This window comes from Quercus suber, unplaced genomic scaffold, assembly GCF_002906115.3.
Source record: "Quercus suber isolate HL8 unplaced genomic scaffold, Cork oak 2.0 scaffold_865, whole genome shotgun sequence".
Lineage (NCBI taxonomy): Eukaryota > Viridiplantae > Streptophyta > Magnoliopsida > Fagales > Fagaceae > Quercus > Quercus suber.
The window spans coordinates 119,159-188,892 of NW_027070295.1; the positions used below are offsets into that span (position 1 = coordinate 119,159).

The 69,734-nt window shown below is 35.3% G+C and overlaps 6 protein-coding genes and 2 non-coding genes across 8 annotated transcripts; 7 read left to right on the plus strand and 1 right to left on the minus strand.

Moving 5' to 3' along the window:
* Positions 1–10,807: 10,807 nt before the first annotated feature.
* On the minus strand, positions 10,808–11,697 carry LOC112016615 (late embryogenesis abundant protein At1g64065). Its single transcript, XM_024049148.2, has one exon. It carries the CDS (start codon positions 11,620–11,622, stop codon positions 10,972–10,974), a length of 651 nt encoding a protein of 216 aa, XP_023904916.1. The 5' UTR covers positions 11,623–11,697; the 3' UTR covers positions 10,808–10,971.
* Positions 11,698–13,512: 1,815 nt separating this feature from the next.
* LOC112016616 (U1 spliceosomal RNA) lies at positions 13,513–13,675 on the plus strand. The gene has a single exon (XR_002883349.1). It is a non-coding gene; the product is annotated as a U1 spliceosomal RNA (small nuclear RNA).
* Positions 13,676–22,487: 8,812 nt separating this feature from the next.
* Positions 22,488–23,757, plus strand: LOC112033394 (late embryogenesis abundant protein At1g64065). Its single transcript, XM_024066163.2, has one exon. It carries the CDS (start codon positions 22,917–22,919, stop codon positions 23,562–23,564), a length of 648 nt encoding a protein of 215 aa, XP_023921931.1. The 5' UTR covers positions 22,488–22,916; the 3' UTR covers positions 23,565–23,757.
* Positions 23,758–34,519: 10,762 nt separating this feature from the next.
* LOC112033395 (small nucleolar RNA snoR20a) lies at positions 34,520–34,611 on the plus strand. Its single transcript, XR_002885220.1, has one exon. It is a non-coding gene; the product is annotated as a small nucleolar RNA snoR20a (small nucleolar RNA).
* A 197-nt stretch (positions 34,612–34,808) lies between these two features.
* LOC112035338 (late embryogenesis abundant protein At1g64065) lies at positions 34,809–35,896 on the plus strand. Its single transcript, XM_024068167.2, is given in 2 exon segments — positions 34,809–35,263; positions 35,265–35,896. Coding segments are annotated over 2 exon segments (585 nt in total). The 5' UTR covers positions 34,809–35,159; the 3' UTR covers positions 35,746–35,896.
* A 9,999-nt stretch (positions 35,897–45,895) lies between these two features.
* Positions 45,896–46,800, plus strand: LOC112016880 (late embryogenesis abundant protein At1g64065). The gene has a single exon (XM_024049341.2). The coding sequence runs from the start codon at positions 46,001–46,003 to the stop codon at positions 46,643–46,645; it is 645 nt and encodes a 214-aa protein (XP_023905109.1). The 5' UTR covers positions 45,896–46,000; the 3' UTR covers positions 46,646–46,800.
* Positions 46,801–60,227: 13,427 nt separating this feature from the next.
* On the plus strand, positions 60,228–60,794 carry LOC112022739 (uncharacterized). The gene has a single exon (XM_024055365.2). It carries the CDS (start codon positions 60,228–60,230, stop codon positions 60,792–60,794), a length of 567 nt encoding a protein of 188 aa, XP_023911133.1.
* Positions 60,795–65,320: 4,526 nt separating this feature from the next.
* LOC112022763 (late embryogenesis abundant protein At1g64065) lies at positions 65,321–66,423 on the plus strand. Its single transcript, XM_024055392.2, has one exon. It carries the CDS (start codon positions 65,453–65,455, stop codon positions 66,107–66,109), a length of 657 nt encoding a protein of 218 aa, XP_023911160.1. The 5' UTR covers positions 65,321–65,452; the 3' UTR covers positions 66,110–66,423.
* Positions 66,424–69,734: the final 3,311 nt, after the last annotated feature.

A 69,734-nucleotide genomic window follows, 5' to 3' on the forward strand; every position in this document is an offset into this window, starting at 1 on the left:
AAAAGGGGGGGGGGGGGGGGAATCAACAATTCATTGAAAAAAAAAAAAAAAACCTATTATCTAAAAAGGAAAACGAGAGAATCAACTCGCTGTTCAATATAAAAATTGCTTTAACTTTTAAAATATTCAGAATTGATAGTTGCTTCTTTCTCACTTTCCACCTTTTACATTCAAGTCCTTTTTTTTTTTTTAATTAATTTTTTAAAATTTTAATTTTATCAGTGGTTCTTTTTTTCTTGTTGAGGTTTTGTTCGTAATTAGTGCCATAACACTCTACGAACTGTGAAACTTTCCTCAACCATTGAGTGAAAGCCTGGACCACATATGCCCTGTACTCAAGTCCCGGCGCCACTATAGTTTTTATTGAAGAAGTCACACGGTCAAATCTGGTATACGTAGCAACCTAATTAATCGTACGGCAATGGAAGACTTTCAATTATTCCGTCTCACAAAATTTTTTTGAGGACCGTATACATGCATTTTAGTAATAATTTAGTATTTTTATATGATTAAAATTTTGATTATTTATGTATTTATTTTAATCTTTTCGTTGTAATATTTCATTATTTTCTAACTATTTTGGAATAATTACTCTTTTTTTATACTAAACCCCCTAAATCATAAGAATGCATATTTTACCTCCTTAAGCTATACCCTCTTTTATATTTACGTTCATAAACAATACCTCCCCATTATACTTAATTACCCTCTTAAATTATGAGAATACATACTAACTTTTCTAAACAATTATTTATGGAATTGGTGAAAAATGCTGGTAATAGTTTAGGGAGCTAAGTGAAGAAAGTTTCTGTCCCCTCGACACCTGTCTCGATACCTTGTGGATCGATCGAGAAATCGTCTGTCTCCTCGATACCTTCTCGACACCTGTGCGATCGATTGAGCATCTCGTATCTGAAATTGGTATTACATATCGATACCTCTCGATACCTCCATTTGTCGACTGCCAAATTCTCAATAGCTTTCTCGATAGCTTCCTCGATACCTCTCGACACCTCAGCTGTCGAGAATTACTGAGGTGCCTATATATTGACCTGTCGCGATTTTCTCTCATTTCTCACTCGATCTCTCCGTGACTTTTCATCTCCTTTTCACACTCTTCTCACTCAAAGCTTCAAAGCTTTATCATTTTCGATCTTCCCTTGCATTCCATCACCTGGTATGTTCTTTCTCCCTTCCTTTTTCATGCATTGCATGTTTTAAAACCTAGGTTTTGGTTTTTTTGAAATTTTTGGGGTTTTTCAAAATTGATGAGTGTTTCTTGAAATTTTGGGTTGGGTTTTCACTTAAATGCTTTTTAAATGTCATACATTGCATTTCATGTGCATTATAATGATATTTATATGCATTTAGATGTGTGCTATATGCTGTGTGCTGATAGGATTGGATTGGGCTGAGCCCATGATGCAATTTTTGTTTTGCATGTCACATGCTCATGCATTCTCATGCATACGTATTTGTTGTTCAATATATTTGTCATATTTGAACTGTTTTGGGAACTTTTCTGAGTGTTTTCCTTTCTCTCCCTCTCATTCTTTTACGTTAGTAGTGTCTATGTCACCCAAACGTAAATCCACTCCTACTCGGAACCCTCTACGTTCTGGAGCTTCTACTTCTTCTGATTCTGCTCCCCTTAACCTTCGGTTCCGTGATGGAGATGCCCATAAGGCATTTTCGGAGAACTTTTCTAGACGAGGTGTTCATTCAGAATGCCAAGTCATTCTGGCGGACTTCGCCGATACTGACCTTCCCTCTGTCATTCACTGTAGGGGATGGGGGTCACTGTGTGACATCCTGGTCACTTGCCCTCTCGTGCTGATACAGGAGTTCTACTCCAACATGCACGGGATAGATCGTTCAGTACCTCTCTTTTTCACTCGCGTTCGAGGTACGCGCATCCTTGTCACACCGCAGCTAGTTGTGGATGTGCTTAAGGTTCTTAGGATAGAGTTTCCTGACTATCCTTCTTGTGAGCGTCTGAGGACTGTGTCCAAAGATGAGCTCATCTCTGCCTTTTGTCAGCGCCCTGTTGATTGGGGTGAGCATCAGTTCACATCATGTAGGTCTTTTGCTAAAGGTCCTAGATTTATCAACATGGTGATGACTTTTGTTCTCCATCCTCTTTCTCACTATAACTCTATCATAGAGCCTCGTGCTCGATTTTTGCTATCACTTCTAGAGCATCTTACCATAGACTTTCCTTCTCACTTCATCCTGTCTATCATAGATGTTTATCTTGATTCAGCGTCCCATGATAAGGTCATCTTTCCTTCCGCTATCACGAGGATCCTACGCCATTTTTCCATTCCCTTTCCTGTATCCGACCACTTCACACACATATCTGCTATAGATGCCGCTACCGTAAAACGTAGTGAGGCGCAGTTCAGGTCGAGACAGCCGGATGCCACTCCTCTCTCCTGTTCGGCTCCATCCAGATCAGTTCCATCTACATCTGCTCATTTTTCCTCTTCGAGCGATGTATCTCTAGGAGATATTATGGCGTAGCTGCAGCGCATGGAAACTCGCCTTGATACACTCTCTACTGAGTTGTATCAGGTGAATGTTCGTGTTGGTCGTATTGTACGACGGCAGGCGACCATGGGTGGATTTGCTCCAGAGGCTACTCCTTCACCACCTACTCCAACAGCTTCAGATTCTGAGGATGATGATGATGATGATGATGGGGATACTAGCTCTGCCGATGAGATGTCTACATGACACTCTACCCTTTGTCACTCGTGACAAAAAGGGAGAGTAGTTTTGGGGTTATGAGAGTAGTCATCTTAAGGGGAGAGTTAGTATAGGACATTTTTGATAGGGGGAGTGTTGACTTTTCTGAGGGATGTAGTGAGGCTTTATATGTATCTTTTCTTTTCTTACCTTTTAGATACATTGATCATGTATATGAGGTCCTTTGACCATTTTACATACATTGTACTTATTTTCTATATATGTGGATGTATGTTTCTTTCACCTCTCTCTTCATGTGTTGTTTCTTTTCTATCTTTATACACATGTTCTTTATACTTGTATACAATCTATTTATTTCTGTTTCACACAAGATGCCTTGATGAGTTTTGTTTAAAGTGTTTCAGAAATACAGGTTGTCAAAGTCTACTTGCCATAAACTCTCTTCTTGCAAAGATTTTCAAGAGTTTGTGTTAGGATAGATTTTATTGTATTCAAACAAGTGAATATGAGTTGAGTGATTTATGACTTCTCTCATATGCTCATTTGTTTGTTGTGGTTTTGTCACGGATTGCCAAAATGGGAGATTGTTAGGACATATATGTTATTTATGTAAATTGGCTAATTCTTCGACAAAACGCACTCTACTTGTAATTGGGTAGTTCTAGGTGTTTTTAATACTTCAAGAAACAAGGTTTCAAGGTCAAGTGTTGAAGTCATCAAGTCTGTCCAAGAAAAAGCAAGCTGAAGTGCAAAGTTTTTAATGTTCGACACCTTCTCGATAGCTACCTCGACACTTGCTATCTGTCGAGATTTAAAATTTAAAATTTCCAATATGATTTTCTTGGGATCCGTGAATATGATTTTGGGCCTTCTTTTCTTCTAATCCTAAACATATAAAAGGATTGTTTTAAGAGCCGTCAAGTGTGACACAAGTTGCAATGTCATTGAGCAATCTCTGTTCAAGCAAATTGTGATCAAAAGACGAAGTTCTTGACCTAGTTCATCTTCCTTCAAGAAGTTGCTGTGTATTTGCACCGTAGAGTTTTGTAACCAAGCATCTTCCTGCTATTCATCATAAAGGATGAACTGAAGAACTTTGCAGCCAACCTTTCTTCCTTAGTTGGTGTTCTGAAGTCGCGTACTGGGATCCGCGCATTGGTTAGTCATGTACTTGGGAGCCGTGCATCAAAGGTGGGAATTGTCGCTACAAATCAAGTCCAATTGGGTATTGGGGTAAGGGTTCAACTGTAGGTTGGTAAGGTACTTGGGATTTCTTTACTTGTAACCGCTTGATTTGATAATAGTGGAGTTTCGGGAGTGGTGACCTGAAAATCACCCGGTGGGGTTTTTGCCGCGAGGTTTTTCCCTATTCGTAAACAAATCACCGTGTTATTTAATTTCCGCTGCATATTTAGTTTTTGGTGATTTGTTTGTGCTTCCTCGTAATTGCATGATTAATTGATTTATTAATAACTTGGCTAATTAATTAATTAGAGTTAATCACAAGGGGTCATTCAGATTATGGCCTATCACATACTACGTATCTAAATGGATAAAAAATAATATTTTTCTTGCTCACCTCATCAATACTATACTAGAGGGGAATAAGAATTACTTATTTTAGTCTCAAGCTCTGCATAGTTTTCTTAAAGGTTGTATGCTCTGGCAATATTGTACTGGTGTAATCACTATTCTTGTCAAGGGGGCAAGTGAAGAAGATGCTGCCTTCCTCAATCGCATGATTGAATGGTATAGTCACAACCACATGATCCTCACATGGATTCGGAACACTTCCTTTCCCTCCATCTCCAATTTGTTGGACAGCTTTGATGATGCAAAATCAGCATGGGATATGTTGGCTAAAAGGTACTCCACTACTCATGGATCCATGAAATATCAATTAGCGGTTGAATTGCATCAACTCAGGCAAGAACCAGGGCAATCCATCAATGACTATTATGATCAGCTTTGCTTCATTTGGAACCAAATTGACCTTTTGGATCCAACTTGGGCATGCCCAAAGGATGCTCAGCAATATGCTACTATTAGAGACGAATTTCGTTTCTATAAATTCCTAATGTCACTTCATAAGGACTTTGAGGCCATCCGAGGTCAACTTCTTAATTGCAGTCCTCCTCGTTCTCTTGATACTGCTGTAAATGAGTTGGTTAAAGAAGAGACTCATCTTGCAACCCTTCAAGCCCAGAATAAGCTCAATGTTTTGGCTATTACTCCTTTTGCTCCACCCATAGAGCAACCTCAGCAATCAGGTGATTCCTCTGGCTCTAGCAATCGTCGCAAGCAGACCAATAAAAAGTTCTACAACTATTGTAAGCGTCCTGGCCACACCATTGAGACATGTTACCGTCACAACAAATCTATTGCTGCTGTTGCTAATACTGAGCCTACTCCGCCGATGCCTTTCATTTCAGTTGAGTCCCGGTCTTCTGGATCCACTATCAACCTCTCCCCCACTGAATTATAGGATATCATTGCTCAGGCTGTTCTTATGGCTGGTAATGCATATCTTTCCATTGCTTTCTTAGTTCTACCCAGTAAGTTTTAAACTTGGCTTTTTGATTCTATTTGTTGCAATCACATGACACCTCACTTGTCCTTATTCTCCAAGCTTGACCCTGCACCACATCCTCTTAATATTCATATAGCTGATGGTTCCACCATGCATGGGAATAGTCTAGGTTTTGTTTCTACCTTTAACCTCTCTGTTCCTGGGGTCTTCTATGTACCCAACCTATCCTATAATTTGTGCTCTGTGGGACAATTAGCTGAACTAGGATATTGCCTTATTTTTTACTATTTTGGGTGTATTGTGCAGGATCCAAGGACGGGGCAAGAGCATGGGACCAATCCTAAAGTTGGGCGTATGTTTCCCATGGACAATCTTTATCTTCCACCTGTTGCTCCTGTTTTTGTTGCTGCTGCAATTGCTGCGGTTTCTTCCTTACCTTCTCTCGCACTTTGGCATTCACATCTTGGTCATGCACCATCTTCTCGTGTGCAACAGTTAGCTTCTAAGGGTCTGTTGGGTTCTGTGTTCAAAGACAATTTTGATTGTATTTCATGCCAGTTAGGAAAATAGCCAGCTTTGACTTTCAATAACAGTGAATCTATCTCTAATAGTATTTTTGAGTTAATTTATTCTAATGTTTGGGGACCTTCTCCTGTTGCTAGTATTGGTGGATCTCGATATTTTGTTGTTTTTATTGATGATTATTTTCATTATAGTTGGATCTTTCTTATGAAATCCCTTTCTAAAATCTTACTAATATACAATAACTTTGCAAAAATGGTTGAAACACAATTCTCCAAATGTATCAAAACTTTTCGATTTGATAATGTTGTTAAATATACTCAATATGATTTTCAAGCTCTGTTACATTCCTATGGCACTGTACATCATTTAACTTGTCCAGGTACTTCTCAGCAAAATGGTCAAGTTGAAAGAAAACTTCGTCATATTCTTAACACTTTTTGTGTTAAAAAAATAGTGTAAGGGTGAACACCCACACAACTTGTTCTCTGCTAGTCACGGACTTGGCCCCTCGCCTGATGCAGTGACTATTGAGTAGATTGATGCGTTTTTTTTTTTTTTTTTTTTTTGGGTGGTAAAATACGGGAATAATTATATTAATCATAAGCGGTTGGAGCCGAATAATATGGGTATAAGGTACAGCATTACAGTCAAAAGCAAGTGCCTCCATAACAACAAAAGGAGGCGTTACATAGGAAATAAAGGATTCAGATTGGCAGAGGCCAAGCTTAGCAAGCAAGTCAGCAGCTTTGTTAGTTTTAGCGCATTTTCATTCACTTATTTGTTAAATTATTTATTTATTAAAACTGGATAATATACAATTGAAAATTAAAAAAAAAATTTAAGTCATGTGCACGGCCATAAAAAAAAAAAAAAAAAAAAAAAAAAAAAAAAAAAAAAAAAACTCAATTGAACTCGAGATACTCAAGTACCGAGCACTTACACCTTCACCACCAATAGTTAATAATCTTAGCTCATAAAAGACACGATTCAGCTAAATCCAGCATCTATACAACTTGATCTGCAAAAGGAAAACGAGATGCAATTAAGGATTAGAGTAAAATATTACAACTATCAAACCAAAATGACAAAGATTTCAACTTCTTAGCAACTAAATAGAAGGCTTTCATGAAGAAAACTGAGATGCGTTTAAAACAAATCACATATGCACTTTATATAAATCTCAGCAACAAACTAGTCATACACATTCAACTGTGAACCAAGCATCTATATATTACCAAATAGAGAACATAGACTTGACCTCACAATCATTTGTACATAAACAAAAACAAGAGTTTTGAATCTCAAATTCTGAGCAAATTTTGCGTCTTTTATTATCAAATTTGCAAAGAGAGATTTTTCAAAATATTGGGAGGATTCTCCACCTTTGTTTGCCTTGTCAAGTGTCACCATCACTATTATAGTTGCAGTCACCAGCACCATAATAGTTTGTGTCATCATTGTATGTGGTGTAACTTATATTAATATTACATCACTCAATAATTTTCTATTGTTAGATTATGTTGCATTTTTTCACTTTCTATGATTGCTAGATATCAAGATGATTATAGATCAATAATTATTTTATATATAAAAATGTTTAAATTTTAAATTTATATTCTATTAAAAAGTTATTTAAGTGACGTAATGTTAATAAAATATATATATATTGTTAACTAATATGCTCTTCAACGAAGAAATTAGCTTCAAACTTTGTCCGCTTTCCCGCAATATATATCGGCGGTTCATAAAAATAAATAAATAAGTCTCCTGGCAGCCCATGTGTTAACAGAAGCTAAATGCGTGAAACCTAAATTCAGCAGGCTTCATTATGAAGTATGAACTGGTTCCGATTTTGTCAACAAAAATTGCTTTCAAGCATACCATTGCGTTGTCTCTCTCTCTCTCTCTCTCAAAAAAGAAAAAAAAGAAAAAAAAGAAAAAGAAAAAAAAAGGCATACCATTGCGTATCATGTAATGCAAGAATCACTTTGGACAATTGCAATAAATTGTTTGACCACTTAATTTGCGCACTAACTTTTCTGCAACCTTTCCAATCAATTGGGTCGAAATCCAACAACTAGCTAGTGCCATCATTGGTTCCTCAAAAAAAAGAAAAGAAAAAAGAGCTAGTGCCATCATTCTTTCAAGCTGTTTCTACTATTTACTCTGCTTAGTTGCCTGTAGTAGTAGAGATGAATTGATCAATGATGGTGCCCATAGTCGGTTAGTATGACATTTGACGAAAATGTTTCTTCCCTTAATATATATATATATAAAATTTTAAATATAATTCTTTCTTATCAATAAAGTGATGTTAAAGATATTATATAGTATTTTACTATGTAGACTTCATAAACTAGTGTGTCAAATTTTAAATATAAAGGCAAAAATATAATTAAAATTTTAATTTTTTTATTATATTACTAATTTGATACCAATTAGTGTTTCTGTCAGTTTCAATTTATAAGTTTTGAGAGATGTTAAAGATATTAAATTTAGTCCTAAAAATTATGCAAACTATGTATCATTGATGGTGTGCATGGGAGATTTCATCTCTAAGCTTTTAGGACAAAAATGTTGACAAGGGATTTTATAGTTAGAACACTTCATGCAATGTCCATATACTAAATATTCTCTGCATTTTAAGTAGGGGTGTCAAATGGATGGCTTTTGGTGAGTTTGGGGTGGACATAATTAGGTTGGGTTATATAAAACTCATTTACTCATTAAAACCCATTTAACTAATTATTTCTAACCCAAATCCAACCTAACTTAATTATTATAGATAAATCCCAACTTACCAAATTATCAAAATTACCAAAATGCCATTAAAGTGAAAACCTCAACATTTTCTTGAATTCCCCTTTCCACTCTCTCTAATCTCCATTCTTGGAATTAAAAAATTCCACACAAGCACATCTACATCAGCAATTATATTAAAAATTCAAATAAAAAAATATTATCTTTTCTTTTTTTATTTTCTCTCACTTTCTTGCCAACCAAACAGTGCAACAAATACAAAGAAATATCATTTCAAGCTCAAAATTTTCCAGGAAAAAAGAAAAAACAAAGAAAAAACTTTTCTTTACAATGGCCTCAGTTGGATACGAAGAAGAGAGGAGGAGATTGTGGAATGAGGCTTGGGATGAGAGAAGCTTAAGAAGCTTGGCATTAGCAAGGTAGAGCTCAGCATTCTCGTGGCGAAGATACTCGGCCTCAGAGAGAAGAACGATGTGGTGAGCTCGACAGAGATCATAGTGGTCGTTGAGTTCTTGGTACTGGAGGATCAATCGAGCTTGGTTGAGGTGGTTCTGAGTGGACGAAACGGCGTCGTCGATAGAGGAGGAACACGAGAGAAGAACGATGTGGCGAGCTCGACAGAGATTGTAGTGGTCGTTGAGTTCTTGGTACTGGAGGATCAATGGAGCTTGGTTGAGGTGGTTTTGAGTGGACGAAACGGCGTCGTCGATGGAGGAGGAACACGTGGAAGGGTTGCTCATGAGGGAGATCGAGGTGGTGGTGGTGGTCGATAACGGTGATTTTGACAGTTTCTTCACGCGGTGGAGTTGATGTCGCGGTGGTCGTGTTGGTGGTTGATGGAGGAGACACGTCGTTCTCCATGTGTCTGAAATTTTCTTGAGAAACAAACAGGGAAAAGAAAGTGAAGACTTTTTCTTTTTCTTTTTTTCGGGGTCTCTTTTTTCTTTTTCCTTTTTTCTGGGTCTTTTATTTATTTATTTATTTATTTTTATTTTTATGGGAAGGACATGGTTGAATTTGGATAAATTTTTTTTGGGTTAAATGGGACTCATTGGATTTTTAGTTAAAACCCAATAATTATTGGGTCTAATTAGGTTGATACCCATTTAATCCAACTAATAATTGGGTGGGTTTGAGTTCAATTAGAGTGGGTGGGTTCAATTAGAGTGGGTTTGGGTTTGAGCTTATTTTGCCACCCCTAATTTTAAGGACTTTCTTCTCTCAAAAGATAAAACTTCCGGTTGCTTTTATTTTTTTCCAACACTCACCAAACACAAAAAAGTAATGTAGCGGTTTATTCAATATGTTGTTCAAACAACACCAATCATAATCATTTTTATGCTAATTTGCAATTTTTTATTTAGTTGATAACAATTTTAATATTATACACACACACACACACACACACATATATATATATATTAAGTGGATTCAGAAAGTTTGTTATGATTTTTAAAAATGTAAAAAATTCTCCAATCTAATTTGATTTTTTTTTTATTTTTTTATTTTTATCCTAGATAGAAATTCTACTATAACTTAATTTAAGTGTATATGTGTGTGAAGCTACATCGTAGAGACTTGAATCCTGACCCTTACCCCCTCACACCCCACATCCCACAAGTACTTATAATTAGATAACCTTTATTCCTTAAAAAAAAAAAGGGTTAAAATTGTAATTCAACAAAATTCAAAAACAAAAAATTATTAAAGAAATTGTTTCCCTCAAAATTAGCACACACTAAACCAAGTAGTTTATTCATTTTTTAAATCTTAAATTTTAGCTTCTTAAAAATCTATTTCCGTATAACCTCACTAACAATAGATAAATTTAAACTGAAAAATTAAGGCATCAAACTAAAAAAAAAGAAAAAAAAAGAGCTTCATCGCACGTGCAGAACGCGTGTGATAAGGCTAGTGTATATATATGGGTAAAATATTCCGATCAAATAATCTAGGACTTATTTTTGAAATACAAATTCTTTGTGCCACTTTTTTTGTACCATCCTGTGGGTAAGAGTGGTATACAAAAAGTGGTACAAAGGATTTGTATTCTATATTTGTAATTTTTTTTTTTTTTTAAGATTGTCTTCTTATAAGACAACTACATTTGTCAAGAGGTTGTAATATTTGTAGATAACCATTTTGTAAGTAAGAACACATATTGTTCTTAGCATTTCATTCTTTCTTTTAGTCTGTTAGGTGGAGGGCGGGTGGGGGGAGTGCACTAGTGAGGTAAATTGAGTTCTAACAAATTTATTGCTAAAAAATATAATATGAACAACCACACACAAAAAAAAAAAAAAAAAAAAAAAAAAAAAAAAAAAAAAAAAAAAAAAAAAAAAAAAAAAAAAAAAAAAAAAAAAAAAAAAAAAAAAAAAAAAAAGGAAAAATCCAGCTACAATGAATCTGAAAAACAAAAAAAATAAGGAAGATAAACAGCTTTATGGTCACTCGCAAATCATAGAGTGGATCTCCTTTGATGATAAATTGACAGTCATGGTACAGTTCATTTCGACAGACTTCTTCTTCTTCATTATAAACATCAATTCCACTTTCCCACTAAGCTTGGCATGGCTGTTTAGCATCAACAACCCTCTTTCTAAGTCACCTGCAAGATTGGCAGAACTTGGCAAGTCCTTTGAATGCACATTTAGTGTGACACCAACTTTTTTGGTCGAACGCAGCCCAGCGTTACCCTTAGGAATAGTGACTTGCCCCACAGTCACACCGTTGTACATGAATGTGGCAATGGTGCTATCATATTTATAAGGACCAAAGTTTGCATTCTTAACCCTCAATTGGGTTGTGAAGTTTATATCAAAGGAAGGTGATGTTGAGTTACCAGTGGTCACGTTGTGGAATGTAACATCATTGCCCAACCTGACTTTTGGAGTCTTAACACGCATTACAATGAGTGCAAAAACCAAGATGACTATGGTTTGAAACACAGCAAAAACAGCAATATATAAGGCCAATTTGATCCTTTTCTTTCGCTTGAGCTCCTCAGCAGATGTTTTAGAGCCAGACTCTTCATCACTTCTAGGCTCCTTACTTTCTGGTCCCAAAGGGTACACTTGTTGGTTTGTATTCTGTGCCATTTTCTAATTCTCTTGGAAACAGTGAATTATCAAGAGTGTTTTTCTGTCTCTTTGTGTTATAGTTCCCTTTTGTGACAGGAATTTAAAATGAAAAGGAGTTGCTTTTTTTGTGTGGAAATTTTAGGGACACATGCTGCTATATATATGTTTGGACAAAGTATGTGATGGAGTGAATTATGGGTTGAGTGCAAATTAAGGTTACTTAACAAGGTATATTTTTCTTTCAGTCATAGAACGCGTGTTGGTTGTTATATTTGACTTCTAGATGGTCGCAAGTAAGAATCTACTTATGGAAAATTTGAAAGATGACATGATTCTATTCTTTTTGCTAAAAGAGGTGTCGTTCCGCTTCTAACGCTAGAAATATTCATATTTGAAATTTGCTATTTGCCATATAAATTTTCCCACACCATTTACCCATAGCCTTACATATCCCATTATCCTTAAAAAAGAGTTTAAAAAAGGCTCCAAGTTGGGTTGGGTCAACCCGTGTTTACTCCAAGTTAAAAATCTAATTTGTCAGGTATAATGAAATGTTTGACAAGTCTTAGAGCTCATTACATAGTTATTCATATTTGAAATTTTCTATATAAATTTCCCCCCACCCATTACCCATAGCCCTTCATATGTTATCCACAAATATTTTGCTGATCTTAAGCTTTTCTAATGTCCAACCAGAGACCTATATAGTGAGTTTTGAACTCTCTGTAGGCGTATGACATAACTGCTACCTCACTTATTTCTATCCTTTTTTTTTTTTGAGAGGTTTTTTCTATTATTTCTATCCTTTTGACTTTAAATTGTTTGTGGCTTTCAATGTGTTGTTCACTGATGAAGCATAATTGAGATTATATAACCAAAAGTTGCATCCTAGACCCCAAATCCTGTTTCACCGCAAAATCTAATATGAGACTATAGGATTGAAAAAGAAGTTCTATAAACTCACACAGCTTAAAATGAATCCATATATACCAAGAAATGGCTACAAGATGTTGCTATTTTTGTCCTTTCCCCCCACCTTCTCATTTTCATTTATGGTTTGAACTATGGGTTCTCTCAACTTCAATTCTTATGTAATTTTCAATATATATATATATATATATATTTATATATAGGACAAAACTTAAGTGCAGTATCTTAGGTTCATTCCTTAAATTTAAGTCATGTGCATAGTCAAATTTGTGCCATGTGTTTTATTTAAGCTTTTTTTAATTTTTATGCCAAGTAAATTAATTTCATGTAGAAAACGAAGAATCCAATATAAATATACTATAAAAAATCTAATCGTATATATGACCCTCTATATAAAATTAGAAGAAAAAAGAGTTTGAATTTATAAATCATTTATGTAATACTATAAATATGTATGGTCTGTTCTAACTAGGTAGAAACATATAGATTATATATAATATGTGTATGTTAACTGTGATTATTTTTAATTGCACAACATCATGAGTTATATAAAAGAAATGCCTTTTGTGCCTGCAAATTAAAATTCTGAGTATGAGTGTATGACTATTGTCTCTTCCTTTATTCTGGTGACCTTATCAGTGACAGTTATCACAAGTTCACAACTTATAAAACTGTGTTTTAAATGAAAGACCTATGTTTTGGTTGGCTTAAACTTCAAGTTCGTCCTTAACTACATTCGAGTAATTAATTTCCTAGAGCCTTGGAGGACCCTTTAAGAAATGCTATGTTATATAGTGTACTTACTCAGCCAGCATCATATTCTATAAAATACTATCTTAGTTTCTAAATCATTACTATATTGTGCGTCCTTGGGGTTTGTTATCTTTGAGAATCGTTATTTAAGTACCCCATCGATTGGAAACAAGAGAGGAGAGCCCAACGCATTGTATAAAGCAGGCGCAAGGGACGCGGAGTAACATACATACCTGGACGGGGTCAATGGGTGATCAAAAGGGCTCATGGCCTAGGTTGGTGACCTCCACTGCACTTAAAGGAGGGGTGCCCGCCTAAGGTCTTCCCAAGCGGAAGATCCTACGTCATTATTTGTTGCACTGGGGGCCTGCGTTCGCGCGGTCCCTGCCTAATTTTATGCAAAAATTGGATCTTGAGTTATAATTTGCATTATTCAGGTGGTGTATGGTTTAAAGAGTTTTGAGTTATATAAAATAGTTTAGATAACTTAAAAAAAAAAATTGGGGGACCAACTCAAAGAAGGTTGTTTGGTTTAGATTTTGAGTTGAGTTTTCATAATTCAAAACTCAAAAAAATTGAGTTAGAGTTATGAGAATTGAAAATAGATTTTAGGAGTTTTCGGGTTCGTTTGGTATATGTGTTTAAAAATTAAAAATTGTTGTTTAAAAATATTTGTGTAAATATGTGTGGGTAAAAAGTGCGTTGAAATGCGTGAAATGTTGTTTAAAAACTGAAAATGGTTGTTTGAAAACACAAACCAAATACTCCCTTCAAATTTTGAAAACTGAGATATCAGGTATTTTTTTTTTTTGATGATTATGGGACTCACTTATGTGCTTAAACATCTTTTTCTTCTTCACTTTTTCTCTCCACTGATATTTCTTCTCTCCCTTTTCTTTCTTTCTTTTCTTCTTCAAGCTGGGTTTTTTTTTTCTTTTTTTTTTCACGGCTATGTTCTTTCATCTTCCTCTCTTCTTTCTTTTTTCTTTTCTATCTTTCTTCATCACTTTGGTTTCTTTTCTCAGCTTCTTATTCTTCTTTATTCTTTCTTTTTCTTCACGTGATGATGGCAGAGATGGTAGAGGGCTTCGATTTCAGTTGTGATTTGCATTTTAATCAGGTTAAGGTATACTTTTTGGGCTTGGAGTTGTGGATTTTGTGAGGTAATTTTTCTGGTGTTTCTTTTTCTTTTTCTTTTCATTATATATATGTAAAAGAATTTGTTGTGATGTTAAAGGTGTTGGTGGATCTGCTATGGTGGATGGGTTTGATTTTTGGTGATTTGTATTGTGGTGGATGCAATGGCGGTGGGTTGGATAGTTGAGAATTGCAATTGGTGGGTTTGTGGGTTGTTGGAGGTGGTGAGGTCGAAAATGGGAGGAGAAAGGTTTCAATGTTTCAAGCTTCGTGAAAGAGGAGAGGAAAAAAAAAATGAAAAAGATGGAGGAGAGAGACATGTTACCGTTCTGATCTGCACAATACATGGGCTCCACCACTTTGTCAAAATTTTGAGTTAAACTCACCCAGATTTGAAACCAAACAAAAATAAGATAGAGTTAAGGAAAAAGTAGAGATATAGATATGAGATATGAAAACTGAGTTTGAGTGATGAGAAATGGGATTTGAGGATTGAGTTTTGAGTTAGGAGTAAACCAAACAGGCTCTCAGTATCTGACGAATGGATAATTTAGACAATGGTGCTATAGCTTTTCTAAAATTGCTATTTATATAATTTTTCAAAAATTGATCACACTACACTTGTTGCTTGTATCCCCGGTATATTTGTCCGTGTAAGGTTGAATTTAATCAACCATTTAATTGGTTTTATTCCGTGACCAATTTGCTTGTAATTTAGCACTTAAAAACCCTGTATTTAGGTGAAAAAATTGTAAGGGTAGTGTGTGAGAAGATGTGAAGAAAAGTTCAAGAGTGTGCAAGAAAAACAGAGTCTCGCGACTAGGACTCGCGGGTGGTTCGCGACTGGCAAGCCGCGAAAGGCAGGCACGTGAGAGGCACACTGGGAAGCTGAAGGGTCGCACCAGCTGTCACGCTACAGGACAAAAGTTCCAGGCTGGCCAGGCCGTTACGTCGCGACTGGAACTCGCGACTTGGACAAGCCGCGAGGTCAAGCCGCAAGTTATCCTTGTTTGGCAAAAACTGACGTTTTGCATTCCCTTCTCACCCTACTATATATACACCCTTATACCCTCTAAATTGAGAGAGCTTCCAGAGAGAATTTTGTGAGAGAAAACCCTAGAGAAATACAAGATTAATTCATCCCCAATCTTCATCTAAAGAGACTCTACAAATTTCTCTACTCTCTTTCTCTCCATTGTCATACCCTTGAGAGGTCATTTACCAAACCCTTGTCTCACCACACCCACGTCTGTGAGAAGGTCCATTTGGTGCTTTGGGAAGCAGTTTGGAAAGGAATCAATATACATTGGTTGATGCTATGGTCAAGTAGCGAAATCCGGGAAGCTAAAGAAGAAATAGGTTCGGCGTAATCTCGTTGGAGCAAGAAGCTTGGAGGGCTTAGGTACTTGGGTAGATTAGGCTTGGAGGGTCTGCTGCTGTTCATGTATCTCAACTACATTCTTTAGTGGATTATTTGACCGCTTGGAGGGCGGCGGAGAGGTTTTACGCCGAGGACTTCGGTTTCCTCTTCGATAACACATCGTGTGTTGTCCGTGTGTTTGCATCTCTCTTTCCTTTATCTTTACCTTATATTTACTGATGTGGATGTGTTTATATTTGGTTTAGATTGTTTTATCAATTCTGTTATAAGCTTGTTATCATATTCCCCACATTGACTGTTTCATATATAGCTTGAATTGGTATTTTGTTTCTGGGGGTCTAAACGTTCAAGGGTGTTTCATACCCGTATTGAACTTTCAATTCGTGTGTGAGCTTCCTAGCATTTGTAGTAGTCAAGTAAGGGAAATGAAATTAGTGTTTCAAATTTTAATTTTATGGAAGGACCAGAATTGTGCTTATCCCATTATCCCAAATTTACCCTTGTCAACTAATACATGTAATAATGTAAAGGATCCAAAAGGATTGGAATTGTGCTTATCCCATTATCCCAAATTTACCCTTGTCAACTAATACATGTAATAATGTAAAGGATCCAAAAGGACTGGAATTGTGCTTATCCCATTATCCCAAATTCTAAGTGTGTGCTCGTGCGAGCTAAGTTTGGCCTTGAACCAATGTTAGCTCGTGCGAGGAGCACACACTTAGAATAACAGAGCTAGAACTTAGCTTTACCATGAGGATGGTCAACTTAAATGTGAGAGTAATAAGCATGCTTCCTAAAATCTTGTCATTAGAACCGTTACCCTATAATTATCATGAAACTTCAATTAGTGTGCAAAACACTAATGAATGTTTAGACCCCAAATTTAACAATACCAACATAAGCTTATATTCAAACAATATATGTGCGGAAAATGAAATATAAGCAATACCAAATTTGGCAAACTACTTTAACACATAATTAATCACAAACACAGTAGCAATTAATGGTTAAAGAGTAAGGAAAGAGAGATACAAACACAGGGATAACATCGGTACGTGTTATTGAAGAGGAAACCGAAGAGCTTGGCAAAAAAGCTCTCCGCCATCCTCCAAGCGGTAAAATGATCCACTAGAGTCGAAAATGTGTGAAACACAAGAGCTCGTTTAGACCCCCAATTAAAAATTATGGCTAGATTGCTTTTACTCTAATTTATCTAAGTGCACAACAAGAGTAAATGAAGCACAATAAACCGAAAACTACTCTAGTGCATAACTATGAACAACAAACAATAAAAGTAAAGTACAAGAGTAAGGGAAGAGAGAATACAAACACAAGATAACATGTCGATATGCTATAGAAGAGGAAACCGAAGTACTCGGTAAAAAACCTCTCCGTCGCCTTCCAAGTAGTAAATCGCTCTACTAGACAATTAGTTGGGATATACGAATAGCAAGAGACCCTTCAAATCTAATCTACTCAATGTACCTAAGCTCTCTAAGCTCTTACTCCAACAGGGCCTTTTGGAACTTTGTCTTGTCTAGCTTTCCAGATCCTGCAATACACCCGATTGCATCCGCCAAGCCTCACCGACTTCTTTTGGCAAATCCTCATAACTTCCTAAGCTCTAAAACACTCTCTATACTCTGAAAAGGTATGAGTTGTGTTTGGTTACAAATATCCTCTCAAGGTATGATAATGAGAGAGTGAAGGAGAAGATGTTACAATGATTTCTCATTAAGGATGGGTAGTTTTCTTTCTAAAGATGGGTGTGTGTGTTGTAGAAAACCTATTTAGGAGTTTTCTCTCTGAATGGCCTCCTTTTCATTTGTGGGTAATGAATGTATATATAGTATGGGTGAAGGGTAAGAAAGTCATACTTAAAAAACCTCCAGGCAGAGAGTTTCGCAGGAAGGCCTTACTCACGAAATACTCGCTAAATTGACAGCCTGGCACGACTCTTTAGCTTCCAGTCATGTGCTTCTTACATGCCCTTTTTGTGGGAACCCTTTTCGCAAACTTCTCACGAGCTAGTCACGAAATGCGCTGATCTTCATTTAAGTTTGAGTTTTCACCAACTTAATACTAAACCCAATACAATAAAATCTCACAAAATACAAGGAACAAAATTAAAGTAATTACAACATCTTTTGTCATGGAATAAAGCCAACATAAAATATAGTTGTAATTCATAACTTTACAAATAGTAAAAGACTCTCAAAGCCTAATTTAGCCAATGCACCTAAGCCCTCCAAACTTCTTGCTCCAACAAGGTTTAGCCTAACCGTGTATTCTCTAGCTTTCCGGATTCCGCAATAAGCTTCATATTACATCCACTATCCTTGGCATCTTCCAATGCTTCACAAAACTTCAAAAACACTCTCAACACTCTAAATGAGTGTGAGTTGTGTTTGGGTACAAATATCCTTTTAAAGTGTATATTAATGGGAGAGGGAAGGAGAGGAGACTACAAAGATTTCTCTCTAGGAATGAGTAGCTCTCTCTAATAGGGTGTGTGTGCTGTAGAAACCTCTCTTAGGGTTTTTCTTTCAATAAGCTCCTAACCATTTCTGTTGGTAATGAGGATATATATAGTATGAGTGATGAGGGAACATGAAAAGTCACATTTTTGCTAAACAGGGCATTCTGGTGACTCACTCTCATGACTGGAATGAGTCGCGAGTTTAACTATTAGGCCAGACTGTACTTTTTGTCCTATAGTGCTCCAGCTGTCATGACCTTTCAACTTCTGGCATGTGCTTCTCATGTGACTTTTAGCTGTCTTGATCACACCGCTTAATACTAAACCTAATACAAATAAATCCTACAAAAATATAAGAAAATAAATTTATGCAATTACAACACTTTTTGTCATGGAATAAGCCAATACAAATGTTATGAGAAAAATCATAACTTAACATATCATAAGGGAAAATCGAAGTAAACCCACCTATGGTTTGACATGAAATCACTTTGCCTACTTGTGGTTTGAAAAGTGTCACTTTATCCACTTAAGATAAGTTCTGTTTGTCTCCAGTTACTCATTTCTATTAAAAATAGGGATAAATTTGTATTTTTCTACCTTTTTATGTATCTCTCATCCCAAAACATAAAAAACTAAAAAAATCAAGAGAAAAGAAGATCGAAAAGCTAGGTTTTGTAAAAATTGAAAACATTCAACCAAAACAATCATCCAACTAAAATTAAGAACATTCAACCAATCTTAATAACTCCATTTTCTTCTCATCGTTAGCACAATAAAGATAGTCCAATGAAAGGATATTTCTTTGCTTTGTGTGTGAAAATGCAAGAAACAAGATGAGATCTCTTTCATTAATGGCTTGTTTGGAAGTTTAGAGGGAGGAGAGTAGAGGGGAGTAGAGGAGAGGAGAGTAGTGGGGAGGAGAGTAGAGGGGAATGATTCTCCTCCACCTTATTTGGATGTTTTTAAAATTAGTAAGGGGGAAGGGAGTAATTAACCCTTTCCCTTGTTTGGATGTTTTAAAAATTAGGATGGAGAGAAGAGGAAATGATTAAAATAGACAAATTTACCCCTATTTGAAAATAGACTTGCAACATTGGTCTATGATTAATTTAGAAATGATAAATTAGGGAATTTACTTGGACAATAATTTATCTACTCTACTCTCCCTCCAAATCTTTCCAATTTGGGAGAATTAAAAATGAGGGTTTAGAGGGAGTTGAAACCCCTTGAAACCCCCTCAAACCCCTCCCCCTCATTCCTTAAAATACTTTTAAACAATGTAATTGGATTACTCTTCCTTCTTCTACTCTACTCCCCCCCTCCTTTTTTAAACATCCAAACAGGCCATAAAAGAAAAGGAGAGGGTAAGTGCTGATTGGGAGCGACTGTTAGAAGCCCAAAACTACGCCAAACTCAGTTTCTTTATTAACAATGTCTGAACACCTCTGCAATGCCATTATCTATTTTGATTCTAGCAAAGATTATGAGTACTTGTCACGTTGTTAATTTCTGTGGCTGCTTTACAATAGTGAAATTTGGAAAGCAATTCTTCAAACCATATAGAAAATTTCGCGTTAATGGAACTAATGGGAATGCTGTTACAGGGAAGTCTGATTTTAAGGATAATACGTTGTACAATTGCCTTTCCTTCTTTATATCTTTTAACTACAGTTTTTTCACGCACCAAGGACAACTGTGTCTGAAATTGAAAACCTGCACATTGTTCGGTTGATTCGCTCCTAGAACCATGTTTGGCCCGACTCTTCGTCCCTTCATGAAAAGTTCAAAAAAAATAATTATTCATGCATGTCCCATACTTTATCAAAGTTTAGATCAAATCCACAAAACCCAAACTTTCTCAAGAAAGGTCAATACTCAGTATTTTTAATTTTTACAAGAACAATATTATGTTTGTTCTTAAATTTTATAATACCTAACTTTTAAATCTTTTTTTTTTTTTCTTTTGATGGTTTTAGTTTTTTATGTTTTGAGAGGAGAGAGTTATAAAAGGATAGCAAATATACAAATTTACCTCTATTTTTAACAGTAGTGAGTAGCGGGAGACTTACGGAACTTATCTTAAATGGGTAAAGTGACACTTTTCAAATCACATGTAGATTTATTGTAATTTCTTTTTATCATAACGATAAAATTCAGTATAACAATCCCTCATAATGGAAAAATTATATAATACTCCGAAAGTTTAGTAATATTATATTCCCTCTACTCATTTGAATGGTGAGTTTCAACATGTAAAACAGGTGTGTTTGTAAAAAGCTAGAATAACTCTTTAGTCATGATTTTAGTAAAAAATACAAGTGTGTATAAGAGTTATTTCCCTTACTCAAATAGTTAAGTACACTTCTGCTTCAAATTCAGGAATAGTTACAAGTTGTTTTTGAAAAATAATAACTATATTATTATGAAATGTGTGTATGCTGCCGCTAGCTCACATTCCGAAAGTACAGTAATATTATATTCCCTCCACTAATATTACTTCCATTCATTTGAATGGTGAGTTTCAACATGTAATTAAAACATATGCGTGTTTGTAAAAAGCTAGAATAACTCTTTAGTCATGATTTTAGTAAAAAATACAAGTGTGTATTAGAGTTATTTTCCTTACTCAGATAGTTAAGTACACTTCTGCTTCAAATTCAGGAATAGTTACAGGTTATTTTCAAAAAATAATAACTATATTATTATGAAATGTGTGAATGCTGCCGCTAGCTCACATGAATGAAAGCATACGACCGCTCTATGAGATATCCCTTGCTGTAAAAACTGCAATTGTGACAAGAACGAAGGTAAAACTAGCACAATTCTCAACCAATACTAGTGGGTTGATCAATTCCTTCCGGAATGGAGCATCTAATAGACTAGTTAAGAAGTTAGACACCTTATTTACGGTGGTAATCTCAAAAATCACCAGTTCTGCCTTGGATCACACTATTAGATTGATAAGCATCAGTTATAAGCCCGAGCATATATATGAATAAATTTACGAATGATAAGAAAATAGAAAAGAAAAAATGTCCAAAACGTGGGATCCTCAGCAACTGGGGTCGCTAAATCGCTAAACTTCAATGGTGTTGTATAATCATACAAATGGTTAATGCATAATAACGTTGTACACAATGGCGAAACCAGAAATATTTTTAGGGGTGCCAAACTAATTATAATAAAACTCTCCATTCTAACCCTTAACTATGTAAAGTTGTACCCTACATTCTTTCATAGTTCCAAATCATTAATAATTAATTTTGAATTATTTTTTTTAACAATCTTTTATGGTACTAAAATTTTCTCATAATCTATTATTAATACTTTGAAAACATAAATATTACTAAAATTTTTAATCTAAATATATATCCTTTAATTTGATTTTAAAGAGTTTAGCGTATGGTCTCAATATCTTTACGGTAAACTATTGTGAAATATAACTAAAGATTTTCTACCACTAAAACATTGGCCAAAGCTTGATGAAGTAGTTAACAATAAGTGACGTAACGTCACTTCCACACGAACTAACTATATTTTCTCTAGAACGTAGCCACAATCGATAAACTTAGAGTTGTAATAAAAATTATGATACAAAAATTGTCTAAGACTTATAATATTATATAAATAAAATAGAATAACTTAATATAAAATAAAATAAAATAATTTACTAGTGCAAGCAAGCCGCAAACAATCAGATGCTTTTAATCAAAGAAAAGAAAATGTTGGAAACCACTAGAGTGTAAAAGTAAAACATATAACACAAACACATAGAAGAGATACCAAAGGAGCCCAGTGGAGGCTAGATTTGCGTCCTCATTTGCAGATTTCCAGGTATTAACTGGAGTTCATCGGACGGCAAGGACCAGCGGCAGAATTGAGCTAGCGACAAGAGGCGGCGGTGTAAGGTTTTTTTTCTTCTAGTAAACAGAAGCTATGAGAGGTATATAAGGATTTTCTTGTGTATTTGGATTTTGGAGGAATGTTGATTTACATTGAACAGAGTCCTAATTTTGAAGGGTCAAATGCATTTTTTTTGTGGAAAATTTTGAAAATTTTTTTTGAGTGTTTAATTTCTAAACCAGTTTTAAAAGTTGAATTTTAGGAATAATAATCTACTATTTATTTCCTAAAAAATCTCAGGGGACAGGAAGTCAGTTTTTTTGTAAAATTTTGGATTATTTATCATTTTTTTGCCACTGTTAATGGAAATTTTCAAAAAATAGGAGCGGCCATGACTTCCCTAGCTCCACCCCTCGTTGTACACCAAAAATCCCATTAGAGATCTCAAAGTCTACGAATACCTCTAGAATCATAACAAGTATTTGCTTTCAATACAAAATTCATTCATCATGTTCCTGAAGGGAGAGACCATCTAGAGAAGTCAACAATCTCTCGCTGAGTCACGTTTCCTGAATAAATATATCTTTAACTTAGTCAGGTTTTCCAGGAAGCTGTAGTTGAATTATTAATCACCCATCAGAGATAAGACATATATAAAAAGCACCTACTTTGCTGCCATTTCCATAAACCACTCCAAGCATCCTAACGTTCTCTTTTTACACAAAGAACTAGCACAAAGAAATAGAAAAGAACATTTGTATTCACAAGTTGCAGAGCAGAAAAATGGCAGAGAAAATGAACCAGCAGGAGTACCCATTGGCACCAGCAACTAGGCAGTCCAGAAGTGATGAAGAGTCTGGCACATTAAGATCAGAGGAGCTCAAGCGAAAGAAAAGGATCAAGTTGGCCATATATATTGCTGCTTTTGCTGTGTTTCAGACCATTGTCATCTTGGTGTTTGCACTCACTGTGATGCGTGTTAAGACCCCTAAGGTCAGATTGGGCACTGATGTCACGTTCCGGAACTTCAGCGCAGGTACCCAAGCATCACCTTCCTTTGACTTGAGCTTCACAACCCAAGTTGGAATTAAGAACACAAACTTTGGTCCCTACAAATTTGATAGCACCATTGCCACGTTCATGTACCAGGGTGTCACAGTGGGGCAAGTCACTATTCCTAAGGGTAAGGCTGGGCTGCGTTCAACCAAAAAAGTTGGTGTCATAGTTAATGTGGATTCAAATACCCTGTCAAGCACTGCTGGTCTTGGAAGTGAGTTAGGTGCTGGTGTATTAACTCTGAACAGCCAGGCCAAGCTTAGCGGGAAAGTGGAATTGATGTTTGTGATGAAGAAGAAGAAGTCCGCCGAAATGAATTGCACGATGACCATTGAAGTGGCAACAACGGCGATCCAATCTATGAGTTGCGAGTAAACATGTTTCTTTTTGTTAAATTCTATTTTCTTTTTCTTTTAATTTGCTGGATTTGTTGTTCTTATTATAAATTTATGATTTGTGGGAGTGCTGGCATTGTCACAATTTACTATTAGAGAATACATTTTTTCTTTCTTTTTTCCTTTGTGTAAAACACCAGAGCTTTATTAATATTTATAAATGATAGGAGCTATAAATCATATGCCTTCGAAATATATACTTTCATGATTGATGATATATCTCCACGAGAGATCCAAATTATCAAATGAGTGATAACAAAATCATCGTTAGAGTGAATCATATTTATAGAGTGAATATAATTCAAAAAATGAATCACAAGCCATTTATAGAGTGAATCTCTCAATTTAGTATAATGTTCCAATCACAGTTGACAAAGGAGGCAAAAAGCTTGATGTATAACTAACTAATCCGAAACGATTGGTGAATAACTTGAGTGAATCTAAGCCCAATAACCTATAAGTAGTATAGATAATAATGGGGTAAGACAAATGTATGATTCATGATAATAGACATTTTACAAAACATGTTATAATTGGGGAATTGCCAATTAAAATTTACATAGTCATTTTTATTAATAACACGACAACAATAATTGAAATAATGTTGCACAGAGTTTCTCAAAATAATTCATTACGAAACTGCATAGTATGCATTGTGAGCCATAACATGACTAATCTTAAACAGGAAAAGAATACCCAATGCCACATGATAAGTCATCACATAGCTAGATGGAACCAACGTCACAAAGACACAATAACCACAGGAAGACGGAGTTCAATAATCGTCACATAGACGAGGTGATATCAAAAGGCTGAAGTATTAGGCTAGATAATCACTAGGTACCATCATGACTCAAGTATTAAGCTAGGTAATCATTGGCAAGGCTTTCAGACCCGGACCGTTCATTGAACCGTAAAAGGGAGAGGGTCAAGGTTTTTGAAGTCGAACCGAGGTTGAACCGAGGTCGAACCGTGATGACGTCATAATTAATTTAATAATTAATTAAAGCCTAAATATAGATATTAAATTTATAAAACTAGTAAAATTGACTAATATATCTATATATGTGAGGGAAATTTAATGATTTTCAAGCATATATTTAATAATTAAATAAGAAAGTTAATAAAATAAAATAATAACCATGAAAACATTAAAATTTATGATTAATTTTTGAAGTAAAGTTGAATATCTTTGAAAGATTTTAATTATAATTTTTTTTTATTCCTTGTAAGAGATGGATAATTTAATTAAGTAGAATAAAATTGTGTTAAGTTGTTTTAAAAAAAAAAAAAAATTGCTAAGGGGTTGGACCGCACGGTTCTTGACCGGTTTGTACGGTCCAACCCCGGTTTTAGGGGTTCACGGAATTGCCACATATGCTCGGTTCTTTATGCTTAAAAAACCGGTTTTTATCACGGTTCACGGTTTTTACGGTCCGACCTCCCGGTCCAGTCCGGTTCTGAGAACTATGATCATTGGTTCAACACAGTCCTATAATCCAATGTGGAATTGTGGATTACGTTAATTTTCCAATTAAGATAACTTAAGATTCAACATTTTTAGAATTTCCAAATAATCCAATAAATTCATGAAATCAATTATCCAAATTATTAAATCAAATATGCTCATATTTTACAAGATAATAAATCACGAATTTCTCCTTATATATATATATATATTTATATATTAACATATTGCATTTTTTATAAATCGATAAATAACAAGAACAATACAACATTATATTTTTTTAGAAGTCATGATATATAATAGAAATAAGTATGTACGCAGCGGAAGATGAACGGATTTACTTTATTCGTAATCTATAACATACACTATGCAATTTTCAGAATTCGAGAATAAGATAGCATACTTTGAAGCAGTGAATTTCAAAACAAAGATCGAAGCAATTGGGAATACTCTTAATCTTCACTCCAATTCCACTAATGCCCAAGAAGTGTGGACTCTCAATTAGTTACAAAAGGAAAATCAAAAGAGTGACTCACACTCTCATACACACCACCTTTCAATGATGTTTTTCACTCACAAATAATTCTGTACATTTTTCCTTTTGTATCCAACCAATTATCTAATTGGACTGGCCTTTTGGGCATTTCCAATTGGGCTTAAGTATGTGACTTGGAGTGGGACCAAAATGGACCAATAAGACACTAGCTCCAATGGGCCTTGGGCTTTTCTGTCAACTTTTGAGAAGTCCAAAGTTACCATCAACTATATTTAATACTACTATATAAATATAATTGCACTCTACGCCTTGTCTATAAATTATATCCCAATACTTTATTGTACATGCAAACCCTTTCATAAAATATTCGTAGTAATACAAAGTCATAAATGTGGACTGTCATTTTGTAAATTACTACATCTTAATCCTTGAGTACCTGGTTTAATCCTTTTAAGTTATTCTACATATATTTATGAAATCCAATTTCATAAATATATATATATATATATACACTTTAGTACTTTCTTACCAAAGTGGTTAGGCCTAACTCTTTGAATAACAAACCCATTAAACTTATCTCAAGGGAATATTTTATATCTTCGTTAAGAGATTATGAATTCCATCTTGAGAATATATGTTCCATCAATACTAAATTTGGTTGCCCAACATACTGAGGTTTTGACATTTACTTTAGATCTCACTCCTGATATATCAAAGCAACCTACATTTCATGATCAAGTCCATTATTCTCTCAGGATTAAGAGTTCATGCAAATATAAGTTGTGAGATTTATTATTCATTTGACAGTTCTTAGGAGAATAACAAATCTCATAGAGGTCCAGTTCAATATGTCTTAACTCTTAAAACATATCAACATATCAACTAGAAGTCTCCAATTCCATGATCAAGACAAATCATCGTAATTGATATGTTATAGTCTTCGCAGATGAAATGCCCAATTTCATCACCGACTACGAACTATAATTCTGAGTTTACAAAGAACTTGTGACTTATATCTTTTGTGACTAAATTACATAAATCACATACTATGCATCTCATGGACTATGTGATAATGTTCGAATATTCATGTTACCATTATTTCAGATAATAATAATAAAACGACTTTATTTAACACAATATTAAGTCATACATAATGTCATACACAATGTCACACTTAATATCATACATAGCATCATACAATAGGATTTAAGGGCACTAATCTTAACAATCTCCCACTTGCCCTAAAGACTATTGTGCATTAATCTAACTCCCATTCCCTCCAAATGTGACTCGAAAGTCTTTTGAGGCAAGACTTTAGTAAATGGATCTGCTAGATTATTTGTACTTTCAATCTTTGCTACCACCACATCTCCATGAGCAACAATATCTCGAATGATATGACACTTCCTTTTAATGTGCTTTCCTTTCTTATGATTCTTCGATCTTTAGATTGTGCAACTGCTCAACTGTTGTCACAAAACAATCTAATTGGAACTTGCTCCATTCTCATTACACCAAGGTCAGAAAGGAATTTCTTGAGCCATACAGTTTCTTTTGCTGCCTCATAAGCAGCAACATATTCTGCTTCCATGGTGGAGTCCGCAATACAAGACTGCTTAATACTCCGCCAACTTATGGCTCTACCTACCAAGGTGAAAACATATCCTGATGTGGATTTTCTGAAATCTAGATCCGATTGAAAGTCTGAATCTGTATAGCCAATAGGTATCAAATCCTTACTTCGGTAAATAAGCATAAAATCTCTCGTTCTCCGTAGATACTTGAGAATATGATTTACAGCTTGCCAATGTTTTTGCCCTAGATTTGATTGATATCGACTGACCATTCCTACTGAATAACAGATATCTGGTCTAGTACAAAGCATGACATACATAAGACTTCTCACTGTCGAAGCATAAGGAACTTGTCTCATCAAATCTTCTTCCTCTTGAGTCTTAGGCTTTTGGTCATCAGATAGAGGAACTCCATGTCTGAAAGGAAGTAATCCTTTCTTGGAGTTTTGCATGCTAAACCGTTCTAGAACCTTATCTATATATCCAGCTTGTGATAAGCCTAACGTCATATTCTTGCGATCTCGCCAAAGCTTGATCCCTAGAATAAAGTTAGTTTCACCTAAGTCCTTCATATCAAATTGGCTTGACAATCAAACCTTTACTGATGACATTCCCCCTACATCATTTCTAATGAGTAGAATATCATCAACATAAAGCACTAGGAACATTACTACTTTATCTCGATGTCTTTTGTACACACATGGTTCATCAAGATTTTGCTCAAAACCAAATGATTTGATTGCTTGATTAAATCTGATGTTCCATGACCTAGATGCTTGCTTAAGTCCATAAATGGACCTTTTCAACTTGCATAGCATATGCTCTTGGTTCTTAGCTATGAAACCTTTCAGTTGCATCATATAGATTTCCTCTTCAAAATTGCCATTAAGAAATGCAGTCTTGACATCCATTTGCCAAATCTCATAATCAAAATGAGCAGCAATGGATAAGAGAATTCTGATAGATTTAATCATTGCTACTGGAGCAAAGGTTTCATCATAATCAATACTTTCTTTTTGTGTATACTTTTTCACCACTAGCCTTGCTTTAAAGGTTTCAACCTTTCCATTTATCCCTCTCTTACTCTTGTAAATCCATTTGCAACCAACAGGTTTAATGTCGTTAGGCGCCTCTACAAGATCCCAAACTTGATTGGAATACATGGAATCTAATTCAGATTTTATAGCTTAGACCTAATGATGTGCATCTATATCTCTCATTGCCTCTTCATAAGTGTAGGGATCCGATTCAACCTCTTCAGAGATAGCTTCATAAGTTTCTCCAAAACCTATGAATCTTATAGGAGGCCGAACAATTCTCCCACTACGACGAAGTACTTGTGTACTAGACATCTCATAAGTAGTATCTTGCAGTGTATCTAATATAGCCACATCATCCCTAGTTTCATCCATTGGTTGTTTATTTACAGGTTCATTCATTTAAGATAATACAACTCTACTTCTAGGAGTAAAATTATTCATATAGTCATTTTCCAAGAATTTGGCATTTGTGCTAACAAACACTTTATTATCTTTATGACTGTAGAATAAACCTCCAACAGTTCCTTTTGGATACCCTACAAAGAAAACCATTTCTGTTTTGGACTGTAACTTGTCAGACTTTCCTTTTAACACATGTGCTGGACAACCCCAAATATGGAGATGTCTCATACTAGGTTTATGCCCATTCCACAACTTAACAGGTGTTTTAGGAACAGACTTCGAAGGTACTAAATTCAGAAGATACATTGTAGTGTTTAAGGCATATCCCAAAAATAAATAGGTAGAGTTGAATAACTCATCGTGGACCTAACCATATCTAAAAGTGTCCTATTCCTTCTTTCTGCTACACTATTTTGTTGTGGATTTCCAGCTGCAATCAATTGGGATTCAATCCCCTTTTTAGTTAAGTAATCCTTAAAATCCCCAAGAAGGTATTCGCCACCTCGATCAGATCGAATGGCCTTTATGTGTTTGCCTAATTGATTCTCAATTTCAGCTCTAAACTCTTTGAACTTTTCAAAGGCTTCGAACTTTCGTTTCATTAGGTATACATAACCAAATCTAGAGTAATCATCAGTGAATGTGATGAAATACTCATGGCCACCTCTTGCCTGGATTGACATAGGACCACATACATCAGAATGCACTAGTTCTAGCAAATCTTGTGCTCTTCTACCTTTTACATTAAAAGATCATTTTGTCATTTTACCTTCCAAACAAGATTCACAAACTGAAAATTCATCAAAGTCCATAGGCTCTAAGAGTCTATCTTTGATCAGTCTTTGAATTCTATTTGAATTAATATGACCCAAACGCAAGTGCCAATGATATGCATCACTAGTAGAAGGAAACTTTCTCTTTAATAATTTCACATGTGAGTTATTATCTAATTCAGAATTACATAATTCATGCTTATCAGGAGTTAAAATATAAAGACCATCCACAATATTGCCAGAACAGATAAACATTTTACCCTTCTTTATTACAACACTGTCTTTAGGGATAGCACAATATCCATGTTTACTTAAGTAAGTAGCAGAAATTAAATTCCTAAGAACATTAGGTACATATAGACAGTCTTCCAATACTAAAACTCTTGACTTAAAACATAAATTAAACACTCCAACAGCTACAACCGGAATCCTGCTCCCATCTGCCAAAGTAAGAAACAACTCTCCTTCTTTAAGCTTTCTGGTCTCCTGGAATCCCAGCAAGGAATTGCAGATATGATTAGTACAACCTGAATCCACACACTAGAAATCCGTGGGATTCTGTACCAAACATATTTCTAGAAGGAATGTATTATTCATACCCTTATTTTTGGTAGCCTTGAGTATTAGACAATTTCTCTTCCAATGTCCTTTCTCACTACAATGGAAACATTTTCCTTTGAGCTTCTTTCCTTTGTCAGCAACCCCTAAGGCAATTTGTTTACCTTCTTGCTTGGTGAAGTCCTTCTTCTTCTTATTCTTTTTACCCTTGCCTTTCGACTTAGGTTGAGAAGTAGAAGCTACACCAACATTGACTTCAACATTGGAAGTACCAAGGATGCCTTCCGCCGCTACCAATTCAGATAATGTATAAACCTTTTTGTTCATATTGTAATTAAGTCTAAATTCCTTGAATGATTTCGGTAGTGACTAGAGTATCATATCCACTTGGGATTCTCCATCAATATTGGCACCTAAAACCTCCAATGTGTTCAGATTAGAGATCATTGTAAGACAATGCTCCCTTACTGAACTTCCTTCAGTCATTTTGGTATTATAAATTTGCCTTATAGTTTCTTGCCTTACAGAACGGCCTTGCTCACCAAACATCTCCTTCAGACTTAGCATAATGTCTAAAGCTAGTTCTACATCCTGCATTTGATGCTGTAGAACATTTGAGATAGATGCTAGGATGTAGCACTTGGCCATCTCATTAGATTTCTACCAACGATCATATCGCTATTTTTCCTCAGAAGGAGCATCTAATGAAGGAAAGCTAGGACATGGTTTAGTAAGAACATACTTATAGTCTTCAGCAGTAAGAACAATGTCCAAATTTCTTTTCCAATCAACATAGTTGGATCTAGTCAGGTTGTTTTGATTAAGAATAGTAACAAGTGGGATAAAAGATGTCATGTTCAAATCTGAAAAGAATAAACATGAATATAATAAGTAAACTGGACATTATCAATTTAGCATATAAACATATAGTATGAAACCTTAATAAAACCATAATATAATATATGCATCGACAACTCAATCCCGTATTCAATATCTCTCAGCATAGAGTGAATATAAAATACTATGATTGATTGAGAATTATTCCCATTATTAGTGCTATCATGATAACTCTTATCAAACACTAATAATATGCCGTTTTACATTTGGCCTCTAAATAATGATAGTAAGAACTCAGCATAGAGGATACTATAATATTTAGTCTAGTATATACCATTGTCTAAAATCATGTGTAGCCACATTTCATCCCCTTAATAGGCTTATTTTGTAGTACCATGATACAAAACACTCTCCGCATGGAATGCAAAGCTCAAGGTTAAGACAAGGTGTTTGATCAAACCACTATAAACCAAGAAATTCAATCTTGTAGGACCATAAAATAAATACTCTTTGCATGGAATGCTAAGCTCGAAGCAAAGACAAAGTAGATATCTCACACTACTATGAACCAACAATGGAAGCCGTGAGATCCAACCCTTGTATCTCTCTCCCACTAGATGTTTTAAAGAAAAGGTTTTTAATCATAAAACATGCATAATCTAATTAAACATAGTCTTAGTACTTTTACATGTGAAAACACTTAGAAAATTTTTTCATTTTATTTCTTTCGATCGATCGAATGTGCCCTTCGATTGATCGAAAAAATTAATAAATTCGAACTTGACCTTCTGACTTGTCGATTGATACTCAATTGCCTCTCGATTGATCGAAAAACAGATTCGATCAATCGACTAGCAATCGAAAATCAATCTATTTAAAAAGTCTGATCACTGTCTCACTCGATCGATTGAAAAGATCGATCGAAAGTGATTTTCGATCGATCAAAAATCGCGAAACTCAAATTTCTAGAAATTTTCTAAGGCAGGTTTCTTCATGTTTCATGAACAAACATTCAACATATGAACATTACAGACAGAGATTGATGTCAAAACTGAATTCTATTGATGCTATAGCATTAAGAATCAATTTAACGTGCTTAAATTCAAATTTAAACAACATCATAACATCAATTTCAGTTTTCATCAAATCATAGTTTCAACAATATGCAGAAAATTAAAAAACACAATCTTCTAACAATATGAAACTATCAACTCTAATTCTAAAACTCACAAAATATGTTAAACAAATTAGAAATTGAAGACTGCTCTGATACCAATTAATGGAAATAAGTATGTACGCAGCGGAAGATGAACAGATCTACTTCATTCGTAATCTATAACATACACTATGCAATTTTCAGAATTTGAGTATAAGAGAGCATGCCTTGAAGCGGTGAATTTCAAAACAAAGATCGAAGCAATTGGGAATACTCTTTATCTTCACTCAAATTCCACTAACGCCCAAGAAGTGTGGACTCTCAATTAGTTACAAAAGGAAAATCAAAAGAGTGACTCACACTCTCATACACACCACATTTCAATGATGTTTTTCACTCACAAATAATTCTTTACATTTTTCCTTTTGCATCCAACCAATTATCTAATTGGACTAGCCTTTTGGGCCTTTCCAATTGGGTTTAAGTATGTGGCTTGGAGTGGGACCAAAAGGGACCAATAAGACACTAGCTTCAATGGGTCTTGGGCTTTTCTGTCAACTCTTGACAAGTCCAAAGTTACCATTAACTATATTTAATACCACTATATAAATATAGTTGCACTCTAGGCCTTATCTATAAATTATATCCTAATACTTTATTGTACATGCAAACCCCTTCATAAAATATTCGTAATAATACAAAGTCATAAATGTGGACTGCCACTTTGTAGATTACTACATCTTAATCCTTGATTACTCGATTTAATCCTTTTAAGTTATTCTTCATATATTTATGAAATCCAATTTCATAAATATATATATATATATACTTTATTAATTTCTTACCAAAGTGGTTAAGCCTAACTCTCTGAATAACAAATCCATTAAACTTATCTCAAGAGAATATATATTTCCGTTAAGAGACTATGAATTCTATCTTGAGAATATATATTTCATCAACACTAAATGTGGCTGCCAAACATACTGAGGTTTTGACCTTTACTTTAGATCTCACTTCTGATATATCAAAGTAACTTACATTTCGTGATTAAGTCCATTATTCTCTTAGGATTAAGAGTTCATGCAAATATAAGTCGTGAGATTTATTATTCATTTAACAGTCCTTAGAAGAATAACAAATCTCATAGTGGTCTAGTTCAATATGTCTTAACTCTTAAAACATATCAACACATCAATTAGAAGTCTCCACTTCCATGATCAAGCCAAATCATCGTAATTGATATGTTATAGTCTTCGCAGATGAAATGCCCAATTTCATTACCGACTACAAACTATAATTTTAAATTTACAAAGAACTTGTGACTTATATCTTCTGTGACTAAATCACATAAATCACATACTATGCATCTCATGGACTATGTGATAATGTCCGAATATTCATGTTACCATTATTTCAGATAATAATAATAAAACAACTTTATTTAACACAATATTAAATCATACATAATGTCATACACAATGTCACACTTAATATTATACATAGCATCATACAATAGGATTTAAGGGCACTAATCCTAACAATATGAATGATGGTCCAAAATTTGTTTCAACTATCAATTCCTCTTATGAAAAATTCGTTCAAAGTGGAAGAGTGAAGAAGGAATTATGAAGGGGACTAATTTCGAGAATTTTGATGCAGTTCCCTCAAGTGAAACGATCACGTGCAAAATAACTCAAAGTACAGGCAAACATTCTATCTAATATGTTTTATGTGTGTTGAAAAGTTAATTTGCTCAAGCAAAATTGCTGACAAATTAACTGTAATTTGCAAAATTATGTTAAAAAATTGGCCAAAATGATTGATTTCTATTCCAAAGTTTCATCAAAAGTGACTTTTAAAGGTACACTTTCACTGGGATCTCTTAATAGTTTCCTCAAGTGGACACCACAAAAGGCACGGCCAATCAAGTTATTAGGACCATCACCATATACCTTGGAACCTAGAAACAAAAGGTTCAAGCAATCAAGCCTATTAAGAATGATGTATATAACAAGATTTTACCTATCACAATTATCTAACAGTTGAAAAGATCCACTAGACCAAATTAAATGTCCTAAAATCTAATCCCATTTGCTTGGGGTCAAGGACAGGCTCCCATTTAGGAGTCCTGACAATAACGCTAGAAATGACAAAGAATATAGCACTAAATCAAAATGACTTAAGGCACCACTTTTTTTGATAAGCCATCTTAAGGCACCACTTTAAACAATTTACATTTTGTGAGAATAAACAATTTCAGACTTATTGACCTAATTAAGGGGAATACTTGAACGGCTTTCTTGGTCCCTCATGTCATGCCTATCACAATATTGTTAAGTGTTAACATTACAATGCGATCATAAAAATAAATAAATTGTTGAACTTTCTATGTTTACGCTATACAAAAATTAAAAGAAATACTCCTAACCTTTATTTTAAATTATAATTAAACCTACAGTTCTACCCATGATTTATTAACCTTCAGTCTAAGCTTTATGACTATATTGAATCATATTTTTCTCTAGAAAAAAACTATATTCAATCATAATTAAGTAAGAATGATGTCATGGCAAGTTTTGAGACTATATTGTTATTATTATTTTTCACATTTGGCTCGTGTTTTTTGTTGAAGCCAATGATGAAGATCTTTAATGGTTGACTGAAATGCAAGTTGATAATGAACTTGCTTGTGTCGAAATTCATGAACTAGGACGGTCTGAGGCTTTTATTTATTTATTATTATTATTATTATTATTGTTGTTGAAGAGTATCATTTGATTTCCCACATGGTACCCAAAGAATATGGCGACAAAAAGTCTACGTTTTCCTCTAAGCTTAATAAAATAATCTCCTTTTTTATATATTAAAATATATACTATACATTAGTAATAAAATACTCCTAAAGAATGAGGCCCCAAAACTTCAAAAGTCCTTAAGCAAAACGAATTACAGCATTTTCATTCAAAACACAGTCCGCCAGTCTTCCTAAAACGAGAGGCTTTCTAGATTATACACGTCAAAAATCTCAAGCTGACTCTGATCATTCGCGTTTGATGGCTTCTCTAATAGTTACCACACACAGTAAGCTCTAGTTTCATTATTAATTCACTCCATCAGAAAAATTGTTCGAGCCTTGTATCGATATATAAGCACCCACTCTGCTTCCATTTCTACAAACTACTCCAAGCATCCCAATTAACACCTTTCAGAGAAGGAACTAGCATAAAGAAATAGAAAAAAGCTTTTGCATTTGCTGTTCCTAGAGAAGAAAATGGTTGAGTATGGCACTTTGACATCAGATGAGCTCAGGCGAAAGAAAAGGATCAAGTTGGCCATATATATTGCTGCTTTTGCTGTGTTTCAGACCATTGTCATCGGTATTTGCACTCACTGTGATGCGTGTTAAGACCCCTAAGGTCAGGTTGGGTACTAATATCACGTTCCAGAACTTCAACACTGGAACCCAAGTATCACCTTCCTTTGACTTAAGCTTCACAACCCAAGCTGGAATTAAGAATACAAACTTTGGTCCTTACAAATATGATAGCACCATTGCCACGTTCATGTACCAGGGTGTGACAATAGGGCAAGTCACTATACCTAAGGGTAAGGCTGGGCTCCGCTCGACAAAAAAAGTTACTGTCACAGTTAATGTGAATTCAAATGCCCTGTCAAGCACTACTGGTCTTGGAAGTGAGTTAGGTGCTGGGGTGTTAACTCTGAACGGCCAGGCCAAGCTTAGTGGGAAAGTGGAATTGATGATGTTTGTGATGAAGAAGAAGAAATCTGCCGAAATGAACTGCTCCATGACTATCAATTTGTCATCAAAGGCGATCCAATCTATGATTTGCGAGTGAACATAAAGCTGTTTTGCTTCATCTCTTTTAATTCTATTCTTTTGACGGATTTGTAATTTTTTCTTCTTATAATTATAATCATTTTGTGGGAATACTTGTATTGATCACGATTTACTATATGAGAATATATATATATATATATATTTTTTTTTCTATGGAATGATTTATGCATTAAGTACTATTCTCCCAGATTAAGACACCACCAATAAAAACAAACCAGATTTGACAAATTTGGAAAATAATTAGGACTAGCAGAGTATTCAACAACATGCTAATCTCTCGTGATGAATTTCACCCTAAATTTAATAATAGTGCAGCCTAATTGAGTGTTAGTCAGAGCTCCTTGAGCATCCCTAAATTTTCACCCAAAATTTAACTAAAAGTTAAAAGTCGGCTCTTTTTTTTAAGCTATCCACTTCAAAAAATAAAATAAAAAACTCAGCCACGTCTTTATCGTTTCTTAATTTCATTTAAATATTTATTATTGGTTCTTTTTTTTTATTCTCCAAATTTCTCATCCTCTCTCCTTTTTACTCTTGTTCACTCCCCCTTTGTGCCAGTTCTCCTTTATCCCTTGTGGGTTATGTGTGTGTGTCTCACTCTCTCTCATCACTCCCTTTCCAAACCTTGACACTATTGGCATGCTCAAGTCACCATTAGTTAACACCACTTGAGGCCACCAAGATCTGAGTCAAAATCCCCAGTATAGAAATGGCGTTCTCATTGTCAACGTTAAACACCGAGGTTAGGGATCCTTGTTGTGGTCAATCTTCATCAACCATCGTGGCGAAAACATCTCACCATTGCCAATGACCTCGCCATTGCCATCCTCGCTTGCAATTAATACCGAAGAAGATCATTGGACAAGGACAAGGCCTCCATTAAGCTCGATGATGACGAAGATATGAGTTTAATAAGGGTCGACTCTTTGGTTAGGCCATTTCTTGTGACTGCTAAAAAATGCCCCAAAATTTTATGTCAATAAATGGTCATACTGAAAAAATAATTAATATAAAAATTGCTTACATGGGTTTCTCTCTCTCTCTCTCTCTCAACCAATTAAGTGTCCTAGAAGGCCTCCAAAATGTGCAGTATATTGTGGTATATAAATCTGGAAGATAGATTAAGATCTTATACAATTTTTATGAATGGTTGAGATTAATAGTTACAAAAAGTAACTTTCAATTTTAGTTATTGATTCAAAAAAATTAAGAAAAAATATTAAAAAATGTAAAAAGTAAAAATTAAAAAAAAAGTAAAAAATTAAAATAAAATTGTAAAAAATTAGGGTGAATTGCAACCTGGTACAATATAATATTGTACCGGATCCTAATCCCTGGAGAGACGACCTCGTTCTAGAATCCTAGTATACTATATAATAAGTCTACGCTTCCTATAGAAGCTAGCCGTTAACCAAAAGTTCAAAACGCGTAACAGTAGCGGCATTTCCTTTCAAGTTTCAATCAATCTCCTAATAAAACAAGAAAGCATCTAGAACTAGAAGCAACAATCCCACGCTGATCGGCGTTTGTGGGCTAAATATATATATATATATATATACATATATCCTTTTTAACTTTGCCACGTTTTCCAGGAAGCTCTGGTTGCATTATTATTTCATAATAATGCTAATGATACAAGTTATTTTATAATTTTTTTTACAAAGTATTGATGTGGTAAATGATTTTTAATAAATAAAAAAATAATATTAATGGTGGGTCTATCACACAAAGCTGTCCCAACTCCCAACTACATATATATATACATATATTAAAAGTTAAAATTTAGAGAAAATCCAATTAGATTTCAATTGAATGTTCAATTTTAGGCCACGTATTTCATCTAATTTATAATTTTTGTAGAGATAGAAGTTATTTTACCATTTTTTTTTTTACAAAGTATTGATGTGGTGAGTGATTTTTAATAAATGAAAAAAAAAATGATATTAATGGTAGGCCTATCACACAAAACTATCACAATCATATATATATATATATATATATATTAAAACTTAAAATTTAGAAAAAATCCAATTAGATTTCAATTGGATTTTCAATTTTAGGCCACGTATCTTATCTAATTTTGTAGAGATACAAGTTATTTTACAATTTTTTTTACAGAGTATTGATGTGGTAAGTGATTTTTAATAAATGAAAAAGTGATATTAATGGTGGGCCTATCACACAAAACTGTCCCAACCATATATATATATATATATTAAAAGTCAAAATTCAAAGAAAATCATTAGATTTTAATTGAATTTTCAATTTTAGGCCACACATCTCATCTAATTTTTTATTTTTGTACTAAGTAAATTATTGAGTGTAAAAATTAAAGAGTCCAAATCCAATAGATTCTAAATTGGATTTCAATTAGAGTTCAATTTTTCGCTACATGTCCATCTAATATTTTAATTTTTGTGTGCAAAAACCTTGAAATAGTCAAAATCAAATTAAATTATAAATCATATATATATATATATATATTAGAATAGAAAAAATTTAGGTATTGTTTCTTAGGTTCCTGTAGGGTCTGTTTTTGTTGCCCAAGCCCAAAGCATATGGGTTAAAGGCCCAACGAACCCAGAACAATCAATTTGTAGAGAGTGGATCGAAGGTTTAGGCGCTCGCCGGCCTGCATGAAGCATGAACTACTTTCCTTTTATTGAAAAATACTAAGAACAGTTTACAACTGGGGGATGCTCCTCGGCCCGTGGCCGAGGAGATTTTTCTTCCCCTTCTTCTTTTTCTTCTTCTTTCCTTTACATTTTGCTCACATTTCTTATATATCCCTCTCTTCCTGCTCCTGTTGATCATCTATTGGTCTCCCTCCTGACCGTCTGTCCCATCAGAGGCCATATCCATGCTCCAGTGGTTCACCCTAATCGATGTTGTTCTGTCAAGGGGTTACATCCCCATTAATGCGGCCAGAAGGGTTAGGTGAGCGTATTCAATGCCGATGTGACAGTTCGCCCAGGGCTTGCCCCTTCTTCGTACTTTTATTGCCAACGTGTGGCACTGGGTCCTCTCCTCCTCAAATATTCCAGGAGTCCTTTGGTAGGGTGGTCCTAGTGTTCTTCCGAGGTCTCGGACTCCCGAGGACAGGGTCATCCTCGGACCCATCATGCATCCTCGGCGTGGGCCATTTGGGCCTGGCTCGGAGTGGGCCAAGGCTACCCGATTTTTGGCCCCACAGTTCCTCTCTTAAAATTCTGTCAAGTGATTTTTTTCTCATTGATGGAAGTGTATTTTTAGTTAAGTACAACTACGTAGCTGAATTTTAGGAGGAGAACCTAAAGAATAAAACCTAAGTATTGTACCTAATTTTTGCATTTTTATAAGCTATATATTTTAGAAATGAATATATAGTCTAAAAAAAGTGTAAACTAATACCATGTATAATTTGAACATCTTTTCAAAAAAATTTAAAATTTGAACCATGTAATTGTGACTATTTTTAATTGTACTCGTGCATATGCACAAAGTTACACAATAGTTTACAAAATTGAGAAGCCTTATTTCAAAACTCTCATATGTGAACGTAATTGTCAATGGAGGCAGAGAAGGATAGTGACATTCTTTTTGCTTACTTTTACTACTAAAACTTATTGGTTGAACATTTTCACAAACACCTACCATACTTAGATATTTGAATTTCAGACAGTTTGAACAATGTCTCAAGAAATTATTGCACTGTATATACCATGGGTATACGGTGGTTGTCTACAATGAGTGTGAGGGTCGTTTTGGATTAATGTGAAAATAATTGCTATTTACTTTTTTTTTTTTTTTTTTAGTAAGTAAAAATGTTAGGAAAACCTAGATTCTAGTTGATTTCTTTTTAATCCAAATTCATTAACTTGATTATTTAAATAAGTTATTTAATGCATTCTAGTTTTGTAAGCAATAAGCACAACCATATCACAAATGTTAAATGCACCAAAAAATAAAGAACACACGTAATAAGATTACAAAGAAAAATTCCAATAAGAAAAACCTTGGAGGGGTTTATCAATCATAACCCAACATACTAATTCACTAAATAGAATGCAAGTTTACAATATAAGAATATATTGACCGTAAAATTGCTACCTATAGCATAACTCGCTCATGTAACCACACACCTTGATTCAAGTAGGTTCTTGCAACAGCTTGATCACTTTAAGCAATTTAATGTTCTTCAATATGACGTTGAAGATGATGCTCGATACAAAATTCTACCACAAAAAATTGGTTTTATAGTAGTGTTCCCCCCCCCCCCCCCCCCCCCCCCAACACAAAACTATCACAATCATATATATATATATATATATATTAAAACTTAAAATTTAGAAAAAATCCAATTAGATTTCAATTGGATTTTCAATTTTAGGCCACGTATCTTATCTAATTTTGTAGAGATACAAGTTATTTTACAATTTTTTTTACAGAGTATTGATGTGGTAAGTGATTTTTAATAAATGAAAAAGTGATATTAATGGTGGGCCTATCACACAAAACTGTCCCAACCATATATATATATATATATTAAAAGTCAAAATTCAAAGAAAATCATTAGATTTTAATTGAATTTTCAATTTTAGGCCACACATCTCATCTAATTTTTTATTTTTGTACTAAGTAAATTATTGAGTGTAAAAATTAAAGAGTCCAAATCCAATAGATTCTAAATTGGATTTCAATTAGAGTTCAATTTTTCGCTACATGTCCATCTAATATTTTAATTTTTGTGTGCAAAAACCTTGAAATAGTCAAAATCAAATTAAATTATAAATCATATATATATATATATATATTAGAATAAACAAAATTTAGATATTGTTTCTTAGGTTCCTCTCTTAAAATTCTGTCAAGTGATTTTTTTCTTATTGATGGAAGTGTATTTTTAATTAAGTACAACTACGTAGCTGAATTTTAGGAGGAGAACCTAAAGAATAAAACCTAAGTATTGTACCAAATTTTTGCATTTTTATAAGCTATATATTTTAGAAATGAATATATAGTTTAAAAAAAGTGTAAACTAATACCATGTATAATTTGAACATCTTTTCAAAAAAATTTAAAATTTGAACCATGTAATTGTGACTATTTTTAATTGTACTCGTGCATATGCACAAAGTTACACAATAGTTTACAAAATTGAGAAGCCTTATTTCAAAACTCTCATATGTGAACGTAATTGTCAATGGAGGCAGAGAAGGATAGTGACATTCTTTTTGCTTACTTTTACTACTAAAACTTATTGGTTGAACATTTTCACAAACACCTACCATACTTAGATATTTGAATTTCTGACAGTTTGAACAATGTCTCAAGAAATTATTGCACTGTATATACCGTGGGTATACGGTGGTTGTCTACAATGAGTGTGAGGGGCGTTTTGGATTAATGTGAAAATAATTGCTATTTACTTTTTTTTTTTTTTAGTAAGTAAAAATGTTAGGAAAACCTAGATTCTAGTTGATTTCTTTTTAATCCAAATTCATTAACTTGATTATTTAAATAAGTTATTTAATGCATTCTAGTTTTGTAAGTAATGAGCACAACCATATCCCTAATGTTAAATGCACCAAAAAATAAAGAACCCACGTAATAAGATTACAAAGGAAAATTCCAATAAGAAAAACCTTTGAGGGGTTTATCAATCATAACCCAACATACTAATTCACTAAATAGAATGCAAGTTTACAATAAGAATATATTGACCGTAAAATTGCTACCTATAGTATAACTCGCTCATGTAACCACACACCTTGATTTAAGTAGGTTCTTGCAACAGCTTGATCACTTTAAGCACTTTAATGTTCTTCAATATGATGTTGAAGATGATGCTCGATACAAAATTCTACCACAAAAAATTGGTTTTATAGTAGTGTTTTCACCCCTGATTTTGAAAACTGCCACTATAGGTGACCTACTATGGCACTTTTAGTAACTACCACAATAGTTTGACTTATTACGGCAGTTTAAATCCGACGCTTTAAAACTGCCACTATAGGTAGCCTACTGTGGTGCTTTAGGAAACAACCACAACAGGTTGAATTATTACGGCGGTTTCCAACCCCCGCTTATGGGCGCAAGTGCCCACGACGTGGGTTATCCCCTCATCTTTCGTTGGGAAGTACACCTTGACTTAGGGTGGACCATGGTAGAGGGTGTAAATGGGGATGGGAGGGCGTTAGGCATCCACTATAGGCAATTTTAAAACCTCCATAATAGCTCATTAAGTTGAGACTTTTCTTCAAATTTTATAGACCTATTACGACAGTTTTAAAACCACGCAATAGGTTTTGATATAGTAAATGCCTATTACAGCAGTTTGAAACCACTGCAATAGGTCAAATTTTCACCACGATAGGTTTAACCTATTTAGACTTAAAAATTTCAATCCCCACTTCTTTTTTTAGCTTTCCATTTTTTTTTAAACATAATTTTTGGCATCCAACCCTTTTCCTCTCTCTCTCTCTCTCTCATCCCACCACTGATCTCCATTGTCCACGCCGCCACCGACTACCATCCATGCTATGGCTATCGAAAAAGACATGGTGGGTCTTCTTCCTTCCCCCCCCCCCCCCCCCCCCCCCCCCCCCCCCCCCACCCCCCCCCCTTCCCCTTCTCCTTCCCTTTCACCCCTCTCCTCCGCACCCTTTTAGGTCCCCCTTTCCCCACCACCATGGCCACTTCCCTTACCCACTTCCCTCCTCCTCTTTTCTTACTCAAATCTGACCCCCTCTCCTCCAAAATCTCAATTCCAAAAATACTACCCAAAACCACAGTTTCTACCCAAAGCTAGGTAAGTCTCTCTCCCTCTCTTTTCTATTTTGTAGTTAAATTAGTGTATATATTTTAGTTAAATTTGAAATTTTTTAGTTTTGATTTTGGTTGAAGTTTGGTTTGGATTATGTGTATATATTTGTTTCACTGTTAGTTGATTGTGTGGGTTTTTTTTTTTGTTTAATTTTGGTTAAAGATGTGTGTTTCACTGTTTTGCAATTGTGGGTTTCACTATTAAATTAGTACTAAAATATAGATGTAAATTTTATTCTAATTAAACGGGAGATTGAAGAGAGATAACACAATTGGTAATAGATTTTATTTTATTTTTTACAAGGTTTGACGATTCTAACTGTTCTTAAAATAACGTTTGTTAATCTTAAAATTGACAACTTCATTTTAATGCAATATGATAAATTAGTAATTGTCAAAACCAAAAATAAATAAATAAATAAATAAATTGGTAGAAAAGATAAGTTTTCTCATGTAGCCATTATTTCTAACACTATAGAATACTTCAAATAATATTTAGCTAGCTAATGTGGTGCAATTATTAAGCTTATATTATTATAGCAATGGATAAGAGTTTGATGGACAAAAGGAGGAATTCCCAAGAATATGTTGATGGAGTTGGACAATTCCTGAATTCAAGTGGTAATGGATTAGTCTTATTGTGTTATTCTTTAGTAACATTGTTGTTAAATGAACTTATTGTTGTGGGTTTATTATATTTCAGGATGGTGATGATGTGGATGACCATTCTCTAGTTGCTGTAAATTTATCATCAGGGGGATCCGCATTAGGAAATATGTAGCTGATGGGTTTTTTTGTTCTACTCAATATATTTTAAAGTTTCAAACGTTGATATATATCAAAGTTGGAAACTTTATTATAACATTCTAGATATTTGGAATGTATTCTTTTGGGCATAACTGTTATTATAGTAAAAACTTTTATTTTGGTATCCTAACCTTAATTTGGTAATGTATATTGCATGCATAAAAAATTATAGTTTAAACTAGATCAACTCTTGTATTTAGCATGTTATTTTGTTTAGTTATAAACAAGTTAGGAAAGCAAAAAACAAAGAAAATTTATGTGCCTTAAGAGAGGGGGGGGGGGGGGGGAGCTATAGTAGCGGTTTTGAAGCCGCCGCTATAGGCTATATTAGAAAAATATAAAAATTCTTATAGTGGCGGTTTAAAATTGTTGGTATAGGTTTAACCTACTATGGTGATTTTCAATTTCTAAAAAGCATCTGTATAGGGTTGTAAAACCATTGCTAAAAGCTATATTAGAAAAATATAAAAATGCCTATAGCGGTGGTTTAAAACTTTTGGTATAGGTTCAACCTACTACTATGGTTTTTAGTTTCTAAAAAGCGCTGCTATAGGGTTACAAAACCACTGGGACCTAAACTGACATTGTTCAAACTACTGATGTAGTCATGATTGTTAAAATCCTGATCTAGATCCTACGATCTTATGATTTTCTATCCCACCTGCTCAAAACAATCTGTATCTTTCAAGGATCTTTGTGATTATTTGGGATTGGTAGGATCATATGATTCTGACGATCCCAAATAATCCTGATTTCTTATAATTTTCTTTAACTTGACAGAAAGCTCAGTTGAATCTAAATGAAAATAACATTCTAATAAAGTGTCATATTTTGAGGTTTTTGGTCTCTTTAAATAATGCTTACAAATGAATATAGTGATGTATGGTAATTATATCAAATAGATGCAAATTTTTGGTTTTTTATGAATGAATGTATAATTTATGTGATTATTTAACATACCAATGTGTTTTTTTTTTCTCAAATAATGTAGAATTTTATGATCCACGATGCCACCTTCCTCTCACGATCTTACGTATAATCTCAATTTTGACAACCTTGGGTGTAACTCACCTGGGGCTATTATCACACTTATTGGCTAGCGGTTGAAAGCCCCGACATTAAAAACGCCGAGATAGCCCATTTGGGTCTATACCTGCACTCTCTAGACTATATAGCGGTGCTTTAGAAATGCCAGCATATGTTTGTATTTTTGTATTTTTCTTGTCACACACAAGTCGTAGCAATATCTTCTTAATTCTTCACATTCTCTCTAAGTACACGATGACCTTGACAAGCCTTTAATATGATCTGAGAGACTATTGCATGAATTCCAATGGACTAAACATGCATGTAAAATTGAATTCCAATAGTTCAATTGGTTAATTGTAGTTGAGCTATCTATTGATCTTTAACAAAGTTTGATCAATCAAGCTAGCAGTCGAGGCAACAGACTCAACAACTTCTTGTGCAGTCTTTCAAGTCTTCAATAGAGATATTCAATCACAATTTAAGACACTCCAAACACTTTCATCTCAAGACATACTTTAGACATGTTTTGTATATGGGTTGCCAACACTCAAAGACACTTAAGCTTAATGTAATAAATTAAATGTTAATTATAATTTTCACTCCTTAACTACTGATGTCGCGAAAACCAAAAGAAAGCACACAATGCTCTCTTGATAGTATAGAAACTAAACTATTAACTTCTGGTAACAAACCTTGAATCCATGAGGGTTTTTTCTGAATCTATAAGGAGATAAATTGGAATCCACTAGAGAAAGAATTTGACAAAAGTCTATGTTTATTGAAAAAATAGTCTAATTTGCCTTTGACAGCTACAAAACATATAAATGCTAAGAAAAACATCTGAAACTCTAATTCACACTAATTACAGGATTAGGTAACAAAATAACGAAAATTTTTAAAAATTGCAAAATTGAGTTAAATGCAAAATCATAAATTACTGATCTTAAGAGTCGTCCCATAATAAGTAGTACTTTTTTCTGACTTTTGAGCAAAAATTTATTAAGGAAACAAAAATTATTATAAACGGCAAAACTGCAGTTTTCAAGGCCTAAATAAAGGAATTCGCTATTTTTAAGAGAACCATGTGGCAAAACCACAATTATTGCTCAGAATGCCATTTCGCTTCAGGCTGCCAAATTTCACGTGATTCCAACTCTGAAACCCATGATTTCTATTAGTGTCTTTTGCCTTGCGTGATAATTTGAGGCACATGTGAGAGTCTAGGAAAGTCATAACGGTCTGTTCACCATCAACTACCCTTAACTAGAAGGAAGTTATTTTAGTCATTTTGGTATAGAATGTCAAAGATACGGGAGAATCCTAGTTTTCCTCAAGAAGCTGAAAGTCTTTTAGCAAAACGCGTTGCAGCATTTCGTTTAACTAGTTCTGAAATAAGAGAGCACCTCGTCAGCAATTGCACGCTGAGGCGCGTTTACCACATTTGCCAGGAAGCTCTAGTTGCATTATTAATTCACTCCATCAGCCAAATTGTCCGAGCACTATATATAACCACCTAATCAGCTACCATTTCCATAACTACTTTCAAAAAAATAACTAGCAAGAGCGTAAAGAAATAGAAAAAGCTTTTGTATTCACTGTTCCAAGAGAAGAAAATGGCAGAGAAAACGAACCAGCAGGCATACCCCATGGCATCAGCAAATAAGCAACCCAGAAGTGATGAAGAGTCTGCCACTTTAACATCTGAGGAGCTCCGTAGAAAGAAAAGGATCAAGTTGGCCATATATATTGCTGCTTTTGCTGTGTTTCAGACCATTGTCATCTTGGTGTTTGCACTCATTGTGATGCGTGTTAAGACTCCTAAGGTCAGATTGGGCACTGATGTCACGTTCCAGAACTTCAGCGCTGGTACCCAAGCATCACCTTCCTTTGACTTGAGTTTCACAACCCAAGTTAGTGTTAAGAACACAAACTTTGGTCCCTACAAATTTGATAGCACCACTGCCACGTTCATGTACCAGGGTGTGACAGTGGGGCAAGTCACTATTCCTAAGGGTAAGGCTGGGCTACAATCGACCAAAAAAGTTGGTGTCACAGTAAATGTGAATTCAAATGCGCTGCCGAGTACTACCAATCTTGGAAGTGAGTTAGGTGGTGGGGTCTTAACTCTGAACAGCCATGCCAAACTTAGTGGGAAAGTGGAATTGATGTTTGTAATGAAGAAGAAAAAGTCAGCCGAAATGATCTGCACTATGACTATTGATTTGTCAGCAAAGGCGGTCCAATCTATTATATGCTAGTAAACATAGAAGCTGTTTAATTTCATTTCTTTTAATTCTATTCTTTGAATGGTATTGTAATTGTTTTGATCTTCTTATTATTATAGTTGTTTGGAAATATTTGTATTGACCTTTATTTACTGTGAGAGTTGGAGTATATTTTAGCAAAATTTAAATTTACCGTCTATAAATTTAAATTTGGTGAATTCTCATTTTAGTTCTGTGGGGCCCGTGGGCCTGATAGCCTCGGCCCATCGTGTAGCAAGCCCAAGACCCATGCCGAGGAAGCCTGACCATTCAAGGCTAAATTGGAGAAAACCTCTTTTCCGGATCCACGCCGAGGACCTCCTCGTCCTCGGCATGATAAGGATGATTTTTGGGAAAGACCAGGCCCAAAGTAAGCTGTCACCCTCACACTTAATGCATTCACCTAACCCCTCTGGCCGCATTAATGGGGATATAACCCCTTAGCAGGGCAACGTTGATCAGAGTGAACCACTTGAGTACTGATAAGGCCTCTGATGGGACGGACGGTCAGAAGAGAGGCGAATGGATGATCAACAGATGGAAGAAGGAGATAGGAAGATGAAGACTATATAAGAAAAGCAAGTAAAGTAAAAAAAGAGGGGGGGAAGAAGGAGAAGAAAAGGGGCTCCTCGGCCACGGGCCGAGGAGCATCCCCCCAGTTGTAAACAAACTCTAAGTATTTTCTTTTATAAAAAAAAAGAGTTCATGCTTGATGAACGACGGCCAGTGCCTAAACCTTTAACCCACTCTCTATAAATTTATTGTTTGGGCTTGTTGGGCTGGAAACCCATTCATACTCAGGGTCAAATCCAAATTGAGTCCCTACAATTGGCGCCGTCTGTTAGGAGGATTAGTGTGCTGGCCGGCGCACCAGGCGATTGTTCTAAGTGGTCGTTTTACAGTAGGTTGGCGAAGTAAAAAAAAAAAAAAAAAAAAAAAAAAAAAAAAAAAAAAAAAAAAAAAAAAAATACGAAAGCGACTATCGGGATCACGACTTCACCCTCTCTCCTCCTAATGTACCACTCCCCTTCTTCACAGTACTTCAGACTCACATTATTGGGTATCCCATAGTCTACGATGAATTTGTTCATCATCTCGTCGGACTCAACCAACTTCTTAAACTTACCCATTCCCCAAGGACAACTAAAAATTCCAGAAGAAGAAAAGAAGGAATAGAACCAAGGAAAATTTGGGGTCACTGGAAGAAGAAGACTTATAGAAGTATGACGATGCTCTTCAGGTAGTGTGCAAGTTGAACCAGATTCAAATCATACGCATCAATAATTGTAAGCGCGAAAATGAGGAAACCAGGCGGTTCAAACAGGTACTTATACTCCCCCTTAGGTTCCCCAAATGTAACTGCTTACCCATAAAAGCAGGAGATCCCCACCGAACAATTACCATCATACCGTTGAAAGTGGGAAACGTGGTGCCGCCAAAATTTAATGTGGGCACACATTAAGTCTTGAAACGCTAAAAACGCGCATCGGGTAGTCGAAAAGTCGCCAGCATTAACACGAACCGAAGTAGGGCGACTCGTCTAGAGGGCCCGCAGGTATCAAAACCCTCCTCCCCGTCCGAGGGAACGTGCAGCAGGGTTTTGAGGGGCTATTGTGGGGCCCATGGGCCTGATAGCCTCGGCCCATCGTGTAGCAGGCCCAAGGCCCATGCCAAGAAAGACTGACCATTCAAGGCTAAATTGGGGAAAGCCTCTTTTCCGGATCCACGCCGAGGACCTCCTCGTCCTCGGTATGATAAGGATGATTTTTGGGAAAGACCAGACCCAAAGTAAGCTGTCACCCTCACACTTAATGCATTCACCTAACCCATCTGGCCGCATTAATAGGGATATAACCCCTTAGCAGGGCAACGTTGATCAGAGTGAACCACTTGAGTACTGATAAGGCCTCTGATGGGACGGACGGCCAGAAGAGAGGCGAATGGATGATCAACAGATGGAAGAAGGAGATAGGAAGATGAAGACTATATAAGAAAAGCAAGTAAAGTAAAAAAAGAAGGGGGGGAAGAAGGAGAAGAAAAGGGGCTCCTCGGCCATGGGCCGAGGAGTATCCTCCCAATTGTAAACAAACTCTAAGTATTTTCTTTTATAAAAAAAAGGAGTTCATGCTTGATGAACGACGGCCAGTGCCTAAACCTTTAACCCACTCTCTATAAATTTATTGTTTGGGCTTGTTGGGCTGGAAACTAATTCATACTCAGGGTCAAATCCAAATTGAGTCCCTACAAGTTCTTCTATTTTTAAATTTTATTATTTTCAGTCCGTTAACTTTTAAGGATGTCATTTTAGTCTTTTCATTCAATTCTCATTTGAAAAATATTGTTAATCCTCTTAAAATAATGCCGTTTGTGTGTGTGTGTGGACGTTATAATGATAATATTGTCAAAATTAATGGTGCAAAACAAACCAAATTTGACAAATTTTTTTTTTTTTTTTTTGGGGTATATGTAATGATATATACAGTACTATATTCGTAAAGTACAAGACCACCATGAAAAACAAACCAAATTTGACTATCAGAGTATAGCGAGTAATCTTTTATAGCTCACACGAATGTTAAATTTGGTAAGGGACAATAAAAAGGTAGGCAGAGAATCTGAGATAGTTTCCCACACCTGAAAAACAACTGACAGCTTAATCCCTCTCTTTTTTTTTTTCTTTTTTTTTTTTTTGCTGAATAATCCCTCTCTATCGCTCACACACGTACACGGGCTCACATATTGTAATGGTGGCCTTGTACTATACGAATATAATTAACGCACCAACATTGAAAAATCAAAGACAAAAAGAAAGAATTTAATATAATTATAGGATTTTGTTCACGAATGCTTTGAAACAATTTTAAAAATTTTTTAATAGGAAAAGAAAAAAAAAAGATTTTAATAACAGTCATAATTAAAAGTAGTATTCAGTTAAAATAATTTTCATCGGCTAGCTCCTCAATAGCAACAGCGGTAAAAAGGGGGATGCGAAACTCTCATCAATGGACAGCATGTCAAGTAGTAGATATGAGACGGTCTAGCACTGTTTCAAGTGAGGTTGACGTCACAAGCTCATCACTAACGCATACTATCTCTTCAAGATTAGGCTTAGCCTTGTTGGATTTCTTTGTCTTTGATTCCGGCGTTGTTGTTGACTTTGGCAAATGGCAAGGGATTAAAACTTAGAAAACAGGTACAGGTTTATGTGAATTCTTTTGTTCTCTTCACTGGTGACTCGTTGATTGAACCAATGATCTATTAATCCAAAGGCTACACTAGATCAAGTTCAGCTTTGAACATAATAACTACAGCTTTGAACATAATAACTAAACTAAGCCTTCATTTGATTAGAGTGATTATAAGGATGATGGAAAATGGTGGAGAGAAAATGGTATGTTAGTGGTTATGTTGTGGAGGGTGGAAAAATGGAGTGATTTAGGTGTGTTCTCTCCTGACTCATTAAAATACAATCTCCTCGTTTTGAGAAGAAAATAAGAGAAAAATAGAGCTATTTGGATAAGAATGCCCACATCACAAACTTCTTGGTCTATTGTACAATGTGTACAGGTTTGTTTTTGTCTTTTAAATTTTTTATTATTATTATTATTTTTATAGAAATGTTTGTCTTTGTTGTTTACTGTTATACGCGTTTGTCTTTGTCTTTATTTTTATTTATTTATATATTGAACGTTTGTCTTTGTTGTTTTGGTTTTTATTTTTTTTTGGTGTTTTTTTCCCCCGGGGGGGGGGGGTACCTGGACATATATGCTTGTATTTTGTGTTTTGTGTGTGTGGGAACAAAAACAGTATTGCTAGTAGAAGCAGTATTAGAGAAAGAAAGACCATACCCCAAACTAGTTCGATCCGAAACAGATTTCTGATTGCTAAGCATCTCATCAAGCTTTGCACTTGAAGTCCTCTCTAGTTAAGCTCTTACTTGAACCAGCTCCACTTCAAGCTTCTTGGTCTTCTCAGCCAAAAAGTTATTTTCAAATCTCAGTGCTCTAATAGTTTGATTCGCCTCATCAACTTTGTGGACAACTCTTCACGATCAAGTTCCACATTACTGAGCTTCTTGGTGGCCAGCCTATATAATTTCTCATGCTTTTCAGAGAGTTTGTATAGCTTCTCATAGGCTAAATGGATATCATCTTGATCATCCATCTTCTCAAATTTTGACTCCACCAGTTCTTCTTCTTCATCCACTTCTTCAACAATCCCTTCAGTAGGATTGACTGTGGCAGTGAAGGCATTTAAGATTCCGTCATCCTCATTGTCGGAATCATCTTCAGGCTCAGTGTCACTTAGAGTTGCAGCAAGTGCCTTGCTTTTCCAATGCTCTTGAGATATGTAGGACACATATGTTTCATGTGTCCGAATCCATGACACCCAAAGCACTATGGTCCTGCAGGAACAGTGTACTGACCGCCATCCTTAGTATCCTTCTTCCTTTTGTCTTGGCTTTTAAACTGAGAAGAACTAAACTGCCTGCGGTCCTTGTCGAAGCTCCTTCCATTGGCATTCTTCATAAACTTCTTGAACTGCCGGGTGATGTACGACTTCATCTTGGAATCTTCATCATCGGAAGACTCATCTGTATCACTGCTCTTTGCCTTTAAGGCCATGCTTTTGCCTTTACTTGACTTGCCAATCCTAGATAACCCTATCTCATAGGTTTGCAAGTTTCCAACCAGCTCAATCAAAGGAATCTTGTCAATGTCCTTTGATTCCTCTATCGCCGTAATCTTGGCATGGAATCTCTCAGGTAGAGATCTAAACACCTTCCTTACAATCTTGGGTTCAGGGATAGTTTCTCCAAGATTGAAAGTTGAGTTCACTATGTCCTTGAGCTTGGCATAGAACTCATCAAACGACTCATCCTCCTCCATCTTAATTTCTTCAAAGCTAGTAGTGAGCCTCTAAAACTTTGAATCTTTGACAGCCTTTGTTCCTTCATAGGTTGTCTAGAGGATGGTCCAAGCCTCCTTTGCAGTTTCAGTTGAGGATATCTTTTTGAACTCCTCATTGGTGACTGCGCTAAATAGGGCATTTAACGCTCTGCTATTGAAGTTTGCCACCTTGATCTTAGCATCATCCCAATCGGCCGGTTCTTCTTTTGGCTTAGTCCAGCCAATCTCTACAGCTTGCCACACCTTTTCATCTAAAGACTGCAAGAAAGCTCTCATACGTACTTTCCAATATGCATAGTTAGTGCCATCAAATAAAGGAGGTATAATTAAAGATTGTCCTCTATCCATGACAAGCAGGGGTCAATGGATCAACACAGCAAAGATTAAACCCTAATCAGAGTGTGCCTGCTCTGATACCACTTGATAGGCCACAATCTGAATGACCCCTTGTGATTAATCCTAATTAATTAATTAGCCAAGTTATTAATTAATCAATTAATCATGCAATTACGTGGAAGCACAAAAAAATCACCAAAAACTAAATATGCAGTGAAAATTAAATAACACGGTGATTTGTTTACGAATGAGGAAAAATCTCGCGGCAAAAACCCCACCGGGTGATTTTTAGGTCACCACTCCCGAAACTCCACTATTATCAAATCAAGCGGTTACAAGTAAAGGAATCCCAAGTACCTTACTAACCTACAGTTGAACCTTTACCCCAATACCCAATTGGACTTAATCTGTAGCGACAGTTCCCACCTTTGATGCACGGCTCCCAAGTACGTGACTAACCAATGCGCGGATCCCAGTACGCGACTTCAGAACACCAACAATGGAAGAAAGGTTGGCTGCAAAGTTCTTCAGTTCATCCTTTATGATGAATAGCAGAAAGATGCTTAGTTACAAAACCCTACGGTGCAAATACACAGCAACTTCTTGAAGGAAGATGAACTAGGTCAAGAACTTCATCTTTTGATCACAATTTGCTTGAACAGAGATTGCTCAATGATATTGCAACTTGTGTCACACTTGACGGCTCTTAAAACAATCATTTTATATGTTTAGGGTTAGAAGAAAAGAAGGCCCAAAATCATATTAACGGATCCCAAGAAAATCAGATTGAAAATCTGAAATTTTAAATCTCGACAGATAGCAAGTGTTAAGGTAGCTATCGAGAAGGTGTCAAGCTTTAAAAACTTTGCACTTCAGCTTGCTTTTTCTTGGACAGACTTAATGACTTCAACACTTGACCTTGAAACCTTGTTTCTTGAAGTATTAAAAACACATAGAACTACCCAATTACAAGTAGAGTGCGTTTTGTCAAAGGATTAGCCAATTTACATAAATAACATATATGTCCTAACAGTATGCAAAAAACAAACTGCAAAAATGAAATCTACGTGAAAATCTGGGTAAGGAGAACTTGGACTGCAAAAAGTCAACCTTGTGAGAAAAGTCAACGGTCCGGTTAACGGTCAAAGTCCATGGCTCAACGGTCAACGAAGATGACGTTGCGTTGATGTCAGTAGATGACTAGATGTTGACGCAAGCTAAGGCTGACGTGGCACTGATGACGTCACGGGTGATGTCAGCGTGGAGCTGATGATGGCGTGTGTGGCGCGTGAGCTTTGACGCAAAAACTTTGGGTGGCGCGTGAGGGCGCGTGTGGTCTCCGATGGCTGCGAGGCTTCCACCAACGTGTAGATCGGCACAAGATGATCTCAATGATACTTGTAGAAACGTAATTGGAGCAATATTCACGGCGATGATGACACGTGTTGTGGTCTGTGTGGTGTGGAACTCCTCAATAACTGCGGTTGCGGGTCCAAAACCCAAAGACAACGACTGGAAGACATCGGAGGTTCAACGACAAGTGGCTACAGCAACTGTTGTGACAGCAAAAGCGATGTTGTGAATGGAGTAATACCAATAAAGGCAAGATTGCTAAAAATGTCAGAGCAGTGACTTTGATACCATATTAGAAATACTGAAATATGTAGTACTGTATTTCATAATCAAAGAATATACATGAGTGTCTTTATATAGGTGGCATATTTGTGCAGTACAAGTAAATATGTGTGCAGTACAAGTAAGAGTGTAGTACAAAAATGTGTGTTATACAAGTAATCTAGCTGGACCTAAAGCCCGCAACATTATACATGTTAACAAATTAATTTCTTTGTGCAGGTACATTAGTGATCGCCGCCTTAACAGGATTGTCATCATATTAGGGACCAACAAATCCCGAGTATGTAGCTCCATTTAGCCTTGTAATCTCTTGTTGTCAGCCTATTTTTGATGGCTAACCACCCTAAGAAAGCATTGCTTGGGTATGACCAATTGAACCAGAGTAGTTTCCCCAATCCATCGCTTGAGATTTCTCTCTAAGCTCACGTGGCTGCACCGTGTCCACTTTAGCTGGAAAATTACTTATAGCATCATATTCGACCTTAAACCCATATTTTGCAATTAAGGGACTAGCGAGATGCCTGTGGTTATGCCGAAGAAATATGTTCTTTCCATCACCCAACTTAAATTTAAATCAAATTATGAATTCACGATTTTCTCCGAGATCAGCTGAACACTTAGAAAATCAAATTAAAAAATAAGATAAAGATAAAGATATTAACAGAATGAGGTAATGTGAGGAACGATGGAGCGCCTCTTGAAATCCTTGTGGAACTAAGAATTGCCAGTCAGATCTTAAAACCATAGACTGTTAGCGGCTAAAAAATTATCATAGACTTGCTAAAAAATTCAAACAATGTTATGTTTTTGGAATTGTATTTTGGCAGGAATTTTTTTCTTTATTTTATGTGGGATTGTAAGCGCGGAAGCAGAGAATATGACTAAGTGAGGAGTCTATTTATATATGTTGGGTAACTATTGTTAAATTGGATTAGAACTTGTATATTTGTTATTTGACATGACTTATTCAATACCTATAGATTTCCTACTTGTGCAGTGTCTTACATCCTTTTGAAAATGGGACAAAATGAGAGGAAATTTAATAGAAGGGGAGCACTAAAGATTAGTGAAACGAGGAAAAAAAAAGGTAATCCTAATTTTCCATGTCATCATAATAAACTACTTGCCATTTAGGGTCCGGATGGTTAGAGTGATGAAAAAGTGGGAGAATAGAAAATAGTTGGATGATAGAAAATTTGAAAGATAGAAAAGATTTAATTTTCCCTCATTTGTCTTTAGTTAGAGAAATGCAAATATGGAAGGATAAAAAACTTTTTTATTTGATTAAGGAGAAAAGTAGGAAGATAGAAAATAGAATTTGTATAAATTTACTCTCATGTTCCTATTAAATTTTAAAAATTGTATATAGATAACTTCATTATTTAAAGGGAAAAAAAAAAAAAGCAGAAGAACCCAAAAAAAAAAAGAGAAAAAAAAAGGATAAAAAATAAAATAAAATTAAAAAACACACACACAAAACACAAAATACAAGCATATATGTCCAGGTACCCCCCCCCCCCGGGGGAAAAAAACACCAAAAAAAAATAAAAACCAAAACAACAAAGACAAACGTTCAATATATAAATAAATAAAAATAAAGACAAAGACAAACGCGTATAACAGTAAACAACAAAGACAAACATTTCTATAAAAATAATAATAATAATAAAAAATTTAAAAGACAAAAACAAACCTGTACACATTGTACAATAGACCAAGAAGTTTGTGATGTGGGCATTCTTATCCAAATAGCTCTATTTTTCTCTTATTTTCTTCTCAAAACGAGGAGATTGTATTTTAATGAGTCAGGAGAGAACACACCTAAATCACTCCATTTTTCCACCCTCCACAACATAACCACTAACATACCATTTTCTCTCCACCATTTTCCATCATCCTTATAATCACTCTAATCAAATGAAGGCTTAGTTTAGTTATTATGTTCAAAGCTGTAGTTATTATGTTCAAAGCTGAACTTGATCTAGTGTAGCCTTTGGATTAATAGATCATTGGTTCAATCAACGAGTCACCAGTGAAGAGAACAAAAGAATTCACATAAACCTGTACCTGTTTTCTAAGTTTTAATCCCTTGCCATTTGCCAAAGTCAACAACAACGCCGGAATCAAAGACAAAGAAATCCAACAAGGCTAAGCCTAATCTTGAAGAGATAGTATGCGTTAGTGATGAGCTTGTGACGTCAACCTCACTTGAAACAGTGCTAGACCGTCTCATATCTACTACTTGACATGCTGTCCATTGATGAGAGTTTCGCATCCCCCTTTTTACCGCTGTTGCTATTGAGGAGCTAGCCGATGAAAATTATTTTAACTGAATACTACTTTTAATTATGACTGTTATTAAAATCTTTTTTTTTTCTTTTCCTATTAAAAAATTTTTAAAATTGTTTCAAAGCATTCGTGAACAAAATCCTATAATTATATTAAATTCTTTCTTTTTGTCTTTGATTTTTCAATGTTGGTGCGTTAATTATATTCGTATAGTACAAGGCCACCATTACAATATGTGAGCCCGTGTACGTGTGTGAGCGATAGAGAGGGATTATTCAGCAAAAAAAAAAAAAAGAAAAAAAAAAAGAGAGGGATTAAGCTGTCAGTTGTTTTTCAGGTGTGGGAAACTATCTCAGATTCTCTGCCTACCTTTTTATTGTCCCTTACCAAATTTAACATTCGTGTGAGCTATAAAAGATTACTCGCTATACTCTGATAGTCAAATTTGGTTTGTTTTTCATGGTAGTCTTGTACTTTACGAATATAGTACTGTATATATCATTACATATACCCCAAAAAAAAAAAAAAAATTTGTCAAATTTGGTTTGTTTTGCACCATTAATTTTGACAATATTATCATTATAACGTCCACACACACACACAAACGGCATTATTTTAAGAGGATTAACAATATTTTTCAAATGAGAATTGAATGAAAAGACTAAAATGACATCCTTAAAAGTTAACGGACTGAAAATAATAAAATTTAAAAATAGAAGAACTTGTAGGGACTCAATTTGGATTTGACCCTGAGTATGAATTAGTTTCCAGCCCAACAAGCCCAAACAATAAATTTATAGAGAGTGGGTTAAAGGTTTAGGCACTGGCCGTCGTTCATCAAGCATGAACTCCTTTTTTTTATAAAAGAAAATACTTAGAGTTTGTTTACAATTGGGAGGATACTCCTCGGCCCATGGCCGAGGAGCCCCTTTTCTTCTCCTTCTTCCCCCCCTTCTTTTTTTACTTTACTTGCTTTTCTTATATAGTCTTCATCTTCCTATCTCCTTCTTCCATCTGTTGATCATCCATTCGCCTCTCTTCTGGCCGTCCGTCCCATCAGAGGCCTTATCAGTACTCAAGTGGTTCACTCTGATCAACGTTGCCCTGCTAAGGGGTTATATCCCTATTAATGCGGCCAGATGGGTTAGGTGAATGCATTAAGTGTGAGGGTGACAGCTTACTTTGGGTCTGGTCTTTCCCAAAAATCATCCTTATCATACCGAGGACGAGGAGGTCCTCGGCGTGGATCCGGAAAAGAGGCTTTCCCCAATTTAGCCTTGAATGGTCAGTCTTTCTTGGCATGGGCCTTGGGCCTGCTACACGATGGGCCGAGGCTATCAGGCCCATGGGCCCCACAATAGCCCCTCAAAACCCTGCTGCACGTTCCCTCGGACGGGGAGGAGGGTTTTGATACCTGCGGGCCCTCTAGACGAGTCGCCCTACTTCGGTTCGTGTTAATGCTGGCGACTTTTCGACTACCCGATGCGCGTTTTTAGCGTTTCAAGACTTAATGTGTGCCCACATTAAATTTTGGCGGCACCACGTTTCCCACTTTCAACGGTATGATGGTAATTGTTCGGTGGGGATCTCCTGCTTTTATGGGTAAGCAGTTACATTTGGGGAACCTAAGGGGGAGTATAAGTACCTGTTTGAACCGCCTGGTTTCCTCATTTTCGCGCTTACAATTATTGATGCGTATGATTTGAATCTGGTTCAACTTGCACACTACCTGAAGAGCATCGTCATACTTCTATAAGTCTTCTTCTTCCAGTGACCCCAAATTTTCCTTGGTTCTATTCCTTCTTTTCTTCTTCTGGAATTTTTAGTTGTCCTTGGGGAATGGGTAAGTTTAAGAAGTTGGTTGAGTCCGACGAGATGATGAACAAATTCATCGTAGACTATGGGATACCCAATAATGTGAGTCTGAAGTACTGTGAAGAAGGGGAGTGGTACATTAGGAGGAGAGAGGGTGAAGTCGTGATCCCGATAGTCGCTTTCGTAAAGGGAGGGATGAGAATCCCTATGAGGCCAGTGACTCTCAATTACCTTAGGCATTTCCGCCTGACCCCTACTCAGTGTGCCGTGAATGTATTTAGGATATTAGGGTGTGTAGATACCCTGAATGAGAAAATGGAGCTGAGACTGACTCACCACGATGTGAACTGGTGCTACAACCTTCATCATCTGAGGGGTAAGACATACTATATGAAGACAAGGGACGATAGGGTTCGTCTCATCCAGTGTCTTCCTGATTCCAATAAGGGGTTGACCCAAGATTTCCTCATAGTGTCGGGGGAGTGGCACAACGGTTTTCATTGCCCAACAGTAGAGGGGGAGCCAGGTAGGGTATCCGAAGTAAGAGACAATCTAGGTTTCAGTATTTTCAAGTTTTATAACTGTATATCCGATTTGGTTGATTAACCATAGGAGTTTCACTTTTCTTTTCGCAGATCCGCACGCCTTTGCACGTCATTTCCACCTGGTTAACAAAGCGGATTTGGAAACCGTTCTTAGGTCGGACCTTTTCCTGAACGAATCTGNGAGAGAGAGAGAGAGAGAGAGAGAGAGAGAGAGAGAGAGAGAGAGAGAGAGAGAGAGAGAGAGAGAGAGAGAGAGTGGTTGTAACTATCGGACCAAGTATCAAAAATTCGGGATTGTTATTTTCATTTTATTTTGAAGAAGAGTCAAGTTCAAGCTATTCAAAAAATTAGATTACATATTCAAGATTGGTTCATTTTCTTATAAAAAAAATGAATTTGTTGACAAGTTACTTGATTAATTTATTTTTTTTCCTATATATAGTAAACACTACGTCTATAATTTTCTACCCCTTCACAAATCTATTCTAAAACTTAATTACTAAATCATAGTTGATATTATATAATTTGAGTTAATTAAAATGATTTTCTTTTATGAATTTATACAGCTAGATTCACTAATATTACATTGTGTAAAGTTATATATCATTTTTACTATTAAATAGACTGTTTATATATTATAAATATATTACTAATAATAATTTATTATCTTTTAATGTATTTACAAACTTACATTTTTTGAGAAAAATTTACAAACTTACGTAATCTAATATTAAGCATGTAAAAGTATATTTTTATACAAGTATACTAAGCTTATTTGCGAACACGAACTATGGTTGATTTTTTTTTTTCCTTTCTATTTAATAATTGAGCATAAACTTTGACTTGAACTTATCTAATTGAAAAATTATTAAATACTCTGGGAGTACCATAAATGCGTACTCCTGCATCTCATATGAATTGTGGATCATACTATAAATTTAATTAGTGGAACTTACAATTATGTGAAAGAGGGGAGTACGCATTTATGATACTTTGGGAGTACCCAATAATTATCCTAACTAATTTACTAAATAAGCAAATATAAATACATGTCTCCTAAGTGGAATGCAAATTATCCTTAAACATTTTGATTCATTTATGGCCGTAATAACAATTTGGGTAATTAGTCAATTATTGCACCAAACATTCAAACTCCCCCAATTTCACTCGTTAGACTTCACTACCAATGCAGAAAATCCTCCAATTTTAACCAAAAAAGAAAAAAAAATCGGGTAAGCCCTCCAAATGTGAAATGTCACGTCAGTATCAAGGAAATGAATGGGTTTACTAGATTCCATATAGCTTTGATGTTAATTGTGAGAAAGAAAGTTAATACAAATAGTATATCAACCAGCAAACAGACAAAAAGTTCAGAAAAACAAGCTGATGTATATTATGTATTAATTGGGAGATTGATTTGAGTAAGGTTTGTCAAAGTCGACCCATAGTTTTCATGTCTTGGCATATATATGAACTTAGCAGCCATGGTGGAAACTGGAACCTGTAAGTCAAGCCTTGCCAACTTGATTTTATTTTTGGACTAAGACGTGGTAATTGGACTCTTGGAGGTTAGACGCGTGAGTCACCATTCAAATCACAGGCTTTTTCAGGAACAAATTTCCCTATTTGTCCAACTCAGCAATCTAGATGAACTTGTTTCTAGATTGCTGAGTTGGACCAAAAGGAAAATTTCACATGACATGCTCTTTCTAGATTGCTGAGTTGGACCAATAGGGAAATTTCACATCACAGGCTCTTTTGGAGCATTAATTGTTCAAATTTTAATATCGTCCAAGCTCCTCTATTGACAAATGACAATACCAAAATTCTCATATTCAACACGCCCAATATGTAAGAAAAGCATTGCACATTAATTATGTTCATTTTCCATGAATATCAAAGATATGTGGAAGTCCTTGGTTCCTCAAGTTGCTATATATAATAAGAGAAACCAAACCCGTTACATCAATCCAACTACAAACATAAAAAGGAACCACCTAGCTAGGCCCTTGAAATTATATAAACCAATCCCACATATATCCAGCCATGTTGGAGTCTCAGAAATTGAAGAACATGCAAAACATGAAATGTTATGCATATATCATTGCTGGGGTAGTGTTCCAGACCATAATAATTCTTGTTTTCGCATTGACAGTGATGCGCATCAAAACTCCAAGCGTAAGGCTAACATCTGTGACGGTCCAAAATCTCAAGTATAATACAACAGGCTCTCTTACCTTCAGCATGAATTTAATTGCTGAAATTGCAGTGAAGAATAAGAATTTTGGCCATTTCAGGTTTGATAATAGCGCTACTAATGTGACTTATGGGGATGTGATAGTGGGTGATGGTGATATCATTAAGGGACGTGCCAATGCTAGGAAGACCAAGAGGTTTAATGTCACAATTGACATTATCTCCAATGGGGTCACAGATAGTGCAAAACTGAGCAGTGAGCTAAAATCTGGGAATTTGACACTGACTGGTCTTGCGAGTTTGAGAGGTAAGGTGACACTGATGAAGGTGATGAAGAAGCGCAAGACTGCAAAGATGAACTGTACAATGACTGTTCAATTGGAAACCAGGGCTGTTCACAATTTGGATTGCGAATGACATGTCTGGTCCTCGAATATATTTTCCCTTTTTTAATAATTTAAATAGCCCTTGGATTCGTGTCGATATAGTCTGGGGTTAATTACTTATTTCTTATAATTTATTTCTTCATTGTAATAAATAGAGCTTAAGTCTCCTAAACTAAACTTCATATTATTTCACTATATATACTTCTCTGTATTATCTCATGTGATGGTTTAATTGACATTTTGAATTGAAAGAAAGTTATTTTCTTACTAAGAAAATCGTACCAAATGTGATGGAGAATGCAGTTGAATTCTTATCACAATTCACGCCCCTACTTTGACACAGTTACATAACTCAGTATAGCACTTTGACTGTATGGAAATAAAATTTGCATAGAATCTACACTCTCTAATGAACTACGCTAGTCCATGCAATATGAAATTGAAGGAGTATCTTGTGCATCCAATCTGGATAAGGTAGAAGAAACTGAAAGCTCAAATAGTGTAAAATACTATTGCTTGTTTAGACATCCAATTTTAAACAAACGGCTAGATTGCTTTTACCTTACTTAACTAAGTGCTAAATAAGAGTAAGTGTAACGCAATAAGGCCAGAACTACTCTAAAGCAAATGCATATACAATAAACAATGAGAATAAAGTATAAAGAGTAAGGGAAGAGAAATGCAAACAATGAGATAACACTAAGACGTGTTATCGAAGAAGAAACCAAAGTACTTAGTGAAAAACCTCTCTGCGGTTCTTTAAGCCGAAATGATCTAACAATGAATAAAGTTAGAGTACAAAGATATCAAAAAGATCCTCCAAGCCTAATCAACTCAATGTACTTGAACCCTCTGAGTTCTAGCTTCTAACGGATTTCACTGAGTTTTGTTTTCACTAGTTATTTGGCTCCTATAATTAACTCCAAATTGCATCTGCCTGTCAATGGCTTTTTCCAATGCTTCCCACATACACCAAAACTTCTATCAACACTCAGATTGGGTGAGGTAAGTGTTTGGGATAAGAACCTTTCAAGGATTTGTAATCTCTAACTAAGAGAAATTGTGTAGATGATTGTGAGTTTATAATCTCTAACTCTCAAGTATATTTCTAGGGTTTTCTCTTTAAAAGTCTCCTTACAATTTCATGGGTAATGAGAGCTTATATAGTGTGGGTAAAGAAATGAGAAAAACACAATTAAAATCATCCAGACAGAGAGTTTCACTAGTTACTCGCGAGTTGGCCAAGTTGCGAAGTGACTTGCGAAAACTAGCTTGGCATAAGTCTGTTCAGCTTTTAGCATGTGCTTCTCATGTGGCTTTTCACGAGTTGTCTACTCACGAGCCAGTTGTAAGCAAGTCGCGAACTTCACTGTCTTCACAATTCTTCACCAAACTCTTACACTTAACCCTTTATATTAAATCCCACAAACATACAGGGAAATGATTGAACAAAATACAATCAAATTTGACACGGAATTAAAGCCAATAAAAACATATTTGTAAATCATTACTTTATAATCTCCCCCTTTGGCTATTCCATGACAAAACTCTTAAACAGACTCTAGACTTAAAACGTGAGTTTAGGAATAGAGACAAAACTCATTCACACCTAAATCTAAAACTTGTGAAGAACTTGTACCATATATATCTGTAACCTGAAACACTTGCACATAACAAATAACTTCATTAAGCTTGAGACAAGTAGAAATCAAGGCATGTATATAGAACAAGTAAAGTGTGATCAAGTAAAACCAATTAAGATATAAACATAAAGCATAGCTTGATCAAACATGAACAGTCATTAAGAAATGACTACAACGAACATTTATCGAGTAAATGAACATCCAGATATGCAAGCAATTACGTGCAATGCAAAAACTAATTGCATGTCCAACAAGCAAACGATGCAATAAAGAGAAACTAAAGTAAAAAGGCAATAGATAAACTAAATGCATCATAAAAGTTATAAAGACCAAGTACAAAAGTACTATAGTAAACTGAGTTTCTTAAACTAAAGGATTGAAAATATTTTAGGTTTAAACTACAATTAGCTGTTATCTATAACAGCTTACTGCAGTATCAAGTTAAACATAAAAATCAAATTTTTTATTACACCAATGTCTCTTCTTCTCTCTCTTTTTTCCTCAAGTCTCTTCTCTCTCCTTTCTCACTTCTCTCTTCTCTCTCTCTTGTGCGTTTGTCACAACTCTCTCTTCTCACATGGTGGCTCTAGCTCCAATCCTCTCTCTCTCTCTCTCCATGGTGCTTTGTGGGTTTTGATGTTTTTGTTTTTCTATTCTTCGTGGGTTTGATAGGATTTTGTTTTTGTTTGTTCTTGGTGGTTCGGTGGTTGTGAGTTTGAATTTATGATTTGTTGTGATTTGATTTTGGGTTTGTAATTTGGTTGTGGTTTGATTTTGGGTTTATGATTTGTTTGTGATATGGTTTTGGGTTTGTGACTTGTTTGTCATTTTGGTGGTTGGGGGTTGAGGTTGTGGGTGGTGGTGGCTGGTGGTAGTGGGTGTGGGCAATGGTAGTGGGTTTCAGTTTTGCAGTGGGTTTGGTTTTCTGATGGTAGTGGTGGCTGGGGTGGCTGTGAGTGGTTGGTTGGTTGTTTTTTTTTTTTTTGGGATAAGAGAGATACACATAGAGAAAGAGAGAGGAAGAAAGAGAGAGGAAGAGATGCAGATTGAGAATAAAAAAGAATTAAAAAATAATAAAGAAATAATATTTTAACAAAGTGCTAACAAATATAAAACTTTTAATGTTGGGTATATTATAAAGTGAGTTGTTAAAATAGATAAAGTAGTATTTTGAGTTGCTAAAAGCTATATTTTTTAGCAATCTTGCTGTAAATGCTCTAAGAAAATGTTCAAAGATTCTCCTTTTTGTTTAACTTAGAGCATTCGCATCAGCTCTTGTAAATTCTATGTCTATTTTAGATGAAAAAATCTACTTTTTCTATTTTACCCGACCACTTTTACATTACACCCACATCAGTTTATCTATTTTTCACATTTATTTAATAAAATATTCCCTATTTTACAATTTTTTATTATTACTCCCTCACTGCCCCTCTCTCTCACAGACCCACAGCCACCATCATCACCGCCCAGCCACCATCACCACCATCATCAGCAACCAAAACCCACACAAATCAACCAAAATCAACATCAGATCAACAGCCACCATCATCACCGCCTAGCCACCATCACCACCATCATCAGCAACCAAAACCCACACAAATCAACCAAAATCAACCTCATCGCCGCCACAAATCAACATCATCAGAAAAAATCATTAATCGATCACCGCCGCCATCGATCATCGCCGCGATCGACCTCGCCGATCATCGACCTCGCCACGCTCATCGATCATCGCCGATCATCGACCTCGCCACGCTCATCGATCATCGCCGATCATCGCCGCGATCAATCTCGCCACGCTCATCGATCATTGCCGATCATCGCCGCGATCGACCTCGCCACGCTCATCGATCATCGACCTCGCCACGCTGCGACCCACAGCGATCGATCTCGCCATCGACCTCACCACGCTCCGGTGGCACACTTTGAACGAGAGAGTGAGAGATGTGAGATAGGTAGAGAGAACTGAGGATGAAAGTTGTGGAGAGAAAGAGAGGCAGCGTCTGAGATAGATAGAGAGGGAGCTGAGTGGCAGTGAGAGAGAGAGAGAAAAAAAACTATTAAAAAAATAAATAGATGAGCTACAGTACCCGTGTAAATTTACACGGGTACTGTAGCTCGTTTATAGTTTTAGACATATTTGAATGATTTTAAAAGAGCTGATGTAAAGGGTTTTTGGGTGCAAAATGTGTAAAAGTTGTCAAAATGTGTATTTTACACATTTATAAAAGACCTGATGTGAATGCTCTTACAACACTTTAATAGTGTAAATAAACAGTAAGATTTGTCATATTTTTAATCCACAATACTTATGGAAAACTAAGAGTATGGGTCAATAGAGAAGCAAATATAGGACAAGCTCTTTATGGTCTTTAGCGAATTCCTTCTGGTTCCTTTGATATTGGACATGGGCTCCTTTCTTTTGTAAATGTAATCTTATTTATTTATTATTATTTTTTAAGTATTTTGTAAATGTAATCAGTGAAGAAGCTCAGCTGGATAGCTAGGCTTGCTCCTCATCTTGTATTTTTAGCTTTTTAGTTCAAAATATGAGTAAGTTTGTCTGTGACAAGTTGTATGTAATAAACACCATCTAATAATATTTTTCCGTTTCATTAAAAAAAAAAAAAAAAAAGTCGTCTAATCAACGGATAGAATAGAAGTTTCTATATATATTTATATAAAAATATCCACATATTTATAAAGTAAGACCTCAAAAGCTCTTTGCAAAAGTCAAGCTAATGGGAGAAGACCCTCTAGAAGTCAGAAATTCCAAATTGTGACGACTGACGCGTTCGGTAATAGGTAGAGTAATGTTAACACCAGTTAAGACTTGATGCACTTGTATCACACTTTCCTGGAAGCTTGTCCCCACAAAGACTCTAACATGTATTAACATATTTCACTGTATATATAAGTCTCTAACATATAGCTCCCCAACCACAGCCACCAAAAACTCCATTCCTTTCGATTCATACATTATCCTAGAGAAATATTTTTCATATTTTCTTTTTACAAATTAAATTTCTAATCAGTGAAGAAAATGGCTGAGAAGACAAACCAGCAAGTGTACCCTTTGGCACCATCAAATGGGAATCCCAGAAGTGATGAAGAATCCAACACTTTGCAATCCAAGGAGCTCAAGAGAAAGAAAAGGATCAAGTTGGCTATATATATTGCCGCTTTTGCTGTGTTTCAGACCATTGTCATCTTGGTCTTTGCTCTCACTGTGATGCGCGTTAGGACCCCTAAGGTCAGTTTGGGCACTGATGTCACGTTCAGCAAATTGAACAGTACTGGCAATGAGACATCATCACCTTCCTTTAACATAACCTTCATAGCCCAAGTTAGGGTGAAGAACACAAATTTTGGTCCCTACAAGTATGAAGAGACCACTGCCATTTTCAAATACCGGGACGTGAAGGTGGGGCAAGTCACTATTCCAAAGGGAAAAGCTGGTCTACGTTCCACCAAAAAAGTTAGTGTCACGGTAGATGTGAATTTAAATGCATTGCAAACCACGTCAAGTAATCTTGGAAATGACTTGAAAAAAGAGGTCTTGACTTTGAATGGCCAGGCCAAGTTTACTGGGAAAGTTGAATTAATGTTTGTGATGAAGAAGAAGAAGGCCACAGAAATGAATTGCAGGATGATTATCAATTTGACCTCCAAGATACTCAAAGATTTGATCTGCGAATGATGACATAATTAAGCTGCTTTTGTTTTGCCAGAAGAAATACAATATTGAACACACCTTTTTTATTGCTACTCTCTGATATGGCCTGTTACGTGGGAAAAAAATTGGTTAGTTTATTGCTACTGTTTTTTTTATTTTTTTTATTTTTTTTTATGTGAAGTCCGTGTGACTCTTTAATAATTTGGTATTTAGTTGTTTGTATAATATATTGATCACGATCTCATGTCATGTGTTCATTTGTAAAATAAATAATTAAAAAAATAAAGTCAAGAAAAAAATAGTGTAAGGGTGAACACCCCACAACTTGTTCTCTGCTAGTCACGGACTTGGCCCCTCGCCTGATGCAGTGACTATTGAGTAGATTAATGCGTTTTTTTTTTTTTTTTGGGTGGTAAAATACGGGAATAATTATATTAATCATAAGCGGTTGGAGCCGAATAATATGGGTATAAGGTACAGCATTACAGTCAAAAGCAAGTGCCTCCATAACAACAAAAGGAGGCGTTACATAGGAAATAAAGGATTCAGATTGGCAGAGGCCAAGCTTAGCAAGCAAGTCAGCAGCTTTGTTAGTTTTAGCGCATTTTCATTCACTTATTTGTTAAATTATTTATTTATTAAAACTGGATAATATACAATTGAAAATTAAAAAAAAATTTAAGTCATGTGCACTGCCATGAAAAAAAAAAAAAAAACTCAATTAAACTCGAGATACTCAAGTACCGAGCACTTACACCTTCACCACCAATGGTTAATAATCTTAGCTCATAAAAGACACGATTCAGCTAAATCCAGCATCTATACAACTTGATCTGCAAAAGGAAAACGAGATGCAATTAAGGATTAGAGTAAAATATTACAACTATCAAACCAAAATGACAAAGATTTCAACTTCTTAGCAACTAAATAGAAGGCTTTCATGAAGAAAACTGAGATGAGTTTTCAAAACAAATCACATATGCACTTTATATAAATCTCAGCAACAAACTAGTCATACACATTCAACTGTGAACCAAGCATCTATATATTACCAAATAGAGAGCATAGATTTGACCTCACAATCATTTGTACATAAACAAAAACAAGAGTTTTGAAACTCAAATTCTGAGCAAATTGAGTCTTTTATTATCAAATTTGCAAAGAGAGATTTTTCAAAATATTGGGAGGATTCTCCATCTTTGTTTGCCTTGTCAAGTGTCACCATCACTATTACAGTTGCAGTCACCAGCACCATAATAGTTTGTGTCATCATTGTATGTGGTGTAACTTATATTAATATTACGTCGTTCAATAATTTTTTATTGTTAAATTATGTTGTATTTTTTCACTTTCTATGATTGCTAGATATCAAGATGATTATAGATCAATAACTATTTTATATATAAAAATGTTTAAATTTTAAATTTATATTCTATTAAAAAGTTATTTAAGTGACGTAATGTTAATAAAATATATATATATATATTGTTAACTAATATGCTCTTCAACGAAGAAATTAGCTTCAAACTTTGTCCGCTTTCCCGCAATATATATCGGCGGTTCATAAAAATAAATAAATAAGTCTCCTGGCAGCCCATGTGCTAACAGAAGCTAAATGCTATATATGTGAAACCTAAAATCAGCAGGCTTCATTATGAAGTATGAACTGGTTCCGATTTTGTCAACAAAAATTGCTTTCAAGCATACCATTACCATTGCGTTCTCTCTCTCTCTCTCTCTCTCTCTCTCTCTCAAAAAAAAGAAAAAAAAAAAGAAAAAAGAAAAGAAAAAAAAAGGCATACCATTGCGTATCATGTAATGCAAGAATCACTTTGGACAATTGCAATAAATTGTTTGACCACTTAATTTGCGCACTAACTTTTCTGCAACCTTTCCAATCAATTGGGTCGAAATCCAACAACTAGCCAGTGCCATCATTGGTTCCTCAAAAAAAAGAAAAGAAAAAAGAGCTAGTGCCATCAATCTTTCAAGCTGTTTCTACTATTTACTCTGCTTAGTTGCCTGTAGTAGTAGAGATGAATTGATCAATGGTGGTGCCCATAGTCCGTTAGTATGACATTTGACGAAAATGTTTCTTCCCTTAATATATATATATATATATAAAATTTTAAATGTAATTCTTTCTTATCAATAAAGTGATGTTAAAGATATTATATAGTATTTTACTATGTAGACTTCGTAAACTAGTGTGTCAAATTTTAAATATAAAGGCAAAAATATAATTAAAATTTTAATTTTTTTTATTATATTACTAATTTGATACCAATTAGTGTTTCTGTTAGTTTCAATTTATAAGTTTTGAGAGATGTTAAAGATATTAAATTTAGTCCTAAAAATTATGCAAACTATGTATAATTGATGGTGTGCATGGGAGATTTCATCTCTAAGCTTTTAGGACAAAAATGTTGACAAGAGATTTTATAGGTAGAACACTTCATGCAATGTCCAAATACTAAATATTCTCTGCATTTTAAGTAGAAGTGTCAAATGGATGGCTTTTGGTGAGTTTGGGGTGGACATAATTGGGTTGGGTTATATAAAACTCATTTACTCATTAAAACCCATTTAACTAATTGTTTCTAACCCAAATCCAACCTAACTTAATTATTATAGGTAAATCCCAACTTACCAAATTATCAAAATTACCAAAATGCCATTAAAGTGAAAACCTCAACATTTTCTTGAATTCCCTTTTCCACTCTCTCTAATCTCCATTCTTGGAATTAAAAAATTCCACACAAGCACATCTACATCAACAATTATATTAAAAATTCAAATAAAAAAAATATTATCTTTATTTATTTATTTATTTTTTCTCACTTTCTTGCCAACCAAACAGTGCAACAAATACAAAGAAATATCATTTCAAGCTCAAAATTTTCCAGGAAAAAAGAAAAAACAAAGAAAAAACTTTTCTTTACAATGGCCTCAGTTGGATACGAAGAAGAGAGGAGGAGATTGTGGAATGAAGCTTGGGATGAGAGAAGCTTAAGAAGCTTGGCATTAGCAAGGCGGAGCTCAGCATTCTCGTGGCGAAGAGACTCGGCCTTAGAGAGAAGAACGATGTGGTGAGCTCGACAGAGATCATAGTGGTCGTTGAGTTCTTGGTACTGGAGGATCAATCGAGCTTGGTTGAGATGGTTCTGAGTGGACGAAACGGCGTCGTCGATGGAGGAGGAACATGAGAGAAGAACGATGTGGCGAGCTCGACAGAGATCGTAGTGGTCGTTGAGTTCTTGGTACTGGAGGATCAATCGAGCTTGGTTGAGGTGGTTTTGAGTGGACGAAACGGCGTCGTTGATGGAGGAGGAACACGTGGAAGGGTTGCTCATGAGGGAGATCGAGGTGGTGGTGGTGGTCGATAACAGTGATTTTGACAGTTTCTTCACGCGGTGGAATTGATGTCGCGGTGGTCGTGTTGGTGGTTGATGGAGGAGACACGTCGTTCTCCATGTGTCTGAAATTTTCTTGAGAAACAAACAGGGAAAAGAAAGTGAAGCCTTTTTTTTTTTTTTTTTTTTTTTTTTTTTTTTTTTTTTTTTTTTTTTTTTTTTTTTTTTTTTTTTTTTTTTTTTTTTTTTTTTTTTTTTTTTTTTTTTTTTTTTTTTTTTTTTTGTGTTTTTTTTTT

What these genes read in the sequence shown, in the direction of transcription:
- LOC112016615 (XM_024049148.2), bottom strand. Translation starts at nt 11,622, where the DNA reads ATGGCACAGAATACAAACCAACAAGTGTACCCTTTGGGACCAGAAAGT.
- LOC112033394 (XM_024066163.2), top strand. Translation starts at nt 22,917, where the DNA reads ATGGCAGAGAAAATGAACCAGCAGGAGTACCCATTGGCACCAGCAACT.
- LOC112016880 (XM_024049341.2), top strand. Translation starts at nt 46,001, where the DNA reads ATGGCAGAGAAAACGAACCAGCAGGCATACCCCATGGCATCAGCAAAT.
- LOC112022739 (XM_024055365.2), top strand. Translation starts at nt 60,228, where the DNA reads ATGTTGGAGTCTCAGAAATTGAAGAACATGCAAAACATGAAATGTTAT.
- LOC112022763 (XM_024055392.2), top strand. Translation starts at nt 65,453, where the DNA reads ATGGCTGAGAAGACAAACCAGCAAGTGTACCCTTTGGCACCATCAAAT.